Raw genomic sequence first — 72,089 nt, forward strand, 5'->3', positions numbered from 1 at the left:
GTGAGAAAACAAACAGCCTAATTAAATGTAAAAAAATGTACTAAAAAAAATTAACAAATATGTAACACACCAACAAACAATATTAAACCACTGAATTACAGGCTCCTGACAGTAAATTTCTGTTTATACTTTTAAATACTGTCTGATATGCTCTGTCCTTATAGGTGTTGACATGCAATATGCTCTTAGATTTGCCTTTGTCTTTTAATATTGACTTGTTCTATGTGATGTGTTTTTGTTGTCGCATTTATTAATTCCACAAAACCTACAAAAGATGCTGAATAAAAGGTATTATCAAAAGGCTTTTCAAGTTTTACAGAACTATAAATAAGTCTTTTCAATCAAGTTTAAATGTTTTTTTTTTTTTCCTCCTACCCTATTTTTTTGTGGCTGATATCCGTAAACCAAGTAAAAAAACAAAAACTGGAAAGATCTAGTTTAAATTTATTTTTTTCCCCTCCTCCTACCCGAAGTTTTTTGGGCTGATGTCCGTAAACCAACTTATTAAATAAAAACGGCCTAATGATAATGTAAATTTTCTTACTGATTTAAAATAGTGTGTCATCAACATTAAAAAAAAAAAACAACAAAATTTACAAAAAGATTCCACAACATTTTTCTGACAGTAAATTTTGAAAACAAAAATGTCTGTCATTTAGGCAATTAAAAGTTGAAATTGCAGATACATGACTCTGGCTGATGTCTTATATAAAATTCTGTAACAAATGTGGCATTGTAAAAATAAAGCACAATCTCTTCCATTATATGTTTAATATTAATATAAGAGTTATAAATAATGCAGTATAACAGACACATAACAAATTGAAATGGTAATACTGTATTGCTTTGATTATAAAATGATTATAAAATGTATAATATAAAATAATATACTACTTTATGTACAACCATATCTAACAATAACTATGGAATAACAAACCAGAAGATGTGGTATAATTTCCATCAAGAAAACAATCCATGAAGACCAGAAGACAAAGAAGTGAACAAATAACAGATTACCATAAGTCTTCAACATTGAGCAAACCTAATACTGTAAAGTAAGCTGTAAAAAGGTTTATTTCAAATTCCATCTATATACATGTAGTACTTATAAAGGGTAGCACTTTGTGTGTCTAATTTAAATAATAAGACCATTTAAAATAGGACAAATCAATATTAAAAATGCCTACTCTCTCATATTAAAATTACCAATTATCAATTTTTACCAAGTAGTAGATATATTTTCTGTTGTTCAAATCTTGAAACCATCGTTTAATGATTGTTGATAATCCATTCAACTTATTTTTTTGTCCAAGAATTTTCTTATATGCGACAACTGATTAACAACAATATATACATGTATCTTCTTTTCAATATTGATTCTACCAAAATATGGACTGGGTTTATAAACACATACTAAAACAGATCTTTAAAACTTTTCACAATTTAAATGGTGGTACCCAATGGTGAAAAAAACCCTCTGTAACTAGATAAATTTAAAATAATACTTGATGGATAATCTACCAAAAAAATTTGTATAAAATACATAACAAAATTTCAATCCAACATTACAACAGTGGAGATAATTCAATTTTACTAATGCACCAGTGGTTGCAATAAAACAAAAAATAAAGGATAGGTAGAAAGTTGTGTAAAACCTTCATCTAATAAAAAAAATCTAAAAATATATAGGGGAGATAATAATTATTATTCCATATTGCTAAAACTTTAGTAGGTTTTTCTATATAAATTGGATTTTGAATAAATAAGCATATTCACCGCACAAAATATTGCGTGCTTTTACATGTATAATTTTGGTAAAAAAAACCTGTGATATATAATTGGTTTTGGTAAATAATTAGCATTACAAACATTTCTCTTGGAATATGGCCGTTGGCCTCAGTGAATATAAGTTTTTCAAAGGTCAATAAAACCACACATTTACCTCATCAAAAGACAGTAATTGTATATTATCCGTCTGCCAATTGCCCAATTCATTGAATATGTATAAAAAGTTGGATATGACTGTTTAAGTTAATCAAATAAACATATGTTTTTAAGATAATAAAACATGTGCAATATTGTCCTGTCTGCTAACAAAAATTCTTAGAAACACCAAAAATCAATGGCTTAATGTTTCTTCATTTCTTTCATTAAAATCAATGCAATAAATTATGAGAAGCCTCTGTTTTAAATTTCACTTTTCACATCTTCTTGGTAACTTAGGAACTTCTTTGTTTAAAGTTGACCATGATACCAGTTTTGGCTCTCATTACAACCTCAAGAAATGGTATCACTGTATGGTCTGGATCCAAGGAGATTTCAAACCTTTAAAAAGAATAAAATTATACCAAGATTTAGTGATGTGAATCAATAACATAATTCAGATTGATGATTAAAGAAAATACATCAACTATTTTGATCATAAATTGTTAAAATGTTTTCCTTTTCTATGGTCTCACTAACAATCAAACCAGAATGTTGACTGTAAAATGAGAAATTATTGTGTGCATTTGTTACTGTCATTTCATCATTTTAGACTAAAATGTGATTTTAATTTTTGTAATATTGAGAAAATTTCGAGTTTAATTCAAATAAAAAATTAAAAAATGCGAGTTTTAATTATTGTGGTTATAAATAACCCTGTCACATTTTTCGCAGTGATAAAAACATCACAACAATTCCTTAATTTACAGTAAGTGAAACTTAGTGATTTGAAAAGAGGTTTCTGTGCATTTTTTTTATCATTGATTAAATGTTGAGTTTAATTTGTGATGTAGGGTTGCTGTCTTACTGATCATTGATTCTTATCCAACATTGATTTTCATTCATTTTGAAATTCAATGAAAAAAAAAATCTTTTGTTTTATAAGTTATGCAATTGTATCATTGAACATGAAATTGGTGAAATAGTTAATTGGATAATCTGTTAGCAAAAAGGGAAGGGTATATATTCACAAGAATCTGTATATACAACTTAAATGGCATACCTTTCTACAATTCTTGCTATCAAAACTTTCTCTTCATTCTGTGCAAAATTTAATCCAATACAATTTCTGAAGAAAAAAAATATGTATAAGAAGCTAATACAGATACAATCACAAGGAAATTTCTAAATTTGTCTTTCTTTCTATAAAAAAATTACACTAGCTTAAGTTGCCTTGATGTACATTTCAAATATGTTCTGATGAGAGCAAGCCAGTTCTAAAATTAATATGAATCTGGTTTAATATCCTCATTTCAGCAGAAAAGTGAGTAATTTGTAGAGATGCTTGAGAAACCATTTTATAAGGAAAGACCATGTATGTCTGTCTGCGAAAAAAGGTGTAAAACTAAATGTGTTTCTCTCTGTATTAGGGTTTGTCTTAATGATGTTCATCTCCCTGCATTATAAGGGAGATAACTGGTTCCATAAAAATGAAGTAGAACTATGAATCTGTTTCAAGGTGATCTAGTCCCTGCAATATAGGGGAGATAATTCATATTTAACTTGGTCCAGGAGAACATGAAGTTAAACTAAAAGGATCCATCTCATGAAGTTAAAAAATGTCTCCCTCAAATCTCCCTGCAGCAAAGGGGGATAATACATATTTTCCTTGGTCCAACAGAAAATAGAGTAAAACTAGAAGGATTCATCTCATAAATGTGTGGCTCCTTTAAATCTTTCTGCTAAACAAGGGAGATACTTCACATTTACCTTGGTCCAGCTGAAAATGGAGTAAAGCTGTAAGGATCCATCTCATGATGTTTGTCTCCCTCAAATCTCTCTGGTTTAAACTCCTGAAAATCAAATATACAACTTTTATAGAAACTAGAAACTAATGGGGTTCATTTCCATGGCCCTGACTCAATTAGGAAAAATTGTTCACAATCAATGGGTCAGGATGACCATAGCAATCGATCATAGTCTCTGTACTTAGCTGTTTCTTTTAAATATTTGTCCATCTAGACAGGAAACAACTATTGGACTGGACTTTGATCAGTATTTTTTAAAGTCCTTTTTAAATAGTCTGCAAATGAATAACTTTAGCAACAACTAATTAATTTTGCCAGAACATTATTCAAACTTATCGTATTAGAAAGGTTTTGAAGAAACTATAAGCATTGACATATTTAAAAAAAAAGTTAGTGTAGGTGCACAAGTGTGAAACTTTACAATTTTGCATTTACAATTAAGATTTTAAAATAATAAAACAAGTTTCATCAGTTACATTATGTTTGCCTTGAATATTTTGAAAAATAACATGAAGAGAAATAATTAATTTGAGGATGCTTAACAAAAATGGACATATTATTTCAGATATTTTACATCTAGTTTGAGCTTCATCAGAAATAAGGAAAAACTACCTTTTGTGGAAAAACTTCAACCCTGACAGTAAGAGTGTAGTATCTAAACATAAAAATACATCTATTTTTTCTGCACGGACAGAAAATCATCAAATATATTTAATTTAACTTACTTTTGGATTTTCCCAAACATCAGGATGGTTGTGACAATGATAAATACCAAAGTCTACCATAACTCCAGCAGGGATGTCATACCCATCCAAAACAATGGGTTCATCTAATGTCCTGTTTGTGACTGGTACCGGTGTATGTAATCTCATTACTTCCTTCAGGAAACAGGTCAGGTATTTCAACTTTGGTAGATCTTCACTATACATGGAAAAATAAAAAAATATAATTTGTATGTGCAGCAAGTATTAACTTCTAATTTTGATGTTTATGTCTCGATAAGATGCATTACTATGATATGTGCTCTCCATGACAACACTAAAAAAATCTTTTTTAGACTGCATCTGTTCTTTTACCGGTTTGCATCAGTGCCTCATGATCATTGCCATGATTGCTGTTACAAGCTAGTATCAATATAAATAAAATACCACTGCTTCAGTACAAGTTAATTTGGTGAATTATACATTATTAATCCATACTGGCATACCTTTCAATAGTTCCTTTGCTGCCTGTAACTTCTTTGACCTCTCTGTAAACTTTTTCCTGTATATCTTTGTATTTACCTAAACAATACATACTCCAACTCAACACACTGGATGTTGTGTCATGGCCTGAAATACCAAAACAGATATAACAACATGAATATAAAAAATAAGATGTGGTATGATTGCCAATGAGACAACTATCCACAAAAGACCAAAATGACACAGACATTAACAACTATAGGTCAACGTACGGCCTTCAACAATGAGCAAAGCCAATACCGCATAGTCAGCTATAAAAGGCCCCGATAAGACAAGGTGAAACAATTCAAACGAGAAAACTAACGGCCTTATTTATGTAAAAAAAAATGAACGAAAAACAAATATGTAACACATAAACAAACGACAACCACTGAATTACAGGCTCCTGACTTGGGACAGGCACATACAAAATTAATGTGGCGGGGTTAAACATGTTAGTGGGATCCCCTCCCCCTAACCTGGGACAGTGGTATAACAGTACAACATAAGAAGGAACTATAAAAATCAGTTGAAAAAGGCCTATGAAGACCATTATTAGATATATTTCATTGATTGATATTAGGCTTTTCCTCTTTACTTTTGTATATTGTAAATATATATGTAGATAGGAACCTGTATTACTAGTTCTACAACATTATCTACTTTTTATAAAGTTTGATGTTAGGTGAATGTGGAAGGAGAAAAGTTACCGCAATCTGTACAAGTGTAATGTTTTATGGTATAATAAAACATTTGGGATGTAAATGTACCACTATCAATGGATCAACTTGATGGTTCTATGCAAATTATGCTTAAGTGCCAGTCTTTGTAAGAATCAGGCAATTTAGGTAAAAATTAAAACATGATTTGAAAAAACCCACCGAGCTAATCATTCTATTTAATACTAACCATCATCCTGAGTTAAAAATAATTGGTCTTTCGTTTGTGTGTGTCTTGTAATATCAAATAACTTGGTTAGAAAATTGGTTAGAATGATAGCAAATTACAGAGTTATCTCCCCTTATTCGTTAATTTCTAGTGCATTTCAACCAAATTTTATCTTCTGTTACCAGAACAGAAAATGGAAATGAATGTTATTTTTGTGCATAACTACATATTATGAACTGAAATCATTGTCAAATAGGGTGGTTTTTTTTGCTCATGTTTTCACCACTGCCTAATTCTTAGGCAGACTGGCACTTAATATTTCTATGCATATATTCATTGTAATAAAGATATTTGAAAGGCATTGTAGTAATTTTCAAAATGCTATAAAATTGACACTTAGAATCAAGGCACGGTAATTGCCTTAATATATTAAAGACTAGAAGCCAAATTATCCATGGAAGTCAGCATGCCCAAAGAAGGAAAAATTGATATAGAATAAAATCAAAATATAATTTTAAGTGTTTTCTTTAGTGAACCCTGTGTGATCTTAGTAATCTGATATTATGCAAACTACATTGAAATATTTTGTAAGCAAAATCTACTACATGTACCAGCAAAAAGGAAGGTATCAACTTCAGCTCTGATTTCATCATCCGTCAGTCCTATGCCATTATCATCTTTGGCTGTTATTAATATATCCAGGAAGTCCAAGTGTTTCTTTGCCTCTGTTTCTGTACTTTCATTCTAAAAAGATGCATATAATGTCTACAAATGGCATTATTTCTTATTTCACAGCAGGTTAAGCAATAAAAGCTTGCTTTTTTGTAAGCAGAGCATACTCTGACACAGTATAATCATATCATGAAGTTGTGTTATTTTTGTACATTATGTACTGGTGTTTATATTAAATTATTACAGAGTAAAGTGGATTCATTTATTTATGTCGGAAAAGATTTTTGTGGAATGAGGAAAATTTACACTTTCGTGCATATTTCAATTTTTGGTTTTCCTGAAGTCAGCATACAAGTCTTTACAAAATTTGTAATTCATTGAATATTTGAATTCCCGGTCCACCTGTATCCTTGAAAATTTCGAAAATTGGTAGTCAACAAAAAATAATGAATCCTTAGTAATTAACTTTATACTCCTATACACAGTTAGTACACGATATAACATACCAACTCTTTTCGTCTTTTAGATATTATGTCTTTTGAGAATTTATGAACATATTCACAAATCTTGAAAAATTCTTTACCATCAGCAGTAAAATATCTGTATATGAACTCTGCATAATGATGAAAATGGCTGCAAAGAAAATATCAAATGAACCTACTTATTCATAATGGGTAAAATGATCTTACAAGACAGTATTAAAGGGAGACAATCATATATATTCATTTATGGCAGACAATACAGCAACAGCCGACCGTGCAAGGGCTGTATAGCCAGTCAAAGTCATTTAGACCGTGCAAGGGCTGTATAGCCAGTCAAGGTCATTTAGACCGTGAAAGGGCTGTATAGCCAGTCAAGGTCATTTAAACCGTGCAAGGGCTGTATAGCCAGTCAAGGTCATTTAAACCGTGCAAGGGCTGTATAGCCAGTCAAGGTCATTTAAACCGTGCAAGGGCTGTATAGCCAGTCAAGGTCATTTAAACCGTGCAAGGGCTGTATAGCCAGTCAAGGTCATTTAAAACTTCGATTATCATGCAGCAACACAAGTGTTGGGGTTATATACTATGCAAATCAATGTGTGAGGTCAATAATATGAAAATCAAGTTATAAACACTTTTTTAATTTTTTTTAATTTTGATCAAACAATTGTATTTCCCTGAGAACAAAAGAACATAGGCCAATACCATAGATAGACACATTATGTGGTATAGGTTTTGCTCATTATTGCAGATTGTACAGTAATGTATAGCATCTACATAGATTAATTCACCTCTATTGATCTATGGTAGAGAGTTATCTCATTGGCAATCACACCACATCTTCTTATTTTTAAGCATTCTTGTTCACAATGTCTTTAATGTGCTTCTCTTTCAGGCTTTATGGTACTATAGGGGGTATATTTTATCACCATATACCTGTATTTTTATCTCAAAGTGTAAGCACTGTTAGAGGGTTAAAGGTATATGAAAAGCAAGGAGATGTTGTATGATTGGTCATAAGACAACTATCAACCATAGTTAAAAGTGTAGATGTAAACAACTATAGGTCAGTATATGACCTTCAATAATGAGCAAACCCATTCTGTATAGTCTGACAGCTATACCAGAGTTCTAGAAATCTATTACCCCTGGCGGTCCTTGAAAGAATATATGCTGGTCCTCACTATTATTGCAAAATACCAAAATTGTGTTGGTCCTATGCAAAATGTTGGTAGTCAAAACCTTCGTATCACCACTTTTCAGGAACTCTGCTATAAAAGGATCAGACATGACTGAATGAGAAATATAGCTAACAAGAAAACCAATAACCTGATTTATATTTAAAGTTATGTGGCAAATCTGATATAAAAATCTATTCCATACCATGAAACATACTTCATCATGTATCATACCTCAAGACTAAGAGATTGACATGAAGGGAGGTGTGTCAATCCCTAACATTTAGGATTACTAAATATACAAAGTCTCTAAATAATTTTTAACAAATTTAAGGGGTGTTCCTGAATTGCTGTTCCCCTACATGTCTTTTTTGTTTGTTTGATTGTATTGTTGTGATACTGTCTCGATGACATTAACCCCAAATATTCATGTTTATCATAGTACAAACGTGATGCAAATGACATAAACAAAGCTACTTATACTATATACATGTACCATGAAGTAAAAGTATCAAGCTTCTGATAAACTTACAAACTTCTTTTATCAATCAGATGTCCCAGACGATTTACTGCTGTCACATACGGATGGCTGTCTCTGAAAAATTACAAAATTATAAACAATTAGTAGGAGATTAATGTTTCAAGAGTCAACATAACATATTTGGATCCTGTGAATTCACTGTTTCAGATTCAAAAGCATTCAGGGAAAATGTTTAAAAGCGTTCATCAAAATGTAGTCATTGGTTAAAAAGTCCTTAACAATAGAGATTCATACAATGGTGTCATGTTTCATTTTGGAGTACAAACAATGAAACAACCCATAGTCCTTTAGATTCTGTAACAGTGAATTGTAATATATTTATCAATATAAATAAAAACATTAATAAAGAATTGATTGTACGTTTCCTACTAAGACTGAACTTTTACAAATTAGTTGTGTCCTTTATCTGAATGAACGATTTAAAAAATTGAACTTCAATTTAGGTTAATCATACAACAAAGTTATCTGTTTATCAATCTATTTCAGAATTGTTAACATGTTCTCTCATAGGCTATTAGCACATTGTACATCTTGGAAGAACTTTTCAGGGTTTACTGTCATTTCACATTTGTATATATCTAGAACAATGAAGTTTTTTTTGGTGAGGTTCCTTTTACTAAATCTTAAGTTATCTGAGTGTTTAATGTTTTGTTAGTCATGTTTGTTTTTAGGCAATTTGATTACTTACTTCCCTTTGGGATTTGGTTCATGTATCTTCTCTCTCTTTTTCAAACAAAAATGGCAATATTATATCCAATACATAGTTTCATATAAAATTAAAAAGTTTGACCCCAAATTGAACCTTTTACTTTTCTCAAATCTTAAGTACCACCTACCCCACAAGTTGAACATTTCCTTTGTAACCAAGTGAACATTGTAACAAGGTATCTAGAGTAGCCATACTAGCAGGCTTAAATATATCTAAATATTTTCCATCTTTACTTCCACTGGCTAGCTTATCCTGTTAAAAATAAAATAAAGAAAACTATCAATTAAAAACTTCATTCATTTCATATTTATATATTACATTTGTATCAATATAAATGGAAAATTTAATCACTATTGGCAATATATCATTTTCAATACTGCGCAGTAAATCTTTTACTAAATTTTTAGCATTAACTTGTAAATGTACATTAAGTTTTATATCTTTTAGTCTTGTAACCGTATTCATTGATCCAGACTAAAAATGATACCTAACTAAAACTAACAAATCTGTAGGTTCTTAAGAATATAGTTTGTTCAACTGGTGCATGTCGATCTTAAACTTTTTATGTGTTAAGATGATTATATACTTCCTTTAACAATCTCTTTATAACTATATTATATAATTGTTAAAAATGACCAAAACTGCACTTTTAGAGTATCTTCATATCATCACCTATGGATAATGACAAGCTGATTTGACAATCAGGTGGGATAAAAACTATGTAAAGACTTTTTGACAAATCGGTTATCTGAAGTTTTATTTCAGCTTGTGGTTCAACATACTTACAAATAAAATTATATATGGTGAACCAACACCTGAAATGATTGTGTGGAAGAGTAAAATGCAGGTGGATACCTTAACCTATTCACAGTTGTCTTTTACCAAGATAATAGATATAACGATATTTAAGATAACAACACCTTCAACATAGCACTAGCCATCTGGCAACATGCACCCTGTTTCACTCAAAACTAGCAAGACTTTTTCACAGAATCACAGTGTGAATATACTATAGTGGAAACTAGATGTTACCATTACTTACCAATAATACATCAGCCACTTCATTGTAGAGCTTAAAATACCCTGTCAGTATATTAAAGTGGAAAGCTGGTGTCAACAATCGGCGATTTCTCTCCCATTTTGGTCCATTAGCTATTAACAAGCTTTGACCTTAAAAATGATAACAATTAATTCAATAATTAAATATCTGTGCTGTGCTTCATATCATTTTAAGGGGGTAGACCTAGGTTAAGGGAAATTACTCTTAAAATCATCAGTATGTTTGTGTCAACCATTTTCATAAATATATTCTAAGCTTCTAGGATACATAGGCTATTTCCAATCTGTTTCAGGTAAATGCTTAAAATACATTGAGGAAACTTGACATTCAGAAACACAAGAGTGATTTAAAGAGTTATCTCCCTGAACCAAGGTCTACCCCCTTTAAAAAATCTCTTGTGAATGTGAGACAAAAGAGGATTCATAACCTGCCCATAAATAATGCTTCAATATGAGATTTTACCAAGAGAATGTGAATATAGATCAATATAGGCACGGGGAAGACCTATAATGTCTATTAAGTGTATCATGTGGTAAAATGATAGTTAACTTTGAGTCTGATTATGCTTGAAGATGATGTGAATTTAAAATCAGACATTATAAATTTATTGTTAATTCAGCAATCATTGCATGCATTTATAATTGCGATTTTTGTAGAATGGACAAAAATGCAAGTAATTTCGATTTCAGGAAACTTTGCATACAGATATATGTATCAGATGTCAGAATGTGACTTCTCACTATTGCAATACTCACTCAGTCCCATAATAAGCATGAATAAAACCTCACAATCATTTTCAATTTATAGTATTTATACAAAAACTCTTGTGCTCACCTTTTTTTCATGATATTGTTGACCTGAAAATCAATGTATTTCATTGCAACTGATGTTATAAGTTTATCTAATCACAACTTACCTAGCCATGGAACAAGAAAAGGATATCCTGGACCTATCGTTGTCTTTGGAGCATTAGATCTCATTACAACTTTAATGGTGTCTGGATGTGCCAGGATAATAATTGGTTGGAATCGAAACAACCAAAACACATATAGTTTATCTCCCTTCCCTATACACTCCTCGTGCATCCTAAACATCAGGTCACTGAAATCTTTTATCTGAAAACACATTTATGTATATTATAACAACAAGGACAACAACAGCAACACCACTTGATTTTCAGAGGGTTACATGGTTAGTTTTTACTAATCTTCCCCAAGCCCTCATCAATTAAAACTAATTTCTATAACAAATCTAGCTGCTACATGCAGCTGCTTAAAGCTTGTGATTAACAGTGAAGCAGGCACCTTTAAAATTTCTGAATTGAATGTCTTATCAACCACATTTAGGTGTGTATTCACTACCAGCTTTTTTACCCAAGACATCATGTGGTTGGTAGAGGGAATGTGTATCATACACAACTATCATACATCACTGAAGACTCTGCAGTCGTTTTTTTTTTAAATAAAAAAAACCAAGAATGTGTCCATAGAACATGGATGCCCCACTCACACTATCATTTTCTATGTTCAGTGGACCCTGAAATTGGGGTTAAAACTCTAATTTGGCATAACGATTAGAAAGATAATATCATAGGGAACATGTGTACTAAGTTTCAAGTTGATTGGACCTCAACTTCATCAAAAACTACATGTACCTTAACTAAATACTTTATCCTAAAGTGGGACAGACGGAGGAACAGATGAATGGTCGGACAATTGAACTAAGGAATGAACGAATAGACGAACAAATGGATGCACAGACCAAAAAACATAATTCCCCTAAGTGGGGCATAAAAATCTTTATAGCTTTAAAAATCAGTTTTCTCATATGACTTTAAAAGATCTTATCAAGCTAAACTTTAAGGAAAACATTCCATCAAAATTTTACTGATAATTAAATTCTAATTATTGTTTGCATAAAACTTTCAACTGGTATCAAGAGTTTTTTTTCTGTACTGATTTTGATTGCACATGTACATGAGGAGTGTATAGGGAAGGGAGATAAACTATATGTGTTTTGGTTGTTTTGATTACAACCAATTATTATATTGGCACTAATCCAGATACCATTAAAGTTGTGATGTGATCTAATAATTTTGTAACTTTTTTTATTTGACTGATCATGATTGAAAAAGGGTAGTGTTTAAGTTATGTAAGTTTGGTGAAAATAAGGCTTATATCAATTATCCCTAAATAAAGGAAGATTTACATAAACATGATAAAAAGCTATATAAATCCAACATGAAATAATTATTACCTGAAAAATATTTCCAAAGAACCAATGTGGCTTTGGACCTGGTAATTTTGAAACAGACGTTATCACAAGTCTCAGCCATTTCAAATATTTAAATATTCTAATAGCAGCATAGGTCAACACTAAGGTCACAGCACCGACTACAAATGTCCATGTTAATGTACCCATAATTCTTATCTGCTGCTACTGTTTCCCATTATAGTATTCCTAAAATTAAAAAAAAAAGATACTTTTAATGTTAGGCTCACTTATTTTTACTACTTTTGATAAAAATCTACATAAGATTATAATATAAACTGTTAACACAAAGATATGTCTAACAGTAACCTTTATGTTACCTATTCTAACATCTAACTCAGATTCTGTGTGTTTGTTTATTCTAAATTGGCTAGAGGAATAGGGGGAGGGTTGAGATCTTGCAAAACATGTTCAATGTGCCACATTTTTGCGTCTGTTCCAAGTCAGGAGCCTCTGGCCTTTGTTAGTCTTGTATGTTTAAAAAAAAATCATTTATGAGTTTCAGAGTTTAGTGTGACGTCCATTTTCGCTGAACTAGTACAAATTTTTGTTTAGGGGCCAGCTGAAGCCTATCTCTGGGTGCAGGATTTTCTCCCTGTGTTGAAGACCCATTGGTGGCCTTTGGCTGTTTTCTTCTCTTTGGTCGGGTTGCTGTCTCTTTGACATGTACATTCCGTTTCCATTCTCAATTTTATTTATGTAATTTTGATAGAATAATGCAATTTATAAAATCAAAATGGCGTTTATAATTTGAACATATAAACAATGCAAATTATTCAACGTTAATGAATCATGACTAAAGTTTCAGAGCCCTGATCACCAGCAATAACCTCCATGGAAATGAGAAAAACGCCAATACTGAGGCATTTCAACTACCAACCAACCACCACTTCAGATAATACCACTGACTTATCAAAATTGGTTCCCTTTCAATTCACCTAAACATTAAAACTTTAACATGTATGAACTATGCAAAAGTTTCAAGTCAATGAACTTATTTCAGTAATTTTTTTATAAATAGCTGGAACAGTTTGTAGTCATGAAAACCCTCCAATTAAGACAATGTTTATGATGTTTATATTGGTAACTGTTGACTTTTTACAAAGCCATTTCTGTTTAACTGTTGAGACTGAGCCATTATATTTAAATATCACCAAGAATTATGTCTCACTATAAAAATCCTTGAGTATTATCTGCAGTTAGCACATTGTTACAAAAAACAATTATACATACTTGATTTTATATGTTTGATATGTTCCAAAACTGTTTATGTATACAATCAATACATGTACATGTATGTAAAGGTGAGAGGAAAGAACTTATCTATTTTCTATCATATCTGTTATAATGTCAGACGATTGAAAAGTTCACGAAGTCTGAATTCATACAAATAATGTGAGTAACACTAGAAGGCTGTATAGTTGTTAATCTCTGTGTCATTTGGTATCTTGTGGAGAGTTGTCTCATTGGCAATCATACCACATCTTCTTTTTATAATTAATGCAACATTTTACAGGATTGGATTTTATTCATTAAAAACTACATGTAAAAAAAGTTTTATAAGGTCCGGTTATATTACTCCATAACCTTTTAACTAAAAGGATATAATATAATCAATGCTTAGTTAATGTGAAGTTTAATATGTTTAATGATGAATGTACTGATTCTACTGACCAGTTATTTTAAGCTATAAAACTGAGAATGGAAATGAATATGTCAAAGAAACAACAACCCAACCACTTAGTTCATAGTTTTACCTGAAATAAGGTGTAATATCCCAAGTGTTTGTCCCAAAACAGTATGTAGTTTAAATTTGTATGTCCTAGTTATTTATATATATATAAACACTGTACTACACAATGTTTAATCAACATAAGTGGAAATTGAATGCACCCAAACTGAGTTTACCTGTACTGGTAAATGTACGAGCTTTAAATCTTAAATGTATAGGATCTGTTAAACCATATTTGGCTGAATCTATTAATGGGTAATGTAGATTTGAATATTAAAAAGCATGATATAATTAGATACATGTATATATCATTAAAATTATTAAAACACTTCTGATAATTATATTCTGTAAATAAAAGTACCTTAAATCATTCCTTTTATTATACATTTGTTATACGTACATTGTCAACATTACTATTATATATATTATATATAAATGTATTTAGATAATACAGTTCAAGTTCAATAATTCATTGTCAATCAAAGATACGCATTACAGATGCAATGACAGACAGAATTATCTTTATTGCAATCGTTTATGATTACAATGATTTCTGAGGTTACATTTTAGGAATAAAATGATGAAAGGAAAAAAAAACATATATATATTTGATAATCATAATAATATATAATATATATGTATTTACATAAATAAAAACTGTCACATCTATCTTTGTAGATATATTTATGTTTTGACATTGACAAATACAGAGGTCCTATAGTAAAATAGAAAACTGAATTCTGGATACTGTCGAATAAAATATGTTGTTTTGTCTGAGGCTGCCATAAACATATATACTTGTAATCACAATTGTATATAGATAAACCAAATCAATTTCGTCTAATTTTGTACTTCATTCCTTACATCAATTGATGTATACATGTTGTACATATTGATCAAATTTTATTTCAGACACCTATGATTGTCACTTTAATCTTTAATAAGCTCCCTGGAACTAATAAAATACTCACCCTGAGTGCAAATGTTGAATGGAATTAGGAATACATGTTATAATTTGGACTTGACGGCTAGGATTTTAACACATTTTACCCTAACTGTTGATGGTGCTGATGATGATCACACCATATCAAGCATATCATTAAGATTATTATTTTCACTTGAATTCAACTAGTTGATCTGCATTGTAGGGTATGTAACAGATAGTGTAATTTTGAAATTTATCTACATTTCATCGTTATTCAACTGATTTTTTTTTTGTTCTTTTTATACGACCGCAAAATTTGAAAAATTTTTCGTCGTATATTGCTATCACGTTGGCGTCGTCGTCTGCGTCGTCGTCGTCGTCCGAATACTTTTAGTTTTCGCACTCTAACTTTAGTAAAACTGAATAGAAATCTATGAAATTTTAACACAAGGTTTATGACCACAAAAGGAAGGTTGGGATTGATTTTGGGAGTTTTGGTCCCAACATTTTAGAAATTAGGGGCCAAAAAGGGTCCAAATAAGCATTTTCTTGGTTTTCGCACTATAACTTTAGTTTAAGTTAATAGAAATCTATGAAATTTTGACACAAAGTTTATGACCACAAAAGAAAGGTTGGGATTGATTTTGGGAGTTTTGGTTCCAACAGTTTAGGAATTAGGGGCCAAAAAAGGGCCCAAATAAGCATTATTCTTGGTTTTTGCACAATAACTTTAGTTTAAGTAAATAGAAATCAATGAAATTTAAACACAATGTTTATGACCACAAAAGGAAGGTTGGTATTGATTTTGGGAGTTGAGGTCCCAACAGTTTAGGAATTAGGGGCCAAAAAGGGACCCAAATAAGCATTTTTCTTGGTTTTCGCACCATAACTTTAGTATAAGTAAATAGAAATGTATGAAATTTAAACACAAGGTTTATGACCATAAAAGGAAGGTTGGTATTGATTTTGGGAGTTTTGGTCCCAACAGTTTAGGAATAAAGGGCCCAAAGGGTTCAAAATTAAACTTTGTTTGATTTCATCAAAAATTGAATAATTGGGGTTCTTTGATATGCTGAATCTAAAAATGTACTTAGATTTTTGATTATTGGCCCAGTTTTCAAGTTGGTCCAAATCGGGGTCCAAAATTAAACTTTGTTTGATTTCATCAAAAATTGAATGATTGGGGTTCTTTGATATGCCAAATCTAACTGTGTATGTAGATTCTTAATTGTTGGTCCCGTTTTAAAATTGGTCTACATTAAAGTCCAAAGGGTCCAAAATTAAACTAAGTTTGATTTTAACAAAAATTGAATTCTTGGGCCTCTTTGATATGCTGAATCTAAACATGTACTTAGATTTTTGATTATGGGCCCAGTTTTCAAGTTGGTCCAAATCAGGATCCAAATTATTATATTAAGTATTGTGCAATAGCAAGAAATTTTCAATTGCTCAGTATTCAGCAATAGCAAGAAATCTTCAATTGCACAGTATTGTGCAATAGCAAGAAATCTTCAATTGCACAGTATTGTGCAATAGCAAATATTTTCAATTGCACAGTATTGCACAATAGCAAGAAATATCTAATTGCACAATATTGTGCAATAGCAAGAAATTCCAATTGGATTTCAATTGGAGTTATCTTTCTTTGTCCAGAATAGTAGTTGAATCAACTTAAAACATTGTTTTATACAATATACAATGTATATTCACTTTTACTACCAACTGATAGATTAAAACAATCTTTACCATTCAGTTATAACAAGCACTTTTTTTACATTTTAATATTTTATGATGTATTTAAATGAGTAGTTATTGTTGCAAACTTCATTAGAAATTTGAATTGAGATCAGTTTTGAAATAAGGGAAAGGGGGATGTGAAAAAAAAATTGGGGGGTCAATTTTTTTCATTTCAGATTTCATAAATAAAAAGAAAATTTCTTCAAACATTTTTTTGAGAGGATTAATATTCAACAGCATAGTGAATTGCTCAAAGGCAAAATTTTTTGTTTAAGTTCATTAGACCACATTCATTCTGTGTCAGAAACCTATGCTGTGTCAACTATTTAATCACAATCCAAATTTAGAGCTGAATCCAGCTTGAATGTTGTGTCCATACTTGCCCCAACCGTTCAGGGTTCAACCTCTGCGGTCGTATAATGCTGCGCCCTGCGAAGCAACTGGTTTTATTTTAAAAGAGATTTGAAAAACAAAGCAATCATTTAACATAAATAGTCGTGCACTGCTCTATTAAAATAAACTAATTTCAGTGGAGATTAATAAATGCTAGTCCAGGAAAACAATGGAATTGAATTACAAAGGTTTAAATTAATTATTCTTTTCAGGATCTTTTAGTATTCTGTGTAATAAAACAGATATATGTGTATAATGGGTATATACATGTATGTGAAAAATACTAGGCATGCAGTATTTACTTTCTCGAGAATGACATTTTACCACTGCCTGTATGAAATATTTAGCAGGATTCTTACTAGACTATAGCAGGAATTCACATGGAATTGGCAGCAAATCTTAAATTCCTGTTTTAGACGTACTAAGAAAATTTCGGTTTTTCTGGCCGGATTTTTCATTTTCCTACAAGATTCCTGGGTTACTAACAGGAATATTTTTTTCCTGCTAGAAAATCTTTCTACCAGGAATTTTTTCTTATTTAAACAGGATTATTATATCTTGACTGATATTGATTTAATTGTATTCAATTATCTTTAACTTAATTCCAGTTTGCTAATAACATTTATTTTGCTGTGTTATAAGCAACCAGGTTCCAGTTTACAATTTCAAAAGTTGGAGGGTAAAAGATTCAGATTGCATGTGTATTTAAACAATGCTGCAAAGATTAAATAATTATCAGGGAAATATTTGAACAGTGAATATAAGACAGGATTGCTTATGAAGGTATTTGAGAAGAAGATTAAATATGAATAATGTTCTATATGTGGCTGATATTCAAACTAATGAATGACCCAGTTGTGTATATGTGTAAAACACTTCAGTTTATAATGTATATATATTTAGATTAATTCCTGCTAGAAAATCAATTTTCCTAGTAGGAATTTATGAAAAAATCCTACCAGGAATCTGAATATTCAAATTAGAAGGAAAGTTGACAGGAATCCGAATATTCAAATTAGAAGGAAAGTTGACAGGAATCCTCAGCGGGTAGGCCGATTCTACTTTCCTGACAAATTATTCCTGCTATAAATTTAAATATACCTATAGTAGGAATCACATTATTCCTTAACTAAAAAAATCCTGCTAATTTAAATTTTTCGGCTGTTTTTCCTGGTGGATTTCTGATACAATGAAACTGGAATATGCACACTTTCCTCAGGTAGGAATTCATAACAAATTCCTACTAGATTCCTTGTACATTCCTGTAAGACTAGTTCCTACAAGCAAACATGACGTATTTAATATAGTCCTTTTTTGTACTTGCAAGAAGAACGTTACTTTAAATAGTTATGTCTCTTAAATCTTTTTGCTATAGTTGATTTTTAGTGTGATTTGTGTTGGTCTGATGAGTCAATGGGGCCTTGGTGGCGGGGTGGTCTATTAGTAGTCGAACTTGGTGGTTCTCTCTGGGCACTATTGATTTCTCCACAACTAAAAACTGACCATCAAGAAATAGCACATTAGTGATGAAAGCAGTGTTATAACACCAATCAATCAATCAATCTGATGAGTGAGTCAGTGGTTGCCGTTATCTTATTTGTTTTTCATTTAGGAGATAACTGTATTGTATTTTAAGCTCCGACGGCATCAATTGGGGATTTGATGGTCGCAAATTAAGTTTACTGGCGACACATTAGCAGAGGCAGTAAAAGGGTATTTGCGACCATCAAATCCCAAATTGATGCTGTCGGAGCTAAAATACAATATTGTTATGACTCCATTCTTACATTATTTTGTCTTACATGTAGATGAAACTGACAGAAAACAACGTTAAAACATGTATTTAAAATCTGTCATATGCCGTCTGGGCTTGTGCGTATGTCCCATAATATCAATTGTCAATTGATGCCATGTAAGAAAGTGACGTTATCCAATCAAAATGAACGTTATAAATGTTGTTGCATTAGAATGTACATTAATCAGGTTGTCAGCTGTTCTTTGTTTTACATTTTACATGCCGAGGCAATTTGATAAATTATATCACTTATATAGCTCTAAAACATCCATGCTTTTAAAACCTGGGAAATAATATGTTGACAATACTATTCCCAGCTATATAAAATTGAGAATGGAAACGGGGAATGTGTCAAAGAGACAACAACCTGACCAAAGAGCAGTGGAAAACAGCACAAGGCCACCAATGGGTCATTCAAAAGTCATGTCTATATGTGTCTATCTACATGCCAATCTTCTAACAACAGAGCCAAATATGATCTAAAAACTACGAATAACAATAGGGATTTGATCATGTCATTTTGTCCTCCCCCTTTTTTAGAATTATACTCCATTCAAGCGTAGATCTCGAAATAAATCATAACTTACCATGATGTAAAATATTTAGTTACAACTAGTTTACCTGAACGAAAAAATTCACAAAATCAAGCAAGCAAATATATAGATTTTTGCTATTCTATAAATCCTTTCGATAACATTCATTTTGTTGACATTTTTCGCGAATCGAAATTCAATGCTCGTTTCCCTCCCCTATGCACTACATCCCGAACTGAGAATTTATTTATGAAATTATAAGTTTGTTCGTGACAGTATGTCACTAACAGATCCTTTAACCTCACTCTTCTTCAAACTTCTGTTTTGCTTTATTGGAAATTAAGTATAGACTTGCTTAACCTGTAAACCTCCTTTATAAAAACACATAAAGACTTAAAAAATGTATATAGTGTATATAATGTTGTTGTGTTACGATTGTTAATTTATTCTTCAATTATTTTTTTGGTGGTGGAACTGTTCGACATACAAAGTATGGTTACCCTATAAAGGGTGAAGAAGAAGCTTATATTTTTTTCCGATTTTATATGAGACAGGTATTTATGCTTGAAATCCTCCATTATATTAAACTGTTAAACTGGACATGAAGGAGGGTAGGAATGACCTTTACCCTCAGGCTTCAAGTGGTCATTTTAGGCCACTGTTAGCGTCAAATTGGTTAAAATTTTACTGTGAGTCGTCAAAATATCCTTATTGTGATTCGTCAGAGGTCTCAAATAATTATCGTTATACCTTTATTTAAAAAAAAAATTAATGTAGTTCGTCAAAATCAGTCGATTTTTTTATCGTCTATATAAGAAAGTGTACATTTTTTACCGTTATTTGTCATGAAGGTAACCCAATTAGGATCCTCATGTACACTATCAGACAGATAATAAACATAATTTCGACATGTTCAAAGTGGGTCTCATTGGGGTCTAAGTGCAATGAAGTGTGATGCGGGATTGCCGTTTTTTTTTGGAAGTGTGACACGTGAAAGTCAAATTATTGTGCCGGGAAAACGGGAAATGATGTCTAGTGGGACACAGGAAATTACAAAAAAATGAGAATTGCTGAGGTACATAGTGTAATTAAGCGGGATACGAGAATCTGGCAAAACAGTAAGCGGGATCCAGGATCAGAACCCCCCCAATGAGACCCCCTTCAAAGCAGTGGTTCAACTACAGGCACTTGTTTCTATCCATGGGAAGACCCACTATCAACGTATATTTACGATATAGTCGTTGATAGTGGGTCTTCCCATGGATAGAAACAAGTGCCTGTGGGTTCAAAGTGTACCCATGACATTTAATCACATATGTTCTCAATACAAACCATTCTATATATCAAAATAATTTGGCTTTTACATTGGAATTATATGTCATAGTACATGTATATCTGGTATTCAGGCTAATAAGTATGGTCAGATCATAAGTTTTCGTATGTCATATGAATTTGTACTATGCATGCTTTTTTAATGGAAATTGTGACATCACAATGCATTGTTAGTAGTACAAAAACCAATGAGACACGGATATTTAAAGATATGCTGGTCTGGCCACCCTTAATAAGACAAAGTAATATAATTTGTAATGTAGACTTTCTTCTGTGATATATTGTGTCATTTTCCTGGGTATGTTTGTGTCTGATAATACTGACACAAAATTGGACTAGGATAGCCACTGTCAACAAAGCTAGCCAATAGTTCTAACAATCCTTTGATGTTTGTTCTTGTATTGTCATTGGTCATGTTGGTGATAGGTTGTATTAATCTACCAGTACATACATATAATACATGTGCATATGCCTTTGAAGAGAATGGACCATTGCCAGGAGTCTTTATGTTTTTGAAGTTTGTCATTCACCCTCATTGTTTAAAACTGATCATTAACATGATTAAGATATCAAAAATGAGGTAATGCTGATGAGACAACTTATATTAATCATTTGTTAATCCACCACCTGGAGATCTATAAGTTCAAGGATGATTGCTAACTTCTACTGTAATAATTCATGCATACCATACATCCTTCAAAAATGAGCAAAACCAATGTTGAAAAGGATGCTGGAATTTAACAAATTCAGGAAACAGCATGGTTTAACTTTAAGCTAATATAACATTAAACAACATGAACAGAGAACCATTATTGCAGAATTTAGCTACCAAAGACAATCATTCGGAGGACCACAGGCTTTTGAAATCCAGAAGGCACATAGTTCTGTCATGTCTGCAGTGGCTGGAAGTGCATACAATGTAGATCACAGTACATCTGCCTCATCTTATCTCTCTGGGTCAGATGATGAAATAATGTCAAGGCAAAAACTTGTATGATACACCATTGAACATGTTGAAAATAGATATACGTTTATACTGTCAAAATTTCAGATACATACAGTAAATAACTGGTGCTACCATGGCAGCTGTGTTGATGACGATAGCGATTGGTGTAGGTGTGTTGATTCTCACAGTTATCATTATAAACCTGATCAAGTTCTCAAAATGGCATGGTCACATGGTCAGGACACTGTCTCATTTCCCAGGACCGAAAGCACATTGGTTGTTTGGAAATGCACTCCAGGTATTTAAGCTTAAAAAAGATATTAACTGACAATAATTTATTCTAATTTTAAGAAATTAAATACACAAGTATAAAATTTGGAGATAGGGCATGATTGCCATTGATGCAACTATTCTATAAAAATTAATAGACTGCTCTTGAGTTTGTCCTTCACAAGAAAAAACTCGCCAATTATGCTCGCCTTTATGGCCTCATTTTCCAGAAAGAGCGGATTGCCTGTATCCCTGCACTATTAACAAGCACGTTATTGATTGTCATTGTGTAGGATAAAACTAGAAACAATGTTTGTTCTGTAGGTACTTAATCACAATTCCCTAATGACATCAATTCTGATTAACAATTAGGAGAATTCAATTTGCAGAATAATTTGTGCACTATAGCATTTTCCAACCACTAGCTCAACATGGGAACTGAAATGACAATGCCCCTAAATGCACGAATAATGTTCACTGACACCAAAGTTTTTGACGGAAATGCATCAAACTTGTAAGTTGTCGGTTGGACAAGGATGTTAAGAACTATATATGTCACTGTACAGTCTGTAACAATAAGGAATTCCATATCTTTGATAAGCTATAAATTTAAAGGCACCAAGACAACAAAATGTCCAGACAGGGACATTAAATAATGAAGCAGGGTTAAACATTTAAAGATGTGGGTATGATGCCAATGAAGATGGCAATCCAATGGTACAAAAATAAAATACAAATCAAAAGAAATTTAACAAAAGCTATCAAAGACATTATAACATTTTTTTGCTGGTAAATGTACATTAATTTGTACCTGTGTTGAAGAATTGAGAAAAGGGTAATTCAAAATTTCTGTAGTTTTCTTTTTCTAAGGCCTGTATAGACTATTTTCTTGGACATTACCTTTATTTTTTCAAACTATTACAGAAAGGGGAACGAAAAAGGCTTTTGGTTTCTGGGATATAAGGAGTAAAAAAGTAGGGATGTGGGATATAGTGGGGAAAAAGGTGGTATCTGGGAAAAAGAAGGGGAAAAAAATACATATACATGTATATGAAAAAACTACAAAAAAAAAATCCAGATTTGATAATGAGCTTCCTATGTCATCCACCTTATCACACCTAACACTCATTTTTTGAAGATTGAATCCTTTGATGGATTTTTCAAAAAGATGTATAAGGTATATGTGGAAGATAAAAGATGTAAAGCTTTCGTCTACTGGTTATTTGTTGTACGACCTTTACTGACCTTGACCCATCCAGACACTATAAAGATTGTAATGAAGTCAACTGCACCAAAGTCTAGAAAAGGGGCAGGAATTGCCTTTATGTTACCATGGATTGGTGAGTTATGCAAATGAGTTCATACAAGGGGCAGATAATTTGTGTATGTGTATACTATGAAGTCATTTATTTTTGTTGGTATAAATTTTTGTGTATTGAGGAAAACTTATATTTTCATGAATATTTGATTTCATGGTTTTTGGTTTTGCCAATCTCTGCATACAACATGTACAAAGCCTATAGAAAATTGTAATTTGTCGAACATTTGAATTTTGTTGTTCACCTATACACATGATACATGTACTCATGAAACTGACAACAATTGGTATCCAAGGAATAATAATGAATAAATCTGCAGTACCATTGTTGCATTTGCAATAATTTTGTAATAACTGGACAAGGTTCACAAAACAAAGTTCTCTTACACTGTGTCATGGATTGATAAATTCAGTTGGAAAAAAGGCAACCATACCTGATGACATTAATAAACTGTTGATCCCTATAAAATGTCTTCATTTAATGCATGATGTAAGCAACTCTGTAAAAATAAATAGTAGAAAAGATTTAACCATTATATAGGCTACAAGACATCTCAACTCTTATCTGTTAAATTTTCAAACTGAAATGAACATCACTCATTTGAATGTCTTTGATACAAAATTTTACATACTGTAAATAATGGTAAATTCAGAAATTAATGCAAGGTTTTTTAATTTTATTATTACGATAAATGGGACAGAGTTTTAAACGCATTAATATAAACTCGCATTTTGAAATATTTTATATGAATTAAACAGGATTTTTCTCAAAATCGTTAAAATTAAACACGCATTTAAGTCTAAAATGACAAAATGGCAATAATAAATGCACGCAATAATCTACCGTAACCAAAAGTTTAAAATTAAAAAATATGGTATCCTTATATTTATGGACAGGTGAAAGTTTACTGGTAGCAGATGGACCAAAGTGGGAAAGAAATAGAAGATTGTTAACACCAGCTTTTCATTTCTCCATTTTAAATGGGTACTTCAAAGTCTACAATGATGTGACAGATACATTATTAGTAAGGAATATTTCATATAACTTTATTATGTTAAATTTGTAAGTCAACATAAAAAAAACATTGAGTTTCTAAATCTGATGGCTGAAAAGTTTACTTTCTTTAGCTAGGGGAGCAAATGAACATGACAAATATTTGAAACTGACCTTTGAACACAAATTTTCTCAGTATAAAACACATCTGCCTCAAATTTAACTTATGATCTAAAGAGGAGACTAGGGTTTTATATCATGAAAATATTTATTTTTGAAAACTATAATATTATGTACATAATTGTCTTTAGATAAACATCAAAAGGTAAAATAATCAACTATGTAAGGTCTAATATTCTATTTTCTTTAACAGGTAAAGTTTGCAGAGGGAAGTAAGAATGGAAAATATGTGGAGGTGTTTCAATATTCAGGACTGGCTACATTAGATATCTTGTTACAGTGTGCTCTGTCATACAAAGGAAATATACAAGATGTAGGGTAAGAAATTATGTCAAAGAAATTAGTAAGATTCATCTTTAATTTGAAAGCATTTATAGGAAGTTATGTATTATTAGATTAAAAAGATAACAAATATGTGATATACAGGTACTAATGATTCCTATTTGTACATACATTTTGTATACTTTGTTAAAATTACATTTAATCTTTACAGTGAGAGCCATCCATATGTTAAAGCAGTTAAAAGAATGATTGAGCTTATGCTACATAGATGTCTGTAAGTTATGAAAAATATTCTGAACTAAAGTTATTTAGAATAGCTTGAAGCCTTTTAAAAATTGTTATTTGAATAAAAGAAGTTTTGATTCATGCTTGCATACTTTTCTTTCATCATGGTGTAAGAACATGTATGTGCAGTTTATGTTTGATTCCTCATTTGCTGCTTTTGAGAATCCCTGAAGACAAAATATGAGGACGATGTTCAGTCGCTTCAACACATTCAGTACGCTTAGTACCAATTGCAAATTGAATATAAAACTCATTTGTGCAAATAAATGTTAAAGGTTAAAGGTAAGGATCATGATTTGACTCACTTGAAACAAAATCATTCATATGTGGCGTAATCAATTCCATCTAAGATTTGATGGTCAGTTCTTAATCAGTTTAATGATCTTTCATCTTGTTTAATGTGACACTTTATACGATACATTAGTTGCACAGTTGAACTGCAATAGCATTTACAAGTTTATCCAAATAATCTAAGACCATTAATCAATGCCTTACATAAATTAAGAACATGTTTATAGCTCGATCTTGTAAGAAACTTTATGTATTGGTCAGAGATATTAGAGTAGTAGCTTGAAGTAACATGTTGTTTTATATAGCTGGAATTTAGTAACGTTTTGTATTGGAAGTTATAATTGTGAACCTTCAAATATATTATATATATACATGTACTTTTATAAGATTAAACATGTGAACATTAAGGAGACTTAGTTCAATTCTAACAGTGACTTTATGGTGGCATATATACAATAGCTAGTTCCCTATGTTAACGGGCAACATGGATTACGATCCCGGATACGTAGATCCGAAATAATGACATAGTTCTAAAACACACACAAGAAAGCCCCGTGATATCTGGTGGAGGTACCCGTGGTTAACTATATCAGTTACCGGAGTTATGATGTCTGCGAAATCTGGACGAATTAGCAAAGGCATGGCGTCTTTGGAAAGCATAAACATTTTTTGGATTTATTCAATTGAAACTAGCAGTGCTGTTATGATCAAATTAGACGAGAGATAGAAATAGGATAACTTTGTATATGGCATAATGTAATTAAGTGACTTGCTGTAAATATTTGTGAACTTTTGTGTCAGCCTTTTTGTTTCTTTGTTTTTTTGGATACACTTTTTACCAAACATGAATGTTAACGTTTATACGCGAGAGTATTCAGTATTATATTGATGAACATTGGAGAAGACGCTGGAGAACAATTTCGATGACTAGAAACCTGAGATGACTCTGAGTTGTGTGTTGGTGACAATGTATATATGTAAATACCAGTATGGACTGGCGAATCTGTCGATCCATAACCAGCAACCTATCTGCAGAGACCGTGAGAAATGAAGGAAAATGGCACCCCTGTTGAAAGATTAGAAGAAGTGGTTCCGCAAGTTCAAACCGAAGAAGTCATGCATGTGGACAATATTTTCATTTTTGTAAATAACTTTAGTTTTCATAAATGTTTTTATCCATTCAGAATGTTTTATGCCTAGGTTTAGTTTTTTATTGTATATTTTTTTTGCATTTTATTTTGTATTACACATGTTTGATTAAGCTAATTTTTAATCTCTTGTTATTACGAGAGTGGGCGTATTGGGTGTAGTTAAGTTAACCGAGAAGGGTTGCTTATACTAGTTGGAGGTTCATGGGAGTGTCCATGTGAAGATGATTTACAGTGTTGGTAGTTCTATGGTGATATGGTCACATAGAAGTGAAAATTGCAGCTAATTAGTGCTGATTTTCTGAATTGGATTGCCCAGAAATAATGATTAGTTGATTTTAATTGATGCTTTTAATTATTTTATCATTTCGTTTACGCTTGGATTAACGGTCAAAATTCCGGAAAGACCTTACCATAATGTATTTGAATAGATTTATAATTGTCAAACTTGTGTGTATTATATTTTTTATGATTTTTGTTTAGTGCCTCTTTTGTAGTTATAAATATCAAGAGTTTGAAGTTGAAAGGATAATTGTAAATTTAGATTTTAAGTAATCTTTTTGCAAGTTTTCCACAACTATTCACTACGTAAATTGATAAATTACATGGTATAGCAATTATCATTATTTTTTTATTATTATTAGTTTAGATTTTTTTAAGTAGTTTTAGTAAAAGAAAATTTTTATTTTTTAATGTTCACATTGCCTCCCCCTATTTTTTACTTATATAATATTTTTGGTATGATTTTTTTTAATTCGAGTGAAAACTAATTTTGTTTAGCGGGGAGTGATGTGGCGTAATCAATTCCATCTAAGATTTGATAGTCAGTTCTTAATCAGTTTAATGATCTTTCATCTTGTTTAATGTGACACTTTATACGATACATTAGTTGCACAGTTGAACTGCAATAGCATTTACAAGTTTATCCAAATAATCTAAGACCATTAATCAATGCCTTACATAAATTAAGAACATGTTTATAGCTCGATCTTGTGAGAAACTTTATGTATTGGTCAGAGATATTAGAGTAGTAGCTTGAAGTAACATGTTGTTTTATATAGCTGGAATTTAGTAACTTTTGTATTGGAAGTTATAATTGTGAACCTTCAAATATATTATATATATACATGTACTTTTATAAGATTAAACATGTGAACATTAAGGAGACTTAGTTCAATTCTAACAGTGACTTTATGGTGGCATATATACAATAGCTAGTTCCCTATGTTAACGGGCAACATGGATTACGATCCCGGATACGTAGATCCGAAATAATGACATAGTTCTAAAACACACACAAGAAAGCCCCGTGATACATATTTGTTGGGTGAGAAAGGAAAGTTAATAATTGGGTGCCCAAAAAGTAACAACTTTCATTTGGAATAATTCATTGCACTGTATTGGCACCAACATTTACTTTGTTTGTCCATACATGTACTGAAATTAATCATTAGAATGGATGCCACTTGATTTCAATACAATATTATAGCCATTCATGCAGTATCTTACAACATAACACATGCTTAATTTGAATTATTTTGGCTTTGATATATTGATTTCAAACTTTTATATGTAACTGACAAGTAATGCCTTTATTTTGTAGAAACATTAATTTGTATCCAGAATTTCTATTCAAGCTATCACCTAGTGGTAAAGAATTTTTCAAGCTCTGTGATTATGTTCATGAGTTTTCAGAAGATATTATTTTGAAGAGAAAAGATGATTTGGTATGATATATTATATCAATTATAAACCGTTTTCACTAGAATTTTATTCAAATGGTGTGAAATAATACCTTTATATCCTTTATTAAGGATGTTCGCTGCTCAGTTTCAAAATAAATAACTTTTTATAAAGCTAGTATGTATTGATAGGGAATAAATTGAGAAATCAAAAAAGCCAAAAAAATATTGGGGTCAATGTGCTTGTTTTCGAGATATTAGCCATTAGAATTTTGGCGGGAAGATGTTCTCTCTTGATTTTTCATAGCTTTATCATTGACCAGTTAAAGTTCTCAAATACTATTAAAAAATAAATAAAATTTTATAAGACTTTTACAAATGACTTGTAATTATACATGTAAAAGATTTACAAAAAGAAAAATGGGGGTTCATTGGGAATTTTTTTTAATGCATTCAAATGGATAAAACCAGAGGATTCCGAAATTATGACAAAAATTCCAAAACATGACCAGCAGACATCCTTAAAACAGTTTTAAGATGTTGATACTATTGTTTTGAAAATCAAATATAGATGATACTTTGAAACCTTATTTGTATATCCAAGATTGCATACATTCATCACATATTCTGTATCTAAGCCCTATTTGTAATACCTCTGGAATGATCATGCCTTAATCGATATACAACATATATGATATAGTGAACAATAAATGATACTATGTCATTCATAAGGTACCCATTTATAAATATACTGGTATCAGACAATCTGCAGATCAAATTTTGTTATGTAAAATGGAGAATATTCATAGTATTTTTATTTGTTCTTGTATGTGACAGTTAATATGGGTAAATCAATTTGTGCTACATTTTGTCATGTTTTTTATAAATCAAAATTAAACAAACAAAAAAATAAAAACAAAGCTTATACCTGAAATGAAAATCCCATTGGTTGAGTATTTCATTTTTTTTTTCTTTAATTATTTCACCTTATTATAACTTAATACTTTTATAGAAGGACGGTTCCGAAACAAAGAAGAAAAGACAGTTGGATTTTCTGGATATTTTGTTAACAGCGAGAGATGAATCTGGTAAAGGATTAACTAATGAAGAGATTAGATCTGAGGTGGATACATTTATGTTTGCTGGTAAAGTATTATGTTTAGAATTATAGATATAAGAAGATGTGGTATGAGTGTCAATAAGACAACTCTCAATCTAATTTGCAATTTGTAAAAGTAAACCATTATAGGTTAAAGTACGGTTTTCAACACAGAGCCTTGGCTCACACAGAACAGCAAGCTATACATTTACTTGATTGAATATCCAGCATTTTATATGTTAGTCGATGTATTCCAATCGTGTATCAGATGTTTTGAATTCTGTATGTCCTAAGTCTACAAACTTAAATGTAAAGAAATCAAGAGTCCTGATCCTAAATGACCCCTGAAAATAGTTCTTTTAAACACCTGAGTTCTAACCTTTGATTTTCACAGCATGACCTTTGAGTTGTTAGTTCCATAAGTCCTGAACCTTTTTGATTTAGGATTAATTTTGAACCTCTGCTGTATGCATTTTATCTATGTATCAAAATTCAATGAACTTATGTAATGTAAACCTTTTTTAGTAGTTTCATGTTATTTTAAGAAAGATATTGTATGTTAACTTAATACTGTTTATAAAGTTAAAATGATAATAAAAGTTGATGAAACAGAATCAGATTAATGAATAATATCTACAGTTTTAAACCTATTAAGTCAGATTCTTCCATTATTCATCTAGTATGTGCTCAGCTCTTGATGGTTATTTTTGAATAGCTCCGTCTATTTGTTAACATCTAATTTTTACACTCATGAAATGATGATTTGTCTCGTCATGAAATAAAGGTCACGACACAACATCCAGTGTATTGAGCTGGAGTATATACAGTTTAGGCAAACACAAAGATATACAGGACAAAGTTTATGAAGAGGTCAGAGGGGTCATTGGGGATAAACAGTATGTTGATTGGTAAGTAAAAGGCTTAATTAATTGATAATGATGATGGATGTTTGCTTAACATCCAGCGGAAAATTGATATGCATATTCATGACGAGAACATGTTAATGTAATATAAATATTAACCCTGTTTTTAAGTAGACCAACATGCTAGCTCACAAGGTAACAGTCTGTAGGAAGACTACATTTTTATGCCCCATTTATTATGCCCCATTTATGGGCATTATGTTTTCTGGTCTGTGCGTCCGTTCGTCCGTTCGTTCGTTCGTTCGTCCGTTCGTTCGTTCGTCCGTCTGTCCCGCTTCAGGTTAAAGTTTTTGGTCGAGGTAGTTTTTGATGAAGTTGAAGTCTAATCAACTTGAAACTTAGTACATATGTTCTGTATGATATGATCTTTCTAATTTTAATTCCAAATTAGAGATTTAACCCCATTTTCACGGTCCACTGAACATAGAAAATGATAGTGCGGATGGGGCATCCGTGTACTGGGGACACATTCTTGTTATTGTATGTCTTGTCACCTTACCAGAACACAATATTTTGACTCAGATGCTGACTAGCCTTTGCTCTTACTCCTTAATGCCACGTGATAATAATAGAAGCAGCAAATACCAATTTAAAAATCTTTGGTTTGACCCGGCCAGGATTTGAACCCATGACCTCCTGCACTCACCTACAGTCAAGGCGAATTGAAGTATAACCTTTCTGAATATATTGATACTTATGGTTTGGAATAAAATAATGATAAGCTGTTTCCTTTGTATTTAAACCTTTCTATAATTTTATGAAAGAAGCTTGTGGTATGCCACATTTGTTAATGTAATGGCTAATAAATTTGTTTTGTAAACACTATTATGAAGTGTTTACAAATGTTAATTATACCCCTGCTTTGAAAAAAGGGGGGTATACTGTTTTACCTCTGTATGTCCGTCAGTCCGTCCGTCAGTCCATCAGTCCATCCCTTCCATGAATATTTTTCGTTTCATTTTTGTCAGGAAATACAAGGATTTCTGAAATGTGGTTCCAGGGTTTATATAAGTCTGCTATACCATTTGATGGGTTATCAGATTCATCACTCGACAACTTCCTGTTTACCGAACACTTGTATTATTTAACACATGATAACCAAGTTGAAAATTTTCGTCATGTTTTTCTTAGGAACTACAATAAAAGGATTGCTGAAATTTGGTTTCAGGATTTATGCAAATCAGCTATACCGTGTGATGCGTTTTCAGATTTAACACTCAACAACTTCCTGTATACCAAACACTTGCATATTTTTAAAATATTAAAATTATCCACTTGCCGCGGGGGTATCATCAGTGAGCAGTAGCTTGCAGTTTCACTTGTTTAGAAAATAAGAGGATGTAGTTTTCTATTATCAGAAACTTATTTATCCATTTAGATATAAAAACCAAAAGAAAAGAAAGCCCTGAGAGAATAGAATGAACTCTTTAAACAGAGTTAAATAGTTAGATGCCTAGACAAGGTTAAGAAATGTGGATATTAACTAAACAGCCTAGTTCTTTGCCTCCAGTGTTCTCCCCAGGCCGACGCTATATTTTTTCACCGTGATGCTTTAATAATTCCCGCGACGCTATAATTATTTTGAAGATGCTATTTTACTTGTCCTCAATTTTGAACTTTCATCTATTATCGATTATGATCATAAAAATTATATCACCTTTAATTGTAATCCCTTTAAGTCGGACACTAAAGGCAATTAAGAGATTAAATAGCTAGTTGTTAATTGCCCTCAGGGTGATAACTGTTTGGATGCGAATATCCCAAGCTGACACTTGTGACATGACTAATACCACGTGTCTGCAATCACCAATTTCGACATGGAAAAATGCAATCACAAAACAATTCGAAATCTATGTTTTGTATTACGAAATTTCAAAGATTGAAACGTTTTTTTCTTTTTAAAAGATCCTTTATTTGTGCAACTCTCCAAAAATTACTTTTTTTCTCTTCCGGTAATACGAGAGCAAGAATTTTGGTTTAGAGCTAAAATAAGTCTAATACTTCTTTAAAAAGTTATAATAATTGGCTTAAGTTTATGTTTAATCCATTTAATGCATTAAAAGCGTCTTATTCATTCACAATCTCTTGTCAAACAATGTTTATTCTCGGACTCATTTTCGCAAATTTTTCTACGGCCGCCATTGCACATTTTTGTGTAAACTGCGGATAGGAACCGGACCAGAATGACAAAAATCCGCATTTTCACGATAATGACAACAGATGGACAGTAGACAGAAAAAATGTTCCAAGAGAGAAAACTACGCATTAACAGACTATTTGTTAGATAACTTTGTTAAAAATACATATCATTTTGATGTAAAGATAAGAAACAACTGGGACTAATTCATTGAGTGCCATGAAACAATGAATTTAATAAACATGATAAAAGAAGTTTTTAAATTGATTTTTTTTTGCTACTTTTGCTACTTTATCTTTACTTAATATAATATAAAAAATAGTTAATTTTGTGTACTAGATATTGAGTTTTGTATATATACAGGTTGCACTATAATGAACCATTCATTCATTTGACTTATTGTTGGGTAACTGAAACCACATATTTATTTTTGTTTGGCACAAAAGGAAAAAAACAATTCTGTAACTATAAATGAATAAAGAAAACATCAACTGAAACAACTGTTTTTGTGGTTATAGTTTAATTGTATTCTCAGTTATGAATTGAACAATATAAACTAAAACATATAAAGGAAATAGAGCATCAACGCGACGCGACAAATGACATTAAAAAAAATACAGTTATTTTTTTTTACGCAAAATGTGATGCTATCCAAAATTTCTGGGGAGAACACTGGCCTCTATCCTAGTTGACTTAATATTTGCCTGAGTCTAAAAATGATTCATTGTAGATATCTTTCGAAGCCGAACTTAAAAGAAATCATACAGTATTTAAACAACTACTAAAAATAATAACATCTGCTAAAAAAGGATATGAATTTGATCGTTGTCCATTAAAATACATCATAATGAGCAATACTGGTTTAATTATGTGCAAAATCTAGTTTTCTCCACTTGATTGTTTGAGGTAAGCTCCTTTTTGGTCAAATTTCATATAATTAGAAATGTTATCATGTCCCATCAGTTACAATATATTGAAAGTTGACTGTGTACATATCATTCAACAAAAAATGTCATATTTTTTTCATCTTATATTCATCATGTTTGATTTTTTTTAAATCTTTCAAATATTTTATTTCAGTGAAGACATATCTAAAATGAAATATTTGAGTTGTTTCCTCAAGGAGGTAATGAGACATCATACACCAGTACCTGTTATCAGTAGAATGCTAGATGAGCCATGTGTTATTGAAGGTGTAGAGATACCTAAAGGAAGTTTTATAGATATGGCTATCTATCATGCTCATCACCATCCTGATGTATGGGAGGACCCATGGGTAAGTCTACAAATTAGGTGCTTCGAAGGTGTTTCCCAATGTCAAATCAAGGTCAAAAACAATTTTTTTTTTAGAATTACTTCTGAAAGGAGGGTAAAAATTGTGTATTGACAGGGTTGACAAATCCAGCTATTTTTTCCTGTCAATGGAATCCACACTCATAGACTTAAATAAGATGTACTACTAGGGGTTCATTATTACTCGTTGGAAAAACAATGTTTATGGATCTCATGGGTACAGGTGAACCAAGAAATTAACTGTTCAATGACTAACAATGTTTTTATAGGTTTGAATGCAGACTTTGGGAAAACAAGAAATAAACTATTCATGAAAATGTTTCCTTTCCTAAGTACACTAAAATTGGTAACAACGAAAATAGTGAATCCACAGTATAAGGGACAGGTTTAGAATGTAATATGTTCAATATGAAAAATCAGCTGTTGTTAATTGGATATAAGATTTAACAAGAGATATTTCATTAGATTGAATACAAATCCTATTATGTTTAAAAGATATAGGAAGATGTGGTATGAGTGTCAATGAGACAACTCTTCATCCAAGTAACAATTTAAAGTAAAGTTATACAATTTTCTAGCTAAGATACATTATACATTACCAAATATCCAGAAACTTTATGACATATTATTTAATATCAGATATAAAATTTGACAAGAGCATGTTTATGTGTCATTCTTTTTTTTACAGTTGTTAAACAAGCAATCCATGAATATAATTTGAAATTGTATAATTAAATGAAGCACCTTTTCACATTCTTTAGTCCTTTCAAACTTTTCTTATCTATAAAGCAAATACTGATAAGTTAGAATACTATTTGTTTTCAATTCTAGGAGTTTAAACCAGAGAGATTTGAGGGAGACAAACATCATGATATGGATCCATATAGTTTAACTCCATTTTCAGCTGGACCAAGGTAAATGTGAAGTATCTCCCCTGAAATGTAAAACAATTAACGAGACAAATATCGCAAGATTTTAATTCAGACAGACTTCCTAGGTAGATTCTTATAGTTGTACTCTATTTCTGCTTGACAAAGATAAATTTGAGTTATCTCCCCTGAAATGTAAAACAATTAAGGAGAGACAAATATCGTAAGATTTTAATTGAGACAGATTCCTAGGTAGATTCTTAAAGTTGTACTCTATTTTCTGCTTGAAAAATGTAAATTTGTGTTGTCTCCCCTTTCCTACAGAAACTTTCAATCCAGAAAGACTTCGTCAGTTGATCCTTATAACTTTACTCAATTTTCTGCTTGACCAAGGTAACTATTAATTATCTCTAATTATGCAGGAAGACTAATTGAAACAAACACAGTTGATCCTTATAGTTTTACTCCATTTTCTGGTTGATTGAGATGAACATAAATTATCTCCCCTATAATGCAGAGGATCCTAATAGGTTTACTCCATTTTCAGTTGGACCATGGTAAATACAAATTATCCACCATAAATTAGTGGATAAATACAGATGATAAAAGTCAATGAAAAGGACTTTTATAATTGTATTCCTTTCATGGAGAAGAATGAAGATAATTATGAATGTCAGCAGTTTGAAAGAGACAAAAAGCATTTCAATTTACTAATTTTCTGAACTACTACAGTATTTATTAATAAGGAGAAAACATCAATTATTCAGCTTTTGACTTTATTCAATTTTCCACCCAGGCAATGTGAATATTTTTTATTTCAGAAATTGTATTGGCCAAGCATTTGCACAAAATGAAGAAAAGGTCCTAATTGCTAGACTAGTCAATAGGTAATATTGTTGTATTTTAGAATAAAAAATTTTTGGGCAAAAATTAAAAGATGTAAAATAAGGAGATCTGGTTTGATTGCCAATGAGACAACCATTAACCAAAGTTCAAATGAAGCACATGTAAGCAACAGTAGGCAAAATGATTTTTTTCAAAGATGATCAAAAACCCATACTGTATAGTTGACTTTAAAAGGCCCAAACATGAAAAATAAGAAAGACATAAATTGAGAAAAACTAACAACCTAAATTATATATGAAAAAACAAGTTACAAAAAGAAATAGGCTAGGCATGAAATAATGTCAACCACTAAACTACAGGCTCATGACTTGGGACTGGCACATAATGAATGTGGTTAAACATGTTTGAAGGCCCAACCCTTGTCATGAATTGTTTTCTTTGGAACTTACTGCATTCATTGATTTACAGTAATAAATGTGCTTTGTTTGTGTTTTAATATTTGTAACTTTAACTGGAAAATAATTTTTATTAACACATTGCTTTATTGTTGTTAGACCTTTATCAGGATGTATGCCAAATATTGCATTTACTATTTGAGAATTTTTAGAAGCTGTCTTTTGCATGGTTGAGATATTATATTTATGTATGTTTTTATCTAACAATTTTGACATAACAATATATTTTTTTTTCAGATTTGAGATAACTGTAGATCCAGATCATGACGTAGAACATTTTATCGAGGTTGTGATGAGAGCCAAAAATGGTATTATGGCCTGCTTTAAAGAAAGGACTTAACCTCCATCAAGTTCACATTTACATCATATGATTGACAATGTTAGATTACTGATATCCATAATATCTGTCTTATATTTGAAATTAACTAGACAGTTCAATTATAGATTAAGTATATAACTATACAATGGTATATGAACTCATACAGTTGTATCTCATTATGATAATACGATAGTCAGGGTTGCATTGAAACCTTGGATGAATTAAGTTTTATTGCTAGATCTTGCAAAAGAATTGTTCACATGAATTTGGTTATACCCTACTACTGAGTGGATGGACATATAATGTTACACATATCCTCCCTTCCATCATTTTTTTTAGTGTTTTTCCATCAATCAGGCAACTCGAATGATTGCCTTAATATGTTATACCCATGAACATGATGGATGCTAGTGAGTTGCAAATATGGACTGGAATATAAACATGCTGATATGATAATTTAAGGTTAATAGTAAGGTTAAAACCATGATTTAACCCCAGTTTGAAGATGACCAAAACACAGAATAATTCAAACAGTAGTGTCTTGTCTTTTGGTCCTCAATATATAAGTATTCATTGTGAGTCTATGTTTGCAAATCCCTCGGATAAAGTTTAGCATTGTCAGTTTTAGCTCTTCTGCTTTTGCACTTTGTTTTTGTCAGTTTTAGCTGTTCTCCTTTAACACTTTTTTATGTTGTACTATATTTTATATGTTTAGGTTTTCAAATTTTAAGTCTGTACCATGCATGGTTATGTTTGTGTTATAAAAACATATTTTGTACAGATGAAATTTATATTAACGTTTTTGCTTTTTGTAAAAGCATGCATTCTCTTACTGTTTTGCATTTTTATCTTTTGTATTTTAGGTTTTTTTAAGGGGTTTTGTATTGATAAGAGGTTGTTGACAATAATATATACCAGTATGTTTAAATTGTTTGCAGATTTTTTAAAGATATTTTCATTTTCTATCCTGTATTGTTTCATATTTTGTAATGCCAAGGCCTTTCAAAGTTACAGTAAGGGTTTCACACATTGTTGAAAGTTAAACCTTGATAATGGCATGATGTACTACTTCTTCAATACAAAATCAAGGAGTCTACCAAAAGGACGTATATGGCTAAGCAGCTGCTGTGTTAATACCAAGGATCATATGGAAATAAGTATATAAACTCATCATAGATACCAGGACTAAATTTAGTGTATACGCCAGACGCGCGTTTCGTCTACAAAAGACTCATCAGTGACACTCGAATCCAAAAAAGTTAAAAATGCCAAATAAAGTACGAAGTTGAAGAGCATTGAGAACCAAAATTCCTAAAAGTTTTGCCAAATACAGCTAAGTTAATCTATGCCTGTTGTAGAAAAGCCTTAGTATTTCAAAAAAATCAAAAATTAGGAATATTGGTGGTTGTCACCAAGGAGAAGAAAAAACTTATGCAGTTGTACAACAGAGATATTACTGGCCAAATATTATATCCTTGTTATTCGAGTATACATCTACATAGTGTATGTATTTTATTGTCTCCATCCATTTTTATTCGTGATCAACTCAATATGCTACTAATGTCCAAGTTTTGTGTTTGAATTTAATTGTCCAAGCTAATTGCAAATTCAATTGCATCTACTCACAAAACAATTGTTCTATTAAAGTGTGGAAATACTAAAATTGGAGCTGGCACAAAACCGTTTTTTAATGACTTTTTGACAATTTTGTGTCCAGATAAAATTGTCATTTTCTATGGTAATGAGTAAGTTAAGTATTATTTTTAGTAATTATATAACACATTTCTCGCAATAACTGCATTATTCTTAGAAACTGCCAGTTGGTATATTTGTTTTGTTTTTATTGGTATTGGATATGATTGTGCACCAGGGTTTCTTTCAGGATTAACTTTAAATCATTTTTTTGGACAAAACAAACTTCAGCTTAATTAATGTACTTTCTTAGAAAATGAAATTTTTGCTGGGTTTTGGAAATATTTGCTTGTTGTAATTTATCAAAGACCAATTGTAAATGATTTAAATGCACACACAATTTTACTGAAAATCAAAATGTAATTTGTATAAACTGAAGCTACTGTCCAGTTCAATTCGTTTAAAACCTTTGTCAGGAGTATTTGAAAGGCATATGGTGCATTTATTAATCCAAAGCTTTTTCTTTTGAATTGGTAATAGTGACTTAAGTTTTAGCAGTATCACTCAGATTTCAATTCTCAAGGCTAAATAAGTATTTTTTTAGGCTAAATACAACTTTAGACGTCAAGGTAGAATTGTAATCTGAGTAATACTGGTGAAACTCAAGTCACTATATAATAACTTGGGTGGTAATTAATTCAGATTAATGTTGTTTCTGGGTCAAGACGTATGTACACTAATCAACCTAAAGAATCAAGCACTAAATCATGACAGCTTTGGAATATATTTAAAGCAACAATAATAAAGTCATCATCAACCCATAGAAAAAGTTTTACTCTTAATGCCTTTTTTAGTATGCAATACAGCAAACATAAAATCTTATTCTGCACCCTTTTTTACTTTTTTTTATGGCTCTATTATATCATTTTTTAACTCTATATCAATCTGTTTTCTGTAGCCAACGGGCAAAGGGCGAAGTGAGCTTTTCTCATCACTTGTTGTCTGTCGTCTGTCATAGCTGTTAACTTTTTACATTTTGAATTTTGAACTTCTGTTAGAAAGCCATTGCATGGATTGAACCCAAACATGACATAAATGTTCTTTATGATGTGCTGACCAAGTGTTGTTACTTTGTAGTTGATCCATCATCCAAGATGGCTGCCAGTAGAGGACTTAGTTTAACATATAGGAACCTATAGGAAATACATACAAATGTCTTCTTTTAGAGAACCACTGAATGGAATGTTACCAACCATGGCAGGAATGTTCCTTATGAGGTGCTGACCAATCTTGTTACTTTGTAGCCGATCCATCATCCAAGATGGCCGCCAGCGGATCACTTACTTTACCATAGGACCCTACGGGAAATACATATAAATGTCCTCTTTTAGAGAACCTCTGAATTGAATGGAGCCAAACATAGCATAAATATTCCTTATGAGATGCTGACCAAATGTTGTTACTTTGTAGCCGATCCTTCGTCCAAGATGGCCGCCAGCGGAGGACTTAGTTTAACATTGGACCCATGGAAAACCATACAAATGTCTTCTTTTTTAGAGAACCACTGAAAGGAATGAAACCAAACATTGCATGAATTTTCCATATGATGTGCTGACCAGGTGTTGCTACTTTGTAGCTGATCAATTATCCAAGATGACTGCCAGCTTGGGATTTAGTTTAACATAGGACCCATGGGAAATACATACAAATGTCTTCTTTTAGAGTACCACTGCTTGCAATGAATTTGAAACTTAATTACTACGTCATAAATGTTCCTTTTGAGGTGGTGATCAAGTTCTGCTTCATTGTTGCTGATTTACTGTTCAAGATGGCCACCCGGATTTATTACTACATGTAAATTATGGGGCCAATATTTTACCAAATTTGGCCTCACTCATTATGTAAGTATCTGTTAGATAGTAGATTTTTATCTATTTTTATCTTATTTCAATAACCTAAGTACAGTCAGGTGAGCGACACAGGCTCTTAAGAGCCTCTAGTTATGTTTGCACTTAGTCCAGTTGGATTTAAAACTCTGTGCATAGCCTTTCCATTTTGTACGATAACTTGCAGATTTGAACCATTGAATTAGGTTTTTAGCTCACCGGGTCCGAAGGGTCCCATGTGAGCTTATGCCATCACTTGACGTCAGTCGTCGTCTGTCGTCGTCGTTAACTATTTTAAAAATATTCTTCTCTGAAACTACTGGACCAAATACCTTCAAACTTACAGTGAATGTCTGATAGTATCTAGTTAATAAATTGTATCCGAGGTTTTGATCTACCAACAAACAGGGCTAAAAATAGAACATAGGGTTCAAATGCAGTTTTTGGTTTATATCTCAAAAACTAAAGCATTTAGAGCAAATCTGATAGAGGTAAAAATGTTAAACAGGTCAAGATCCACCAGCCCTGAAATTTTCAGACAAATCAAACAAACCATTGTTGGGTTGCTGCCACTAAATTGGTAATTTCAAGGATATTTTGCAGTTTTGGGTTATTATCTTGAATATTATTGAAGATAGAGATAAATTGCAAACAGCAAAAATCTTAAACATCTTCTCTGAAACAACTGGGCCTAATACTTCTAAACTTTAAATAAACTCATCATAGATACCAGGACTAAATTTTGTATATACGCCAGACGCGCGTTTCGTCTACATAAGACTCATCAGTGACGCTCGAATCCAAAATAGTTAAAAAGGCCAAAAAAAGTACGATGTTGAAGAGCATTGAAGACCAAAATTCCTAAAAGTAACTGTTTAAAGCAAAAACTGATATACATTATAGCTCAAAAATATAAATCATGTTTGATGAATGAATTGGGCTAAAAAAAAACTAGGTAAGCGATTAATTACTTGCTAAGGCTGACGTAAGTTTTAAAGTCCTTTTATTACGGTGCCTAACAGTAACCCTAACAGGTATTATATTAAACTCATAATGTTGGTGATAACTTCTGGTACAGTTTTAAACCTGCAAAGTGTTCATTATCCTTATTTATAGTTTAATTAGGAAAAATACAACAAGGTTAACAAAACAATCCCAACATTTAATACCATGCAGTTTGTTAGGGTTACAGGCTTTACTACGTTGAGTTAAAGAGCGAGAAACACGCAAAATATATAAATAGATTGCGGTGGAAATAAAATATAAGAAACATTACCTAACTCCTCATGTTAAAACACAACGTGAAGGTTATTGTTTTTACATATTTGCTGATAAAATATTTTCAACAACGTTTAATTTGCATACTTGAAATAAAGCATCTGCAATTAATTTCAGAACCCTTCTACGCATGACTAGATTACAATAAACACATCATAGAAACCAATATTAAAATTCCCTACGCCAGATTTTGCTTACAAAAGACTATCAGTGACACTTAAAAAAAAAAGTTCAAATGGCCAAATAATATTACGAAGTAGAAATACAAAAACGAAACCCTTTTTCAACTCCAAAACGAAGTTGTTGCAATTTATATAAAACAATGAACAGAGAGAAAATGGTTTAGCGAATCAAATTTTATCTAAAGAGTGTGTGTGTTTGTTTATTAACAACGTTTAATTTGCATACTTGAAATAAAGCATCTGCAATTAATTTCAGAACCCTTCTACGCATGACTAGATTACAATAAACACATCATAGAAACCAATATTAAAATTCCCTACGCCAGATTTTGCTTACAAAAGACTATCAGTGACACTTAAAAAAAAGAAGTTCAAATGGCCAAATAATATTACGAAGTAGAAATACAAAAACGAAACCCTTTTTCAACTCCAAAACGAAGTTGTTGCAATTTATATAAAACAATGAACAAAGAGAAAATGGTTTAGCGAATCAAATTTTATCTAAAGAGTGTGTGTGTTTGTTTATTAACGACGGTTTGTTCCAAATAAAACAAGCATCATTTTATTTATTTAATGTACTGAAAATTGTTTGAAATATCGAATTAGGCAACGCAAAAATTCTTCTCGTATAGTTTTCATCACATCCATAGTCATTAAAGCTATCAAAAAATCTAGATAACATTGAAACATCGATATCACGAAACCATGAAAGATCTCCATCAGATTCAATATGAAAAAAATCGTTCATCGTAAAGATTTCACTTTCACAATCATTTTGAACATTTCGTGTTATAATTCTGCCCGTGATTTTCATGATAGTTACGATTAAATCATGAACTTGTTTCTCGTATTCTGATCCAACGAAATGAACTTGTATCATTTTGTTAAACTCCTCCTCACTATGTGGTAAATCAGATTGTCTTAGATAGCATAAAAATCGCAAAAAATGACAATATACTTCAGGACAAACTTGATAAAAAAGTGCATTTCTTTGCCTATAGTCTTCTATGGATAACAAATTTAAAAAACAATTAAAAAATCTCGACAGTTCTCTCACAGATATTTTTCCGGACTTATCAGAAATAGTGATATTTTCTGTATAATAATGATTTAAACAACCTAGAAACTCAGAACTCAACTCCTTTGTCATATGTGTTGTGCTAGAACATTCCACAACAGTTTTAGTGCCAACATGGAAACATCTAAACTTGACGCTTTCTAAAACAAAACTGGTGACTTGCAAGCATTCTTGGAATTTTCCCTGATTATACAACCAGCTTGCTAGCATTGTCTTACCACACACCAAATCTGCGCTACATCCTATACACAATAAATGTATGTATAGTTTTCGTAAGGTATGTAGTTGTTTATGGGTCATTTTCTTATCATCTATTTCTAAAAAGTGACAAATGTGACTCAGAAAGCGACATCGGATAACAGGTGTATTTACCATAGATTTTACATATGATAGGAGGTATTTCTGTCGTTTAGCGATGATCATATTGCTCATAATGAGTTTTGCGTGTCTTGACAGATCTAAAATAAGTCTTAAGCATTCTTTTTTAAACTTTACATTTTGAACACAATAAAGCGATCGTATTGATAGTGGATACTTTAAAAACGTTTTAAGTTTTCTCAAGGTTGAACTTAAAGTAACCCAGCTGAATCCACTGTGCCGTATTTCGCACAAGAGCGCCAGCAATTTTTCTTTTCCTGCTGGTGTGAAACGTTCTAAAAACATATTATTGATTCGAACAAAGTAGTTTGGACAATTTTCCTCTACAATAAATTGAATCAGGCGTTCCAAGCATAAATGGAATGATAAAATAAGGAAATCGACATTCCAAATAGATTGTGGATTGTCTTCTATTACCCAGAAAATTGTGGTCTTCAAAAAGTAGGAACACAAATGTTCTGCTATATCATGATGGACGCATATTACCTCTTTTAAAATGAGTTTCAGTAATCCATATACTAACAGTTGTGTATGACTAAAAGAATGAACTAGCTCCCTTTCTGCAAATGAAAAGGATAGTCTCCATTCAATTTCTTCTGTGGTTCTAGCATCCACTTTACTACTGACAGGAACTAAATGACAACTTTGACTTTGAATATTTTGGATCATTTCCCGTGAAGGCCATCCGTATTTTCTTTTTCTAAGCACCCATTCGCTCGCAATGTTTGGCCAAGTGACAGTTTTTATACAATAAACTAAATCAAAGTCTTCTCCACAAGTTGAAGCAGTCATAGCTGGTCCATGAGGTTCCATTTGAAAAATCAATTTCATAAAAGGCACGAAAACAGAAATACTTGTTTTAAAGAAAGAACTTGAAAGCAGAGTAGACGGATAACCTCTCATCCAAGTTTCAACCAGAACGTATCCTGGTTTTAAGTCAGGTAACATTGAATCGTATCGACATGACAGCAAGGGATTCGATTTATCATCACCTTCATACGCTTCAATTGTGGAGTCTGTCATCATAATATCTGTGTCGCTTCCTTTCATATCCAAACCCTCGGCTTTACTTCCGCTTGCAAGTAGTGTATTACTCAAAAAATCTATATTATGAGGATATTTCTTATCAATTATTCTCCTGCGACACCTAACAATGTACTCATTTCCAATGTGATATGATAAAAAGCAAAACAGAATTTTGGATTGTGAGTAGAAGTTTATGAGTCGGTTTCTTTGGTTGCCTGAAAAATAATTAAACATAGAAACTGTTTTTACTACTGAAATGGCCATTTAAAACTGAACATTTTTAAATGTCTGAATTAATCGCAAGGAAAAATGTCAAGAATCTTTTTCAGTTATTCAGTACGTGTTCATTACCCTGATCCGCGCATGAGATCTAGTACATTTAATCACAAAAATACTGAATTTCGAGGAAAATGCAAAACGGAAATTCTCTCAAACGCTAAAAACACACCAAACGAAATGATAACACCTGTCATATTCCTGACTTGGTACAGGCATTTTATTATGTAGAAAATGTAGGAATGAACCTGGTTTTATAGCTAGCTAATTCTCCCACTTGAATGACAGTCGCATCAAATTCCATTATATTGACAACTATGCGCGATCAAAGCAAACATACATTAAAGGTAAAAATGTCAAAAATATAGCAGTAAACGATGGTACATTTTTAATCACTAAAAAACAAACAAATATGTAACACAGAAGCACAAAAAAGGAAAAGTTGAGACAAATTTACCATAGTACAATGATAAAATCACGGTATGAATAAGTACAGAGCCAAATCATATATGTAACAAAGAAACATAAAACGGCATATAGACAAAGCACATACTAGTAGCACAAACGAAAGACAAGCAACAAACAAGTTTTACAATAGCACAATTATAGCGGGATGTATAAGTACAGAGCCAAACTATATGTATCGAGGTAACACCAAAAGGCATATAGAAAAAGCAAATTATCAAAAATGAAAGCCAGGAATACGAGAATATCAACAATAATTACAGGATGTACAAGTACCCCAAGTATCTAAATCAAAATAAAAATATTAAACAAAGAAGCACAAAATGGCATATATTACATTTAACAACCTCGATTATTGCTTTCTTATTTATGAATTTAGTTCAGTACTGACTTATATAATTAAGAGAAAACGCCTTGCATTCGATTCAGTAGCGCCAAGAGCGTTTTCGTACGAATCCGTACATCGACAAAATAGTCGTTTGGGAATCTTCATTAGTATTCAGTGCCAGGTAAATCTATATATTTTGATATTTTATAGTTTGTGCAAATTTATAAAGCTTGTCTCACTTCATTCATTGTTGTTGATTGGGTCAGCTGATGCACGTCTCCGGGTGCGGATTTTATCGCTATAATAAAGACACATTGGGGGCCTTTGGTTTTTTTTTCTTTTTTTTTTTTATCTTTGGCTTGGTTGTTTTCACTTTGACACATTCCCAATTTCTATGCTGAATTCTATGTAGCTTCACTTATCCTTCCTCAGGGGAATTTAAAGTCTGTGTATGGAACAACGTATTAGATATAAACGAAATAAATCTATGTAATAATGAAATATTGTTGCACTAGGGTTTTCGATATCTCAAACTAGTCAAAACATTTATTAAATTTTACAATCGATACAAGGACTTTATTCGTAAATATAAATCAACATGCATACATTTTAAACGTTCACGTATTTCACATCTAATCTTTTATGGTAATATTCTTTACAAAGCTGCACAAGCATGTCGACATTCAACTCAAAAGCTAACCAAATCCTTACACAGAGTTATCAAGAAGGGATATAGTTACAATACTGTGGTCAGGTCATTAAAGATGGCATATGTTGGCTTTAATATTCAGTCACTCATAGGGTATTTGCATTGGAAATAATCACATTTATTCTAAAACCAGTTCTTTGTACGATACGGGTTATGTTTTATAATGATATGATACTTAACGCCTAACGAAAGGGAGCGTGCTTGGTATTTTCGTCATGTTTCAGATTGGGGGCCTCGGCTATTGTTTTATCTTTGGTCAGGTTATTATGACTTTGACTCATTCCCAATTTCCATTCTCAATTTAATGTAGCTCAATTTGTCCTTACCTGGCGGAATGTTAAGTCTGTCTAAATACTCATCTGTTATGTAAATATCAGGCGTCCATGGTTCATCGTACATCTTTTTGTTTTTGCTTGCAACTTCCTTGCGTAGATATCCATGAACATTTCTTTCCGATATCAAGCTATGACTCCTGTCTGTCTCAATGTTATGAATCTTTATACTGCAAGAAGTAGGAATAGCGTTCTCTGCGTTTTGAATATCGATGGGTTAATGCAACAATCTCGTATCTAGAAAGTTGTGACTTTTCAGAAACCGACATACAAAGTTTGACTGTAAATGTAAATTCTATTTTAATACAGAAATGTATCAAATTAACATAGATTGCTAAAATAGACATAGTTACTATCCTTTTATAATTTGATGCTAATTGGTTGTCAGATAAAAGATATAATTGCACTTGAAACGTTTAACGGATATATGCATTCCATAATGATTAAACAGTAATACAGATGTTTGTGTCACAAGGTCATTACTAGTGATAACAGATTTGAGCTTGTGTGGTATATCAAATTCTAAATGTTGTTTGGTAAGCATCATTGCATTTGCAAGCGATAAGAGATTGTTGAATTTGAAAAACGAATTAATATAACTAATTATTTTTTATTTGTTTTGAATTATATACTGTGAATAAATTCAAAATAACACTTGATATAATTAAAAAGATGATATAAATACAGGGAAAACTATACACAAAGTAATCATAGAAAGTGAATTAAAAATAATATATAATTATTCATAAACAACATTATTTTTTTTGACAAATTATTTTCCAATCATTTTTTTTTTGTTTGTTTTAAAAGGTTACATTATTTTAAAGAATTTATGGTAAAGGATCCTTTTTATTTTTATAATAAATACTATTATTTTCTGAAACACATGATGAAATTATATACACATAAAGAAATTGAATTTATTAATGTATTGTTTGAAGTAGTGCACTGAATCTTAAAGAAGAAAAGACAAAAATTCCAATAAAGAAAGATCGAATGTTGTTAATAAAACAAAATATAGTAATTTTTAATTCGATATAAGTGACAATTAGACTAAAATAATTCCATGTACTTGATCACAATCAAATATAACACAGCAACAATCAATGAGTTTCCTAAGGTTACGTGAATGGAAAATGAAATGCATAATTCACTATATCAGTTAATGTTATAAATGTCGCAATTGTTCTTCTTCCTAATATTCCCTTAAGTTGTATTAATATAACTGATAAACCAAGATTGTTAGATTGTATTTGTTTGGAAGACAACTGATGCAGTTTCCAGTCTTAATCATTATTCTTTTTCGGAGAAGACAACTGATGCAGTTTCCAGTCTTAATCATTATTCTTTTTCGGAGTCAATTTCATCCTCCTCAACATCGGATCTGGGAGTATATTTGGTGTTTTGTCGTCAGATTTTAATCCTTTGTAGAGGCTGTGGTACTCTCTTGGAATAACACTAGTTTTACAAAGATTCAGTAAATCTTTCTTTTTAGCAGCATATCTCTTCCGTATCTCCATTAAATTAACGGGACGACCTTTTCTCGTCTGTTCTTTCACTCTCGTTGACATCAGCCTGTTTGATAGTTGATTCTGTAACAGGGTTTACAGTGACATTAGCCTGTTGAATAGTTGATTCCGTATCAGGGTTTACAGTGACATCAGTCCGTTGGATAGTTGATTCCGTATTAGGGTTTACAGTGATATCAGCCTGTTGGATAGTTGATTCCGTATCAGCATTTACAGTGACATCAGCCTGTTGGATAGTTGATTCCGTATCAGCATTTACAGTGACATCAGCCTGTTGGATAGTTGATTCTGTATCAGGCTTTACAGTGACATTAGCCTGTTGCATAGTTGATTCCGTATCAGCATTTACAGTGACATCAGCCTGTTGGATAGTTGATTCTGTATCAGGCTTTACAGTGACATTAGCCTGTTGAATAGTTGATTCCGTATCAGGGTTTACAGTGACATCAGCTCATAGGATAGTTGATTCCGTATTAGGGTTTACAGTGATATCAGCCTGTTGGATAGTTGAATCCGTAGCAAGGTTTACAGTGACATCAGCCTGTTGGATAGTTGATTTCGTATCTGGGTTTACAGTGACATCAGCCTGTTGGATAGTTGATACCGTATCAGGATATACAGTGACATCAGCCTGTTGGATAGTTTATTCCGTATCAGGGTTTACAGTGACATCGGCCTGTTGGATAGTTTATTCCGTATCAAAGTTTCCTCCAAGTTATCATCTGAGGACCACTATATGTCTGCCATATTCTTTTTTATATCTACAACAGATACGAAATGTAATGCAGATATTTTCTTTCAAACATTTTTCCTTAAACATATATAATCTAGTATTATTATATTAAATGTTACATAATTTTTGTATATATGAAATAATCGTGTACAAGTGTTTTGTATTTGAAATGCTTAAAATAGTAAATAGATATATATTTTCTTACATACTTATGCAGCTTATTTATCTTTTAAAAAAAGTCATATGTTACGATTTATTTTTTGCATTTAAAAAATATATACTTAATTTGTATGTTTCATTAAAAAATTGATTCATTTTTCAATATACTACTTTTTCCGTATAAACTTACCAAATAATATCTGTAGGCATACATTTTTTTCTTTTTCTTTTTTCTCTTGTCTCAAATAATATAGATGCGACTGCAAAAACAAAACAAAAAACATGCGCTTATTGTTACTAACGAAATTTACAAAGATACAAACATCTTTAATTTATTATCTTTTTAAATATTTTTCTCTAAGAAACAGCTAGGTTTAATAAATTGTACGGTAAATAATTATGTTATGTTATAATTTCAATTTAAAAACGTAAATTAAAATGTAAAAGTTATTAAAGTATAATTGAATTAAAAATTAATTATCTATCTTAATATGCATTATTTTTAAACAAAATATACAAACCTTTTTTTCTAATTTGCAGCTTTTTTGCTGAATATCAAAATTCCATGTCAAAACCCATCATCAATCAAAACAATTACTTGGTTTAATCTCAGTTGATGTTTATATTATCTAATATGAGGTCATGCCAGTAACATTTAATTGACCTTGCTTGTTTGATAACCTGCTGATATTCACATTTCTTTAACAGCTGCAATACATTATCTGATGTTGTGGGGGAAATGGTTTTAGGTGTTGAAATAAATAAATCAAAATGTCAATTGCAATATGAAGGTAGTACTTGTTACAGTGTTGAGGCATATACATTTTCATACATTGTTTGTTAATAGGAATGCAACACACCTTATAGTTAGATATTTTGTTGAGGCGCTTGGTGCAAGCTATTTAATTTTAAGAATAAATCGTTCATTCTTATAGTAATACGAGATAAGTCGTTCATGTTGGCATACTTTCGTTATCAAACTTATAATAGATTGATGAACATGTCAATTAAAAATTTGTTTTATGACCAATTGCTCTAAAAAATTTCGGGAATATTATATAATACTTTTGTCTTTAAAAAATCATATAATCTCAAAACTGCAAAATTTTGAGTTAAGAGGTTGATGCATTAACCCCTCGATATGGATTCGTTGAATTTCGTCTGTAGACAGATCGTTACTCTTTGAAGACTTCTTATTCACAAAGTCGTTCACAAAGATGACTGAATGATACTGAGAGTAACTACTGTATAATTCTTTTCGTACCTGAGTAATCTTACTCTGGTACCATACATTTCTCAATAAACTTGTATTTGTTGATATTTTCTTGGTAAAATAACCGTATACATTTTGGTTGGACATTGTTGTATTGATAGATTTTTCAGCTGTATACTGAAAAATATAACGCTTAAGTTACAGGCAAACATTGTAATTATAATGTTCTTATGTATTAAAAAGAAAAATAAGATGACGTTTTTCAAGTCAACAGACTATACTAGAAATTTTGGTCACTTAATCATTGATCAATTAGGATGTGACATGACGCCAAATTTTTATACATCCCGAAAAGCCAAACGGAAGTCAACTGCTTTCAATTTTTTTAAGATTTAGATTTGTGTTACAACAACCCAAACATAATTCAGAACATATAAGTGGAATCACATATAAGCGACCTTAATCTTGTTAAAATCATGGTAAATACAAAAAGGCAAAAATTAATAAAACACCACCAAGGAGAACTTATTTGTTCATGGAAGGTATAAGATCAGACCTAGAATCATATCGCAAGCAATTCAAGGAAGACAGTAGTAAGAACGACGTTGAAGCATTGTGATATCCGTTTAACACTAAGGAACGAAACAATTGTGAGGAGCATACCTTCTAAACAGATTGTAACAAGATGGAACTTTCCCTGGACGACAACAGAAAGAAAACATAGATTGTTAAATAAAGTCACAAATCAGAAAACAACAACACCGATAGATATTAAACATTACAGGTCAGATTTTCTTAGGAAGAGTTTCCTATAGATTACAATAAAAATATTGAAGACTGTACCAGGAATTATCAAACAACTGACAAGTATCAACTCACACATATATACAGGGACCGGAGATTAGAATATACAACACATCAATAAATACAGGATCAGTACCCTCCAACTGGTTTGTCGGAAATACTATCAACATTTTTTTAAAGGGATACAAAACAGGTCAACCAAACAACCGACCTGTTTCCCTTACGTCTGTACAATGTAAAATTACTCTTTAGTGCACTATGGACCATTTATATGGAAATAAATTCCTGCCATCATAACAGTTTGAATTTCGAAAGTACCACTGATGTGAACAGCAACTCACCAGCACTGCTAAAGATCAACGCAAATAAGAGATCAGAAACGCTAAGCAAATACAGTTCGAAGAGACCGGACGCAAGTATAAACGCCCGTTGTTTATGTTTGACGCCGGAAGTATACCTATGACGTCACGTAGTGTAGGGACCAAAGAAGATAACATTTTTTCGCGGATTTTTTTTTAATGAAGATTTTACACTGAAATTATGATTGAAATTTAATTATGAACTTGTTTTGCATTAGAATAGAGATAACTGTATTGTATTTGAAGCTTTGCGGACGTCCATCGGTAGTTTTACTGTCGCAAATACCCGTTTACCTGTTTCCGCTCCGCGTCGCCAGGTAAACTAAATTTGCGACAGTAAAACTACCGATGGACGTCCGCAAAGCTTCAAATACAATACAGTTATCTCTTAAATGACATTTAATCTATTCAGTCTGAATATGGTTATACTGACCAGTTTACCTTGAATTATATTTTTAGAATCTTGATAAATGCTATATATCTTTATGGAAAATACAGTTGTATATAATTTTCTCACATTATATCAATAGAATAAGCAAGATTTGGTTAGATTATTTGATTGATTGAAAGGAGAAATGTGAATCGGTATGCATGATAACTACAACTAATTAATCATAAAATGCGTTAAAGACATTAAAGATTGATGAATAATCATTATTGAATAATCTTAAATAATAGATAATAACTGAGTGAAAGGATATAAAACTGAACGAAAGAGTTTTACTTGTGTATAAATAGGAAGTAGCTAAATGGCTAAATATTTATTTTAAAGCTTAATTTTTTGAGCCTTTAAGGGAAACATTTTTTGTATGTTTAGTGTTTGTTCGTATAAAGATTTCATATCGTAAACATTGAACACAAAAGTTATAAATTCATGTTGATCTTCAAGTTGATATTTGATGTAGCCATATGGTATACAAATAATCTTGTGCCCTCAAATTAACACTTCATGTAAGCAAAGACACTTGAAAAAAATGTATTATGTAGTTTTAAAATTTAGATACAAATTTGCTTATTTTGTTTACTAAACTTTTCCTACTTGCTGCATAAGTTATTTTAATGCTTTACTGTTTTGCTTCATTTACTAATATATAAGAATTCATGTAGAGCATATTTTTCTTGCATGGTAACATAATAAATAGCACAGTTAAGTTTATAAAATACATAAACTAATTCATATAAGACGTAATTTTAAGTTGAGTATTTGAGACTGAAAATATAGATGTAATTGAGAATGACAATAGTATTTTACTTAGCAATGTCCTTGTTCATAGTCATGTCAGAGCTATCTTTCATAGCACTAGTATTTCCGCGTTTTGTAGGGTTTTTATATGAGACTGTTATTTTGTTTAAGTCACTAACAGTGTAGATCCTTGGGAAAAAAATATGGGGGGGGGGAGGGATTCGCTTTGCCCCGCCCTGCCTGAATCTGGCCCTGCATCAGACTTTTAATAAAGAATCGATATACAATTATAACCGAGTGAGTGTTATACTCATGCCTATTTCCACTTTGTTATTGATGGGATGTTTTTACAACTTGTCTGAAAATGTTTATTTATGAACATTTGTAGTCATTGTAAACTATTTTGTCAAAGTAAAAGAAAATAGCAGAGGAAATCTATTGCATAATAATGATACACCTAAAAGGTAACAAGACAACTAAATCAGTAGTCTACATGTCTATGTAAGCATCTTACCATTGTGTTAGCTGTTATAAGTGCTTCTCGCGTTTTGTAAATTGAAAACAACAATTTCTTAGTATCACAGAAATACTTGACTCCGAGGAAAATTCAAAACGGAAAGTCCCTAATCAAATAGCAAAATCAAATGATAAAATACATCAAACGAAAAGACAAGAACTGCGCTTTTTATAGCGTTAAATAAATGAGCATTCTTATTTCAATGTCCTATGGTCTTCAATTGACTCTTTGTATCGCATATTTAAAGGAAGAGGTATAGGCCAACTTATACTTAGCGGTAAATACTTTAATTCACAATGAGAAAAATAAATATAAGAGTATTAGCCGTACATCACATATCATAACAAAAAATATAAAATAAAGTTTTTGAATTCAATTTCGCTCATAATTTTGTTCTTGTCCGATTTCTTTTTAATAATATCTTTTTTATTCTTTATTGTTTTTTCTAAACTCCACGCATGAATGAATGCAGATAACATTTCCAATATGATGTATCTGTTTTCGTAACAGCCTTAGCAACATTACCAACATATGTCAAATCAGTGAATAAATAGTATAATGTCCCTAAACGCATTAATTACAAGTGCTTACAATAGCAAAGTAAAGGCTTTTACGAAAAGACTTCCTGTTTCAATAAAACACGGGCCTAATCGGGTTGCCCTCTTTCCTTAGAGACATACCTCATGCTACTTTTGATCCAATTTTATACATCATGTTCTTTCTCTCCTTATTATCTTTATTGATACACTTTTATCCCTTCTGTTCTGTGAATTAAACCCGGATATAATAAGAAAATTCAGTAAACACGTTTATGTACAGTACATTAATGAATTTACATGTAATGGGTATAAAGGTAATGATTTTTTATCAACACGTATATTATTTATATTGAATGTACAAAAGAGTTATTCAGCCGTAGAGAGGGATTTAAACTCATATTGAATATTTCTAACCCACTTTTACTTAATTGTAAAGTGACATTAACTATTAAATGCCATTAATAAAAAACCTACCTAAAACATTACTATAGTGCCTAACAAGATTTTGTGAGGTAGACGAAATTGACTTTAAAACGATCGTATTGACTTTTGATGTCCACAAATAGGCAGATCGGAAATATTTTGACTTCATTTACTTACTACTTAAGTTTGGGATTAATTGTGATTAACATATTTCAATGAGACTGAACAATGCTTTTTTTTGTTATGATAAATAATAATTTTACCTGCCGTAGCCGTGCGTAAATTGTATTTCGGCTTTTCTCTTAGGAAAATTACTTTTTTAATGAACAAAACGTCTTATTTGTAAACTTTCTCTTTAATCTCCACAATAGGCTTTTAAAAAATAATATATCAACTGTGTAGTCGGAAAATTTTGTGAAAATAGAAGAAGTGGCAATTCTTACCTTTCATACCTTAACTTTCATTGATAAACATAATATTGACTCGTCCAGTGTCCAGTTTGAAGGTCATTTTAGTTACCGTACACATGCATGCAGGTTCTTATTATCAATAGTCATGTATGAAAATCATTAACAAGTTTAAAAGTTAACTAATAACAAGTTAATCCAATCAAATTGCGTACGAATTAATAACAATGACCAGTCCACATCATAAAAAGTAATAGGGGTAAACTGGGTAGGGAGAAAATGTCAGATATTTTAAGTTCATTATTTTGCAATAACGAATAAAAATTTGTAAACCAACAGATTTGCTATAATTCCATAAACATGTCGTTCTGTATTGGTATAGTTTTTGGATCTTTTCTTTGCGTATTTAAGGCTGTAGAAAGTTTGGGCTTCAAAAGTCAACACAATTATTGACTTTATACAGAAAATTCGCCTTTTTAAAAGATTGCATGTTTCACAAATAATAAGCGACAACAAAGTAAAATCATTTTTTTAAACACTACAAAACAAATTATACAGATTGATGCAGTGGTATTGTCATAAATTGCGTTGGAGTGAACAGTGGTACAGCAAACGTCGAATTCCCTCACACAATGTTATCACACACTATAAATCATATACTATTCGTAAGCATATTATCTGTACTACCATATTTGCCAGGTCGTAAAATATTCGTGCGGTACAGTCCTCGCCCAATCAAGATTCAAGTCAAGGATTGATAATTTTGATTTCAGGTTTTAAAGGCTAGCAATATTTATTTGGTATCTTTAGCACTATTTACATGATTTATTAGGTATCTTTTACAGTATTTATTTGGTATCTTTAGCATAATTCATAATATTTTAAAACAAACATAGTCACTGTTTTAACGCACTTTTAAATATTCAAGATAGATTTTTAATTAACGGCGACTTTTTGCAGCATTTCCATTAAAAATGATGAAATAAATGAAAATGAAAATACCTGTTTGCGTTTCAGCTGTATATCATCACAAATGAAATATTTCTTTTGTAGAAGCTTATATTATGTAAATATAAGCGCTGTTTATTTAATGACACATCATAGTCTGCATGGGTGTAGCACAGGTGGTACTGATAATCCTCTGACTACATGATCACTCCTTATTTGGTTATGAGGCAAGGAGTGATACATTACATTCTCAAATTTCCCAAGGATGCTAGGTAGTTGGTCATTTTGAGTTTTGCTGCTGACAGGGAAAGTCAAACATTAGTTGTCATAAAGTTACAAAATATCATTTTTAAACATAATATTAACTAGGTGTTAATATCCGTTATTATTGCAATATTGCAATTGGACATTTGTGTTTATCTTCATATATATATATATGTGAGTACGAACTACACTGCTTAAAATCTTTCAATATTGGATCGTTGCAATATTATTTTACAAAAAGGAACTTAGTGTTTTAAAATTGTTAAAAAATTTAACATTCCGTTCACGTACTGTATAGCATTTGAAAGAACTTTCCCGTAAATACAAATATACTGAACTTTTCATAATTATGGCTTCCAGACGTAATTCAAGGAACCAGCCGTATTCAAATAGACATTTGGACCTGAATAATCCAGACAATTGGACGTCCCAGCAACTGAGGTTAAAACTACAGCAGCTGGGGATTGTTGTTCCCAAGAATATTGCTAAAACCGTTCTTAAACAATTTTATTTAGAAAATAAAGATCGCCAAAATGGCAATGTTAATATTGCCCAGAACGAGGAAGATGTTAGTGATCCAGAACGTGCCGTACCGAATCCTATAACACAACACTCCGGGATTGCCTCAGCCTCAGCGTGTGCCTCAGACAGTACCGCAAATGTGACCGACGGATTGCGTAATCCAACAACAGCTGATGAAAGTAGTTCGCGGAGCAATGTCAACGAAGCAACCGGAAGTGCACATTTCGACAGCGTCGGTGGCAACAACATGGCTGCAATCATGCAGTCCTTCAGCATTGTGTCACAGTCCGTTGCACAATGTGCGTCCGGTCTCCAACAGACAGTTAGCCTTCTTGCTAATCAAAAATGCACAGAAAGCAGTTCTTCCAAGAAATTTGATCTCGCCCAGTGGTACCACAACAGAAACGCAGAGGACGCACCACTCATCATGAATGGAGCCATACAAAGCCGGCAAACACCACCCTCATTAGGATACTTGTCAAATACACCGGGTACGACAGGTGTGCGGTCGGATTCATTTTCCAACGTAGATATTGTGGCACCATCGGTACAGAGGAATATAATTGAGGGTAAGGACGTTAATTTAGGCACTCTCCTCATTCCTAATTTTGAAGCTCCTATGACCCATTCAATAATTGCCGATGGGTTGCATGTAAACATGGCCAACAAACCCGATCCGAGATTAAATAGGCATCTTTCCATCCAAGAATTCATCCAAGCTTTTGGGAAATTCAAAAGAATAATGTGTAATGCATATCCAGAACGTAGGGAGGAACTAGATGCTTACGAAGCCGACATAATCAACATCCATAATTTCCATGGCCTTAAATTTTATGATTACCATAAAATATTTTCCGCTAAAGCTGCAGCTCTCTTGAGAGAGAAACGGGTTAAAGTTGATTGGAGTCTCCGCGACCGTGATATTCTTTCATTGATTACAGCAGGATCCTCAGTAAATGTGTGTAAAATCTGTAATTTAATTGATCATGCTACACAATACTGCCCGTTGCAATCATCAGTCCAGTTTGAAAATCCTTCTTCAAGATCATCTTCATCTAGTAACCTACAATCGGTAGACAAGCAAGGTCGTTCAAGAGTATTTCATGAAGGTCGGGAAATGTGCAATAATTTCAATAATCCCAAAGGTTGTTATAGGAAAGTGTGTTATCTACTCCACCAGTGTACAAAATGTCGTGCAACAGGCCATGGTGCCGCAACCTGTAGGAAATCCAATGGCAACGTGTCTATTCATTCCGCAACATCTTCTATGTCCTCTAAGGGGAATAAATCGGAGAAAACAAATTCAGGATGACTATCCAAGGAAAATTTCTTGTGTAAAGCTTCAACACCAATAAATGTTGATAAATTGGAGGAAGAGTTATCACCACATCCTGATAAAAATTTTGTATTATATCTATGTAATGGTCTAAGACAGGGTTTTGATTGTTTAGTTCACGGGGACATTTCAGAATCTAAAGAGTGTAAAAATAATTTTTCTGCAAGGTCTCAGGTTAAAGTCGTATCAGAATTAATTAAGACTGAATGCAAAAAAGGCTTTGTACATGGACCTTTTCAGTCCGTACCTTTTGCAAATTATAGAGTTAGTCCACTTGGGGTTGCTGAAGGAAAATATTCTGGGAAGAAACGTTTGATTTTAGATCTTTCATCTCCACATGACAATGACAACTTTCTAAGTATTAATGACATGATTGATAAAGAAGAATGTTCCATGTCTTATGTTAAAATTGATGATGCTATAAGAATTATTCTAAAATTAGGTAGAAACAGTACACTTTGTAAATACGACATATCAGATGCGTTCAAAATTTGTCCTTACTTGCCATCCCAGTGGCCTTTATTTTGTTTCAAATGGCAGTCTTTTTATTATTATTATGTAAGATTAACTTTTGGCTGTCGGTCTAGTCCTAAAATTTTCGACACCGTATCACAAGCAATTTGCCATATTGCAGAGAAAAATTATAAGATTAAGAACATTTTACATTTACTTGATGATTTTCTTACTATTGATCACCCAAGTGAAGATGGTGAAAGAAGTATGGCTATAATGATGACAATTTTTAAACGTTTAAATATTCCAATAGCCAAACACAAGACTGAAGGACCAGTTACTTGTCTCGAGTACTTAGGTATTATTATAGATTCAAACAAAATGGAAGCAAGACTTCCAAATATTAAAGTACAGAGAATATGTGAGTTTATTTCCAAATTGTTGTCAAAATCATCATGTACAAAGAGACAGTTATTACAGTTGTTGGGACATTTTAATTTTGCCACAAGAGTTATTTTACCTGGCAGATCTTTTTTGTCATACCTTATTAATTTGTCAACTACTGTTAAACATTTAAATGAATTTGTACATTTAACTAAAGAATGTAAGGTAGATTTAGAATTTTGGTTAAGATTTTTGTCAAACTGGAATGGTATTACTATGTTTCATGATTGTTATTTCACATCCAGTTATGACTTGAATTATATACAGATGCTGCTTCTACAATAGGATTTGGGGGATATTTTCAAGGCAAAGGGTTCTCTTCTTATTGGCCTGTTAATTTACCTACTTTAACTGAAAATTCGTCTATGACGTTCCTTGAGGTATACCCTATTGTAATAGCAGCATTGTTATGGGGCCACCTCTGGCCCTGTAAAAAGATATTATTTTGGTGTGATAATGAAGCTACTGTTGCTATTGTCAGAAAGGGACGCTCTAAATGTTTAGAAATTATGAAACTTATGCGTCAATTAACATGGTGTGCAGCTCAGTTTAATTTTCATTTTAGTGCTGAACATGTACCTGGTCATATAAACCAAATTTCTGATGCTTTGTCTCGTTTTCAGATGACTCGTTTCCGAAAACTGGCCCCCCAGGCAGACCAGAACCCTCATATATGCCCCAGTGTGTCAGAAGTAATGTGGTCTTAACAAACACAGTCAACAAACTATGGTCTAATGCAGTAGCTATGAGGACAAGAGCTGTTTATGAGGCAGGATATAACCATTTCAAAACATTTCTACTTTTAAATGGGGTCAACCTGAATGGGAACAAATTACCTCCCATATCTGAAGAACTTTTAATTTATTTTGTTAGTCATTGTTTTCAAATTCTGAAATTACAATATTCTACTATTAAGCTGTATATTTGTGGTATTAGATACATGTGTCTCAAGGAAAACATCCCCTCACCATTTCAATCATCAGACAAAGACCACAAATCAATGGTTCGACTATCTTTATTTTTAAAGTCGGTTAAACGTTCACAAAAACAGTCAGTTAGGCCAAGATTTCCAATTACTTCTGACATACTAAAGCAAATGTGTGTTAAACTGAAGAGAGGCTTTTTTCAGAATTTATAGACTTAATGCTGGAAACTGTTTGTATTATAGCATTTCATGGTTTTTTACGTTGTGGTGAATTTACTGTAGATAATGCATCTAACTTTGATTCAGAATCTAATTTATGTGTTTCTGATGTTACATTTTATGAAGATTTTGCAATTCTTCATCTAAAGCAGTCTAAAACAGATCCTTTTAGGAAAGGCATTGACATACAACTGCATAGGTTAAATAATATCCTATGCCCTTATACAACTTTAAAGAACTACTTACAAATAAGATCAGTTAAAGGGAAATGTGAACTTTCAGATCCTTTGTTCATTAATGAAAATTTGTCAGCTTTAGAAAGAAAATATTTTATTACAAATTTAAAAATTTTATTAGAAGACTGCGGATACTAAGCAGAGCTATATAATGGTCATTCCTTTCGTATAGGTGCAGCAACTAGTGCTGGAAAAGCTAATGTTGAAGATCACTTAATTAAAACATTGGGTAGATGGAGTTCTGATAGTTATTGTCGCTATATAAGAACAGATAAAACTTCTATTAAGAATGCACAACAACAAATTTGTAACAGTTGAAAATTTTCTAACAGTAATTATGTATGTCTTCATATACTTGCATGTATATATATATGTATGTAAATCTATGTAGCATTAAGAATAACTCTTACTTATTTTATTTCATGCACTAGTTAGTTGTGTATATGTAATATCATTAAACTATGTACAGCTTAAATTGTGTTTCATAGAATTCCACAGTGTGTAGTTGAAGGTTAATCCATTCCATTACCCATTTTTCCCCATTTATTATCTTGGGGGTCACTCAGCTGTTTCACACCTGACTTTTTGGACCCTTTCGAAATTGACCACTGGTCTAATTTCCCATTTCCCCCAAGTCATTAAATGTAATACATCTACATTTATTTCTCTCTCCACCGTCAATCTACCCCCCTTTATCGTAGCCACCTGCTATGAGATGGAGCAACGCTTCATACCCTTATAGGAACTCATCTGGTTCCGGTTGGTTGACGGAGTGTCCATGTCCATGGGGCTTGGTCCATCTATACCAAGTGTCGTCGACAGGGCCTGGAGCTAAATTTCCCTTTGCTGAGTACTTGACTCCCAAGGGCCAAATTATTTATATGTTTTATTAATAAAAAATAGAAATTAAATAATCTTGTTGTCAGCAGAAAACTCATTGATATAATGTTCGGTTTACTAGATTCTCTGTTTCAATCTTAAAGGGATGTCTATGTCTGAAGGTCATGTTAAATGTCAGTTTGTCAACACTCCAGGAGTATGTTAAGAAATAAGTTACAAATACAGGGTATAAAGAACACCAGAGAACACCTAAACAAGAGAGCTACAAATACAGGGTATAAAAGAATACTAGAGGACACCTAAACAAGAGAGCTACAAATACAGGGTATAAAAGAATCACCAAGAACACCTCTTAAAAAGAGGAGTTCTTAAAAGGTCACAGTTTACTGAATCATGAGAAACACCTAAACAAGAGGCAACTAGCTAAACAAGATACATGAATCATAGCAATAAACCACAGAAATAGATTACAGACTTAACAATGAATAAGTCATCACTTGCTGCATCCGTCGTTGTTGTCAATGTCATGGTTATTTCTGTTTCAATTGGGATTTCAGTCGTTTCTGTTATATCCCTAAGTCCTTGGAGTCATAGAATAAATAGAAGCTTATATTATGTAAATATAAGCGTTGTTTATTTAATGACACATCATAGTCTGCATGGGTGTAGCACAGGTGGTACTGATAATCCTCTGACTACATGATCACTCCTTATTTGGTTATGAGGCAAGGAGTGATACATTACATTCTCAAATTTCCCAAGGATGCTAGGTAGTTGGTCATTTTGAGTTTTGCTGCTGACAGGGAAAGTCAAACATTAGTTGTCATAAAGTTACAAAATACCCACCCACCTCCCTTTAATCAACTTCAACTACTCACTGTACATGGGAGCGGTCTCCGCAAACCAGTGGTTTTCTTCAATTTCAATCTCCCTTTCGAAATTGACCACTGGTCTAATTTCTCATTTCCCCCAAGTCATTAAATGTAATACATCTACATTTATTTCTCTCTCCACCGTCAATCTAACCCCCTTTATCGTAGCCACCTGCTATGAGATGGAGCAACGCTTCATACCCTTATAGGAACTCATCTGGTTCCGGTTGGTTGACGGAGTGTCCATGTCCATGGGGCTTGGTCCATCTATACCAAGTGTCGTCGACAGGGCCTGGAGCTAAATTTCCCTTTGCTGAGTACTTGACTCCCAAGGGCCAAATTATTTATATGTTTTATTAATAAAAAATAGAAATTAAATAATCTTGTTGTCAGCAGAAAACTCATTGATATAATGTTCGGTTTACTAGATTCTCTGTTTCAATCTTAAAGGGATGTCTATGTCTGAAGGTCATGTTAAATGTCAGTTTGTCAACACTCCAGGAGTATGTTAAGAAATAAGTTACAAATACAGGGTATAAAGAACACCAGAGAACACCTAAACAAGAGAGCTACAAATACAGGGTATAAAAGAATACTAGAGGACACCTAAACAAGAGAGCTACAAATACAGGGTATAAAAGAATCACCAAGAACACCTCTTAAAAAGAGGAGTTCTTAAAAGGTCACAGTTTACTGAATCATGAGAAACACCTAAACAAGAGGCAACTAGCTAAACAAGATACATGAATCATAGCAATAAACCACAGAAATAGATTACAGACTTAACAATGAATAAGTCATCACTTGCTGCATCCGTCATTGTTGTCAATGTCATGGTTATTTCTGTTTCAATTGGGATTTCAGTCGTTTCTGTTATATCCCTAAGTCCTTGGAGTCATAGAATAAATACTTGGTGTACAGGTAGATTTGGAAAACGAACAATTACTACAGTCTCATTTTATGCTGTTTAACAGGAAATCATAAAACTCAAGCAGTTACCCAAAATACCATTGTATATTAACACAAATTAGAAATCTTCTCTTATTTGTCACTTATTTATTCATTGCATAAACGCCCAAAAGTCATTGGCGACTGAAAAACTATATATTTTATATATGTGTTTTATTTTATGAAATAAAAGTTACTAAAAAAATCAAAATAATATATTGTGAAACCATTGCTATGAAAATATTAGAACATACTCACCCCTTCTCGTCCAATGAAAAGTCAGTTTTTTGCCCTCTAATTTTCATAGTATATGGTTTTCCATGCACTATGAAATGCTATACATGAATGACTTTTCATTGTCAGTTAATTAATTATGAAAGTGAACTCTTAATAGCTGCACTAACGAAGTGTACAATCCCCTAAGGCATTTTCCTTGGGAAAATAGCCTACTGATTACAGATGAATGAGAAAAGATTAAAATAAAAACATTTTGAATTTTGCAAAATTTCATGCATTTTCTAATGGTACACATAATAGAATACACAAAAAAATATGGTAAGGATAAATAAAATGATATTTCTTTAATTTATATACCTTACATTTGAGGGAATTATTTTTCTTTCCTTAAAAAAAAAAAACACAATGCCAGACTGCTGATATATAAAGCAAATGGTTGTTGTCGGAGAAACGCAATACATTTAAATTTATCAATAAAAAGTAAGCATTTAATGTTTAATGGTCTGAATTCAAATATTCATACAGAGAGTTTTATATCTATAAAAAAAAATCAAATTCCAAAAAGGGGATTTATATAACATTGTGTTGCTTTTTGAAATAAAAAAAATGTAAAGATGTATGAGTATTAAAATTTACCTGAAGCAGAAGAAACACAATTTATCCTTCACCAACTATGTCCGTGCTATTTCATTTCATTCATTGAAATGATCATTACCTATGTTTTATATTTAGTTCATTATAAAAAGTGAACTCTTATTTAGGTTTGAATATTACAATGGGAAAGGAAAATTTTGTAAGGTCTCTCGAAAGTGTGAATATGTTCTAAATTGGTCAGACAATACTTGATCATGTTTTATGAAGATTTAAGCCCTCGGCTTCGCCTTGGGCTTAAATCTTCATAAAACATGACCAAGTATTGTCTAACCTATTGTAGCAGGAACAATTCTGCCTAAGATTCGGGGATGCGAACCACAGCTAATTCTAGTTTGTAAACTGATGTGTGCGGAAAACAACTGATGCCAAAAGTGATGCGCTATAATATATCTAAGTAAATGAAAACCAAAAACTGAAAACAATATATAATTTATTCAACAAAGTACAACTTTTATTAAGTAAAGCCAAAAGTGTAGAAATGGAGCATTCAGTATGATTTCAAATTACCATGCTAAGGAGGCATGTAGCAAATGCATTAACCTAATGGATACTTGGTTGGAAAGCCTGGCTTTCCTTGGTTTTTTTTTTTTTTATCTTTATTCAATTCTTCAACATATATATACAACAGATATATTACATATTACACAAAAATATCACAAAGCAATGTTTTAAGTATAATCACATATATATAATCAGCACAATAATTAGAAATTAAATGTTATGACACCTTCGGTTTCTTGTACCAGAATATTATTTTTTAAAAAGTGTTTCTCAAAAACATTTCTCATACATTTTGCATCACACAAATATTCATACAGGTAAGTTATATAATGTTTTACAGTGTATTTAAATAGTCTAATAAGATCAACATTACTGTTTAAATTTTTAAGTAAATTCCTTCTTCTGAAGATACAATATCTCGCTACAGATAACATGAAATTGACAAAACTTACATTTACGCCTTTGATAGATCCAAATAAACCAAACATAAATACCTCTTCATACACTAAATTATCAATTTTGTCAGAATCAACATTATCAAATAAAACTGACAACTTCTGTTGCATAAACAGATGAAATTCTACTAATTCAGAACATAATAGAAATAAATGAGTGATATTTTCTACTTCCTTTTCACATACATCACATACATTGTAATTTATAAGTTTCATAGTCATAAGTTTAGAATTTGTGAAAATACAATAATGTGCTATTTTGAAATCTAGATCCATTAAAATAGATGGTTTCCAATAGAAATTAACGTTTTTCCATACTTTACAAAGATCATTCTCTTCAATCTCAAAAACGTCTGTCCACTTTTTATAGCAAATAGGATGCTGACATAGTTTACTAGTAAGTAACAAATACAGTTCTTTTGTCGAACACATAGAAAACTCTGACAATTTATCTTTGAAAATGACATTAATATTTATAGAGCGAGAAACATTTCTCCTATGAATATTTTTATGAATAATTTCTGTCCATTCTTTAGGCAATACAACTTTTAAAGTATTATATCTTTTAACAATACTGTTAATATCACAATGATTAGTTACATTTTGTATCATCTCAACTATAGCCATTTCTGGTAAAAACCCCTCTATAACTTCATAACATATATCTTTTACTTGAACAATTCCAGCATTTATAAATTCATACCATATAACAGTTTTTCCATCGAACAACACATTTGGATTACAAAATAAGGGTTGATCATATACTTTTTCAGTGCTAAGATCAAATTCAATATCATCTCTTAAGAGATCAAAACCTTTCCTTGGTTGGACTGAATGTCAGTCCTCAGAGGATTCAAAATAAGAATCTAAAACTATTTATATAAAATATATAAATTTCTCACAGAAGGTAACCAAAGAATTTGCAACGATGCAAATATTAAACTTTACAATATAAATAAATATCTTTAACCAATGAATTCAAATACCAAAACCTATGTAATTTAACAAATATATCCTTAATAAGCTTCATGTAAATTAATTAACAATGAAATACATCAAATATGAAATTTAGAGTTTTACCAAAGGGAGCTAAAAATTAACTAATAACTCTGTCTGCTACACTATATATAAAAGTCAGAAAATAAATGATAAAAAGATAGCAGTTAAATCATTTAATAAATTGTTTGAATCATTTAATTAAAGTGTTGGAATTTATTGTATAGAAACTGGCAACTTCCAAGCAAGGACCGAAGCTCATAAACTCGGCAATCAGATAAATGTGCATATGGCAAAGATGATTGTTCATATCTTACGGCAATATTGCTTAGTAGGAAGTTGTTGTATGATTGCCACTTTGTCAACTCTTAAAGAGACCAAATGACACAGAAAGTAACAGCTATTTGTCACAGGACGGCCTTCAACAATCACCAAAAACCCATACCGCATAAGTAGCTATTAAAGCACCGAAATGTCAAATTTAAACTATCCAAATATAGTTAGCCAGTTGCTTGTAGCATCTAAACAAAAGACTCTAACGAGCCTGTGTCACTCACCTTGGTCTATGTGCATATTAAACAAAGGACACAAATGGATTCATGACAAAAATTGTTTTTTGGTGATGTGTTTGTAGATCTTACGTTACTGAAAATTCTTGCTGCTTACAATTATCTCTATCTATAATGAACATTGCCATTAAAGCGGGTTGTTTGGCATGCCACAAAAACCAGGTTCAACCCACCATTTTTTTTCTAAAATGTCTGTACCAAGTCAGGAAAATGGCCATTGTTATATTATATTTCGTTTCTCTGTGTGTTACACAATGTGTATGTTGTGTTTCTGTTATGTGTTCTCTTATATTTGATGCGTTTCCCTCAGTTTTAGTTTGTAACCAGGATTTGTTTACTTTCTCAGTCAATTTGTGAGTTTCGAACAGCGATATACTACTGTTGCCTTTATTTGGCCCAGAAGAGAAAACTGTTAAAAATTTACTTTAAAGAGCAATAACTCCTTAATAAGGGGTCACTTGACCATTTTGGTCATGTTGACTTATTTGTAGTATTTGTATTATCTATAATAACATTCAAGATAATAACCGAAAGCTGCAAACATTTCTTAAAATTAACTATTCAGAGGCAGCAACCCAACAACAAATTGCCTGATTGGCCTAGAAAATTCAGGGCAAATAGATATGGGTCTAATGAACATTTGTATCCTCATCATATTTGCTCTAAATGGTTTCAGAGATATGAGCCGAAAAACCGCATTCTACTAATTTTAGCCATGTTAGCCATTTTAGTTCACCGGCAGGGTCATCAGACACATTTAAAAAAAAAAAAATACCCTATTAATGATTGTGGACAAGGTTGGTTCAATTTGTCTCATTGTTGAAGGCCATACGGTTACCTCTTATTGTTAATTTCTGTGTCATTTTGGTCTCTTGTGGATAGTTGTCTCATTGGCAATCATACCACATCTTCTTTTTTTATATATCAGTAGTTATAGAGGAGAAGATTTTTGTAAAAGTTTAAAAAATTTGACTATAAAGGTCAATAACACTCAACTGACCATTTTTGTCATCTTGACATATTTTGCTGAACATTATTGCTGTTAACAGATTATCACTATCTTTAAAAATATTCAAGATAATAACCAAAAACGACAAAATTTCCATAAAATTACCAATTATGGGGCAGCAACCCAATAATGGGTTGTCCCATTCATCAGAAAATTTCAGAACAGATATATCTTGACCTGATTAACAAAATGATCCGGCGTCAGATTTACTCTACATGCTTTGGTTTCAGAGTTGTAAGCCAAAATCTACATTTTACCCCCATGTTCAATTTTTAGCCATGGCCGCCATCTTTGTAGGTTGGCTGGGTCACTTGACACATTCTTTTCAGTTAAATACACAAATGATGATTGTGGCCAAGTTTGGTTAAATTGGCCCAGTAGTTTCAGAGGAGAAGATTTTTTGTAAAAGTTAATGGACGACAGATGACGGAAGACTAAGGACGCCAAGTGATGAGAAAAGCTCACTTGGTCCTGTGGGCCAGGTGAGCAAAAAAATGACTAAAAGTCTTTATCATCGTAATAATAAATTAATAGCACATCATCAAAAAAAGATTGACCATGCAATTTCATAATCTCTTCATGTTTGACCTTAACACCTAAAACTCAGTGGAGATTTTCATGTATTCTTAAAATGTATTCTGGTGCATTAACATATGTTAGGCTTTGAACTATTTCTCATTAGTAAAGGCCATATGGATGTCTGTAATGGCTTACATCAAAATTTACTAGTTTTTGACTATGACCCTTCTCCATAGATTGATTTTAAAGATTGACTTAAAAAAAAACAAGTAAAAATTATATATGTTTATTTCCTGTGTGTATGATAATTGTTTGAATAACAACATTTATAAAAGTCTGTGACTGTCATTCTGAGAATCTCTATCAGCACACAAAATACTAAGTATATTTCTTTCAAGTCAGCTTCTCTGTGTTACAGTTCCATATATTTCCATTCTACAAGAAAAAATCATTAATTAATAGATTTATAGTATATGTACTGCATTGCATATCATTTTTTATCAAAGTTTGGTATTGTCTATTTGACTTTATCAAGTTTATGAATGATCAGAATAATCATACAAAAATAAGAAAAAAACCAATTCATAATGATATATGAACAATAAAAAAAACCCACCTATGATCAAATTAAGAACATATCAGGAGATCATGTGCAAAAATGTAGTAAAATATAACATAAATTATATTTTTTCATATCTTTGAAGCTATTACATATTGATCTTATCTCCCTTTGCAACTACAATGTACTACAGAATGTAATTTAAAAGCTAAAATTATATTTCACAAGGTATTTTAGAGCTTTGTTTACAGAAAACTAGTTTGTAGAATGCATAGAAAAACACCATTCTAGAAGAAATAATTCAAAATCTGATATAATATATATATATTTATGTGTTTAGTAAAATAAAACATGTGTCTGTCTAAGTCTTTGATAAGTGCAATTTATAGCTAGAAACAAGCATGAGAGGAGGCCTTTAAAAAGAGCATATATTCCGCACATAATTTTTTCTTCAACCCATTCATTTTTTCTGCTTGAAAAAAACTTTTGATAAAGGAAATGTGATATATATATACAGTCTACACCAAAATCTTTTCTCAACTACTAGTCCAAAGACCAATAATCTGACATTGGTTCAAACAAAGTTTTGCAAAAACTTACTAGTCCAAAAGAAATTTTACTTGTCTGGGGCTTCAGATATGCAGAGATATTTTTTATACATAAAATTAAGAAAGGAAATGGGGAATGTGTCAAAGCGACAACAACCAGACCATGCATAGAGCAGACAACAGCTGAAGGCCACCAATGGATCTTCAATGTAGCAAGAAACTCCCCCACCAGGAGGCGGTGTCCAGCTGTCCCCTTAAAAAACATGTATACTAGTACAGTGATATTATACATGTATGTTTATAGTGGCTCAAATCTCAAATTCTTTCCAACTTCAAATCAAGAAAAGAAAAATCACAAATTTATAGATATTTGAAGAATACACATGATTAGTGACAGATTTCAATATTGAGTTGCTATAAATTTGCTATAGTTTGTCATTTTTTGCCAAAATTGAATGTAATAATATGAATGAAAGAGTAAGATCAGCAAGTCTTAGAAAAACTGTTTATTTTCATACTTAGAATATGTTTTTTTGGTAATCTGAAGTTTGAACACACTCTCTAAATATTGACTATTTTGACAAAAATAATCAAAATTAGCTGATTTCTCATTTACAGGACATATAAAATTGCACATCAGTTTACTATCAAACCAACATTCAAGTACAAAAGTAGGGTTGTTTAACCCTACCTATATTTCTAGCATATTACAGAAATAATCCGTTTTAATGAGGACTATATTTCATGGTCTAAAATTGCCATTTCACATTATTTTATCTGTTTCAAAAGATTGCAGTATTTTACATTTATATATGACCTTAGTTTTTTGTCAAGCCTGCAACTTTTGTTGCAGAAAGCTCGACATAGGGATAGTGATCCGGCGGCGGCGGCGTTAGCTAACTCCTTAAAAGCTTTATATTTTAGAAGGTGGAAGACCTGGATGCTTCATACTTTGTATATAGATGCCTCATGTTACGAAGTTTCTGTCAGTCACATGTCCAATGTCCTTGACCTCATTTTCATGGTTCAGTGACCACTTGAAAAAAAAGTTCAGAATTTTTGTAATGTTGAATCCTCTCTTATTATAAGTAATAGGATAACTATATTTGGTATGTGCGTACCTTGCAAGGTCCTCATGCCCGTCAGACAGTTTTCACTTGACCTCGACCTCATTTCATGGATCAGTGAACAAGGTTAAGTTTTGGTGGTCAAGTCCATATCTCAGATACTATAAGCAATAGGGCTAGTATATTCGGTGTATGGAAGGACTGTTAGGTGTACATGTCCAACTGGCAGGTGTCATCTGACCTTGACCTCAATTTCATGGTTCAGTGGTTATAGTTAAGTTTTTGTGTTTTGGTCTATTTTTCCCATACTTTGTGCAATAAGTCTACTATATTTGTTGTATGGAATGATTGTAAGGTGTACATGTCTAGCGGGCAGATGTCATCTGACCTTGACCTCATTTTCATGGTTCAGTGGTCAAAGTTAAGTTTTTGAGTTTTGGTCTTTTTATCTAATATTATATGCCAAAGGTCAACTATATTTGGTGTATGGAAATATTTTATGATCTATATGTAAGTCCCGCAGGTTTTATTTGACCATGACCTCAATTTCACGGTTCATTGCACAGTGTTAAGTTTTTGTGTTTTGGTCTGTTTTTCTTAAACTATAAGTAATAGGTCAACTATATTTATTGTATGGAAGCATTTTTAGCTGTACATGTCTGCCTGGCATGGTTCATCTGACCTTGACCTCATTTTCATGGTTCATTTGTCTTTGTTTAGCTATCTTGGTTTATGTTAAGTTTATGTGGCAGTTGTTAAAGCTTTATGTTTATACTTAGGACTATCAACATAATATCAATGATTAGTAAAGAAGGCGAGACATTTCAGTGTGTGCACTCTTGTCATTAAATTTTATTTCTTTATACTAGAAACTTAATTTACACTTTAAATATGAATTCACTTGTCCTATTTTGACAAAAAAATGATGTTCTAATATATGTACATGTACAAAAAATGTATGTATGTATGAGGGTCTGGATTGAAGGGGGGGCTGTTATTCTGTAAACATTTAATTTTCACCCCTTTTTTCTCTAATCTTCAAAAAATGAGCCCCTTTTTTCTCTAATCTTCAAAAAATTAACCCTGCCCTTTTTTCTCTAATTTTTCATTTTTTTTGCCCGTTATTATTTTTTTAAGGGTATTATTCTTAAATCATCTAACCCCATCCAAACCCTCATGTATACATTCAAAATTCTAATTATTTTATATATTAGACTATTTAAAACTTACCAAAAGATAACACGATAAATTTTTAAAACTGCTACTTCTCACTACTCCTGCCTGTCCTGGCACATCATGTTATGACAGTGTCATGATAATCAGTTACTTAGTACAAGAAACCTAAAAAAATAATTATCTATCATCAGAATCAGCACTATATATTTTAAAATATACAGCTAGTCAACAAAAGAGGGATACTGATCATGATTTCCCCCTGCACTTTTCTGTGTCTTTACCTTCAGCCTACACATGCCAGTCTTAAAGGGGGAAAAATTGAAGACAAGGACACCAAAATAGCATAAATTCAACAAAAACACAAAAATAAAAATTATATAATCATATAATATATGGTCAGTGGAATATAACAGTATTATATATGCCTGGTTTTCTGTAAACTAGCCATTAGTAGCTAGATGATCCAACCAATAAATGGAATGTACATGTACATTTTGTGTACATTGTAAAAAAAAAAGGGTGATTATGTATTGTACTTGTACATTTTTGTAAATTAAAATACATGATTCTGGCATTTGAACATAACTATTAGTATTTGCAGCCTATTTATTATCTATCTATCTTCCTTTTAAGGAGTTGACACATTCTTGAGTGTTACTGATATATACTCCAGCTTATAAATGTTTAATTGTTTAGAAATTATAGACACAGAGAAAAATATATAATTAGTTTTCAAAACCTGTGTCAGAAGTAGATTTTTTCTTTTCATGACATACATGTACAAATAAATAATGACACCATAATTTCATGGGCAACCTTTGATTGCTAGCTCATTTGATTCATAATCATGCAAGCGGCTTCAAATAGCAGATACATGTATATGCTATTGCTTAGAACTAATTTTTGGTGCTGTTTTTTATAATTTATTTTGCATGCCGCATGCCTTGTTTTATTTGTTATTGCATATATGTTTTTGTATTCGGTGAAAAGCTCATTAGAGCATATGCTTGTACTGTTTGTCAATATGCCGAATCCAAATAAAGTTTTACTTACTTACTTACTTACTTACTAAGGATTTGCACTTACTTACTTACAAATCCTTGATCATGCTAATGCCACACAATAATGATAATCATAATGCTGCAGTGGGGTTTTTTGGGGGGAGGGGTTGATCCTACCATCTTTAATATCCAGCACACTATTTTCTGTCTATGAGAATAAATTTATGCATGCCACAGTATGGTACCGCAGCTAGAATAACAGGGGCGGATGCAGGAATTTTCGAAAGGGGGGTGCTAACCCAGGGCACCCAGGGCAAAGGGGGGGTGCAAAACATATGTCCCGATACAAATGCATTGATCGGCAAAAATAAAGGGGGGGTGCGCACCCCCGGAACCCCCCCCCCCCTGGATCCGCCACTGAATAAAGTGTGATACTTTTTTTTTGAAGTACCCCCTCCCCCTTTTTTAAATTTCTGTTATTTCTCCTTCCAAGAAACGGTAATTTTATTTATTGTCCATCAGCGATCAGACCTGACACCTATGCAATGTGAATTCTGTCATATACATTGATTTAAAATAGTTATATCGTTTAATATAAGTGAAAATCATACCTGCATGGTTTGTACGCTGGCGGCCGCCAACTTGGAAAACGTAAACAAAGGGGAGGGTCTAAAACGCGGAAATGGAAAACGCGGAAATGAAAAATGAGTGTATTATAACTAATATCTTTGGAACCGATAAAGCTAAATTAATAAATAAAACTGATTTTGAAAGCTAATATAATAGTCTATAAGATAAAATTTAAAAAATATATATTTG

At 31.8% G+C, this 72,089-nt stretch overlaps 3 protein-coding genes and 1 long non-coding RNA gene across 9 annotated transcripts; 1 reads left to right on the plus strand and 3 right to left on the minus strand.

Annotated features, from left to right (window-relative positions):
- Nucleotides 1-752: 752 nt before the first annotated feature.
- On the minus strand, nucleotides 753-20,073 carry LOC143075675 (cytochrome P450 4B1-like). Of its 4 annotated transcripts, none has more exons than XM_076251204.1 (13): nucleotides 19,956-20,073; nucleotides 12,738-12,941; nucleotides 11,398-11,596; nucleotides 10,464-10,591; nucleotides 9,549-9,673; nucleotides 8,704-8,766; nucleotides 7,021-7,147; nucleotides 6,454-6,586; nucleotides 4,939-5,062; nucleotides 4,457-4,652; nucleotides 3,694-3,776; nucleotides 2,987-3,052; nucleotides 753-2,325 (listed from the first exon to the last, which is right to left on the minus strand). In XM_076251204.1, exons 2-13 carry the CDS (start codon nucleotides 12,900-12,902, stop codon nucleotides 2,220-2,222), a joined length of 1,515 nt encoding a protein of 504 aa, XP_076107319.1. In that variant the 5' UTR covers nucleotides 12,903-12,941; nucleotides 19,956-20,073; the 3' UTR covers nucleotides 753-2,219. The 4 variants fall into 4 exon arrangements, with proteins under 4 accessions (XP_076107319.1, XP_076107320.1, XP_076107318.1 ...); XM_076251205.1 differs by having other exon boundaries at nucleotides 19,922-20,055; XM_076251203.1 differs by lacking the exon at nucleotides 19,956-20,073 and adding an exon at nucleotides 14,510-14,659.
- LOC143075676 (cytochrome P450 4A4-like) lies at nucleotides 14,126-37,498 on the plus strand. Of its 3 annotated transcripts, none has more exons than XM_076251209.1 (13): nucleotides 14,126-14,147; nucleotides 22,251-22,443; nucleotides 23,554-23,755; nucleotides 24,631-24,758; nucleotides 25,101-25,225; nucleotides 25,401-25,463; nucleotides 28,517-28,640; nucleotides 29,608-29,740; nucleotides 30,479-30,602; nucleotides 33,835-34,030; nucleotides 34,879-34,961; nucleotides 35,738-35,803; nucleotides 36,455-37,498. In XM_076251209.1, the coding sequence occupies exons 2-13, from the start codon at nucleotides 22,279-22,281 to the stop codon at nucleotides 36,555-36,557; spliced, it is 1,512 nt and encodes a 503-aa protein (XP_076107324.1). In that variant the 5' UTR covers nucleotides 14,126-14,147; nucleotides 22,251-22,278; the 3' UTR covers nucleotides 36,558-37,498. The 3 variants fall into 3 exon arrangements, with proteins under 3 accessions (XP_076107324.1, XP_076107323.1, XP_076107322.1); XM_076251208.1 differs by lacking the exon at nucleotides 14,126-14,147 and adding an exon at nucleotides 14,643-14,739; XM_076251207.1 differs by lacking the exon at nucleotides 14,126-14,147 and adding an exon at nucleotides 19,937-20,421.
- Nucleotides 37,499-41,973: 4,475 nt separating this feature from the next.
- Nucleotides 41,974-46,319, minus strand: LOC143075677 (uncharacterized). The gene is made up of 2 exons (XM_076251210.1): nucleotides 46,101-46,319; nucleotides 41,974-44,211 (listed from the first exon to the last, which is right to left on the minus strand). Exons 1-2 carry the CDS (start codon nucleotides 46,171-46,173, stop codon nucleotides 42,077-42,079), a joined length of 2,208 nt encoding a protein of 735 aa, XP_076107325.1. The 5' UTR covers nucleotides 46,174-46,319; the 3' UTR covers nucleotides 41,974-42,076.
- Nucleotides 46,320-48,164: 1,845 nt separating this feature from the next.
- Nucleotides 48,165-49,668, minus strand: LOC143074449 (uncharacterized). Its single transcript, XR_012977864.1, has 3 exons — nucleotides 49,049-49,668; nucleotides 48,718-48,787; nucleotides 48,165-48,396 (listed from the first exon to the last, which is right to left on the minus strand). It is a non-coding gene; the product is annotated as an uncharacterized LOC143074449 (long non-coding RNA).
- Between the last annotated feature and the right edge of the window lie 22,421 nt (nucleotides 49,669-72,089).

This window comes from Mytilus galloprovincialis, chromosome 5, assembly GCF_965363235.1.
Source record: "Mytilus galloprovincialis chromosome 5, xbMytGall1.hap1.1, whole genome shotgun sequence".
In the NCBI taxonomy this organism is placed as follows: Eukaryota; Metazoa; Mollusca; class Bivalvia; order Mytilida; family Mytilidae; genus Mytilus; species Mytilus galloprovincialis.

What these genes read in the sequence shown, in the direction of transcription:
- LOC143075675 (XM_076251204.1), bottom strand. Translation starts at nt 12,902, where the DNA reads ATGGGTACATTAACATGGACATTTGTAGTCGGTGCTGTGACCTTAGTG. An exon ending in AAGTGGCTGATGTATTATTG is followed by an intron (nt 9,674 to 10,463) that starts GTAAGTAATGGT and finishes TATTTTTAACAG; the next exon opens with GATAAGCTAGCCAGTGGAAG. An exon ending in CTGATTGATAAAAGAAGTTT is followed by an intron (nt 7,148 to 8,703) that starts GTAAGTTTATCA and finishes TTTTCTTTGCAG; the next exon opens with CCATTTTCATCATTATGCAG.
- LOC143075676 (XM_076251209.1), top strand. Translation starts at nt 22,279, where the DNA reads ATGGCAGCTGTGTTGATGACGATAGCGATTGGTGTAGGTGTGTTGATT. An exon ending in GGAAATATACAAGATGTAGG is followed by an intron (nt 25,226 to 25,400) that starts GTAAGAAATTAT and finishes TAATCTTTACAG; the next exon opens with TGAGAGCCATCCATATGTTA. An exon ending in TGAAGAGAAAAGATGATTTG is followed by an intron (nt 28,641 to 29,607) that starts GTATGATATATT and finishes ATACTTTTATAG; the next exon opens with AAGGACGGTTCCGAAACAAA.
- LOC143075677 (XM_076251210.1), bottom strand. Translation starts at nt 46,173, where the DNA reads ATGTACGATGAACCATGGACGCCTGATATTTACATAACAGATGAGTAT. An exon ending in CAGACTTAACATTCCGCCAG is followed by an intron (nt 44,212 to 46,100) that starts GTAAGGACAAAT and finishes ATTATTTTTCAG; the next exon opens with GCAACCAAAGAAACCGACTC.